The 52,963-nt window shown below is 30.7% G+C and overlaps 4 protein-coding genes and 1 pseudogene across 8 annotated transcripts; 1 reads left to right on the top strand and 4 right to left on the bottom strand.

The window, feature by feature from the left end:
• Positions 1–8,789: 8,789 nt before the first annotated feature.
• Positions 8,790–24,747, top strand: LOC115875658. Of its 5 annotated transcripts, none has more exons than XM_030891177.1 (19): positions 8,790–8,923; positions 9,137–9,224; positions 9,284–9,506; positions 9,565–9,719; positions 9,784–9,909; positions 14,857–15,139; positions 15,204–15,385; positions 15,723–15,993; positions 16,068–16,246; positions 16,551–16,696; positions 16,784–17,071; positions 20,722–20,836; positions 20,893–21,125; positions 21,186–21,501; positions 21,672–21,922; positions 22,894–23,236; positions 23,687–23,818; positions 24,170–24,293; positions 24,358–24,747. In XM_030891177.1, the coding sequence occupies exons 3-19, from the start codon at positions 9,296–9,298 to the stop codon at positions 24,693–24,695; spliced, it is 3,693 nt and encodes a 1,230-aa protein (XP_030747037.1). In that variant the 5' UTR covers positions 8,790–8,923; positions 9,137–9,224; positions 9,284–9,295; the 3' UTR covers positions 24,696–24,747. The 5 variants fall into 5 exon arrangements, with proteins under 5 accessions (XP_030747037.1, XP_030747041.1, XP_030747040.1 ...); XM_030891181.1 differs by having other exon boundaries at positions 8,801–8,923; positions 9,155–9,224; XM_030891180.1 differs by having other exon boundaries at positions 8,801–8,923; positions 9,145–9,224.
• A 16,659-nt stretch (positions 24,748–41,406) lies between these two features.
• LOC115875684 (facilitated trehalose transporter Tret1-2 homolog) lies at positions 41,407–42,167 on the bottom strand. The gene is made up of 2 exons (XM_030891216.1): positions 41,692–42,167; positions 41,407–41,660 (listed from the first exon to the last, which is right to left on the bottom strand). The coding sequence occupies exons 1-2, from the start codon at positions 42,101–42,103 to the stop codon at positions 41,407–41,409; spliced, it is 666 nt and encodes a 221-aa protein (XP_030747076.1). The 5' UTR covers positions 42,104–42,167.
• On the bottom strand, positions 42,154–43,932 carry LOC115875655 (facilitated trehalose transporter Tret1-2 homolog). Its single transcript, XM_030891174.1, has 2 exons — positions 43,468–43,932; positions 42,154–42,571 (listed from the first exon to the last, which is right to left on the bottom strand). Exons 1-2 carry the CDS (start codon positions 43,901–43,903, stop codon positions 42,312–42,314), a joined length of 696 nt encoding a protein of 231 aa, XP_030747034.1. The 5' UTR covers positions 43,904–43,932; the 3' UTR covers positions 42,154–42,311.
• Positions 43,933–44,057: 125 nt separating this feature from the next.
• LOC115875657 (facilitated trehalose transporter Tret1-2 homolog) lies at positions 44,058–44,902 on the bottom strand. The gene has a single exon (XM_030891176.1). The coding sequence runs from the start codon at positions 44,720–44,722 to the stop codon at positions 44,108–44,110; it is 615 nt and encodes a 204-aa protein (XP_030747036.1). The 5' UTR covers positions 44,723–44,902; the 3' UTR covers positions 44,058–44,107.
• Positions 44,903–45,001: 99 nt separating this feature from the next.
• Positions 45,002–45,866, bottom strand: LOC115875656 (annotated as a pseudogene).
• Positions 45,867–52,963: the final 7,097 nt, after the last annotated feature.

The following is a 52,963-nucleotide window of genomic DNA, read 5'->3' as shown; positions in this document are numbered from 1 at the left end:
TACAAATATGTATGTATTTTTAAAATTAATTGTAAGTTCATCTGATCTCTCTTAAAAATTCCTACTTCTTAAAATTTCCCATTAAAAAAATAGACCATGTACCATATAAAATTAAATAATTGAAAGATCGGGCTACGGAAAATCACACAAATTTTCGGAAAAATTTTGACCACCTGCACACGCACACAATCAATTTAAAAAAAAACTACTATTTTAGTATTTTAAATATTTTAATAAACGCAAAAATAGCATAGTATTTACAAGGCGAAGTTATAAAAATTTGGAAGAACTAATAATGCACTGACGCACACAAAAAACAAACGAATACTAAATTTCATTTATCAAAAGCATTCGATAGTCGTGGCTCAACGATAACCATTTAGTCGCACGGCGAGGTTGTCGCATATGCTTCAGTATACATATGAATGAATGATTTTATTCGAATAAAACCGTTCGATAGTTGAAATCATTCATTCAGTAACCATTCGATAGTCTAATTCATTCGATAGTTCCCATCGCGTAGTTTCCAAGATCTTAAAAAAACAGAGAAAACAGTGTTAAATATATAAATATTTCTAGGAATTACATAAATAAAGAAGTCAAGGGACACGATATCATAAAATTAAAAAATATTAAGGAAGGAGAATATCGAAGGATCCAGGTGTAAATTTTAATATTAAATCAAGGAGACATCAACCAGAGCATGGACAAGAAACCTCGATATTTTATTTAGAAATGCGTATATTTTTTGATAGTCTATCTGTTCTTGAATAAAACAAATTAAAAACTGTTGACGTTGTAAATAGACTTTGAAAACACAAATTTCTTGTCTTTAAAATCTAATAAACGTTTTTCTATAATACTAAGCCACAAAACGATTCAACTATAACGTACATAATGCCGATTTACATAAAATATACAGCTGTAACTCGAACTGTAACTGAATAAGCGAGTTCCATTCCGTTTTAAATGCTACAAAATTTAATTAAGATTATCTCCCGATAGACCTGGAATTATATATTATAAAGTAATGACCATCCTCTTGTTTATAATTATAGTGTGTTTTTCAAAGGAGATTTAATTGAAGAATTCCTTTTACACAAGTCGTAGGAGTTGAGAGCAGTTTCAAAACGATTTAATAGAAAATATTAAGTCACGAATGTGTTTGATATATGTCTTTGTTGTAACATCATACATCTTAGAATAATTTTTAAAAATTATAACAGAGGAAAGAAAATAAAACTAATATTGTTTGACTTTTTTATTTACGTTATTTATTATACAGGGTATCTTAAGTGCAAATATTTTTGGGGGTAGTATATTTCGATGCCAGAAACACGATTATGAGTTTTTTTCGCTAAAAAGTTTTTTTTTCAATAATTTGATTTTTTTGAAAAAAATTTTAGACATTTTTTTAGTTTTTAGTCAAAAACATAATTTCTTGATATGGCAACATAGGTAGTAGATTAAATTTACAAGAAAGAAAGGCCAGGAAAGATCCAGTGGTTCTCAAAAATTAAGAAATTTAAACAACATTTTTTTTTTAATTTTCAAAGTAAAATAACTCGGTTATTTTGCACTTACATAAGACTCACCCTGTATACTCTTCACTATTCTTTATTCTCTGTACACATTTCTAGATATCTAGATTATTAATGTAACCATTTTTGTTTTGTATTTCAGGTAAGGCAGTTTATACTTTGTGCACAAGCAAAATATAGCAAACACTAGAGAGTAAGTAGCTAGTAATAGATTAATAATTAATTTTTGTAGACGATTGACTTCCAGAGCATGATCATTTTTTTTTAATTAAGGTTCAATGATGAACTGTATCGGGCCTAGTTATTTGTTTTTGTAGCACTTCATAACTAAGCAACTAGTGATGATGCAAGACCAAGAGTCTAGACTTGGTATTGGTCTTGCTGCAAGACTTTTGTAAGTCTGACTGCAGTCAAGGGTAAAAAAGGACCTTTGTTGTCACGTCCTCGTTCAAATTGTTTATCAGGGAAGCTACAAGCTTTTTGCTTCGACTGTTTAAATGCTTCGGCATATTTTCAACACACAATTTCAACAAATGCAATACAAAAACTCGAAAATTTAGTTCTTACAAGAACCGTTTGTGCTTAAAAGTGCAATTTTAAAAAAAAAACTTCGAAAATAGGCAAAAATACGAGAATTGCTCACAAAGGTTCAACGATAACACGATATTATACAAAATAATGACTGACATTAGAATAATTGTCAAATAATAAAGGGCAACATTGCTGAACACGCCGCAATGTAACCAACATAGCGATAAAAAAATCGACTTAAGGTTTATAGACTTTAGTGTCAAAGTCGATATGATTGATGACGTGCATCGGATAATGTTTTGCGAGTACAATAGATTTTCTACTAGTGGGGAAATACCCAGAATTCTTATCTGTAAAATAAAATATATTCTCTATTTCCATAATACAATCAACGTCACTGGTACGTCATAGGGAGCCACAGGGACAGTAGATACGTTCCTTGGAGACCTTGGTGCTCTTAGTTATAGGCGCAACAGGTGAATGTTTTTAATGGTCCTTTCGAGAGGGGGAAAATTAAAATGCGAACGCGGGCATTATAAAATGCCGCAGTGCTCACAGTCGGACTGGATAATGTAGGCTATATGTTTCCATCAGTGTCGCGGTTGGATCGTAGGGGGTCACACGGGCCTCGGGTTGGAAAGAACTTTATTATAGGTCAGAGGCGGAACAGACCGAAATACACTGGCTTGGAATTCTTTAGTTTATTAGAGACATTGAGAAAATAAATTAAAAAAGAAGAAAATATTTAAAAAAAAAATTGAGCAATCCACAAATATATTTCTCTTCGGCTTCATTCAGAACCTCGCAATTAGTGAAATAAATTAGTGGTTTCAATTACACTTTCAATTTCACGTTCAATTAACTGAAGAAACCGGATCAACTACCGATGCACTATTCATACTCAGGCAACTAGTTGAAAAATCCTTAGAATATAACTCTCCAGCCTATCTATGTTTTATAGATTTAACAAAGGCCTTTGATAGAGTCCAACTAAAAGACATCATCACCATCTTGGAAAGCAGTAATGTCTCGAAAGAACTCACCGAACTTACCAAGGACTTAAACACAAACACAACAACCCAAATAAGAACAAACTTTACCTTAACGCAGCATCTTCGAACTACAACTGGTATTTGCCAAGGCGACAGTCTCAGCCCTCTGCTATTCAACACAATCATGGATCAAGTAATAAAAACCGTCAAGAATCCTGGATTAGGATATCGAATGGGAATGCATAAAGTAAACATATTATGCTATGCCGATGACGCAGTACTTATTGCAGAGTCAGAGGATGACCTCCAAAGAATGCTACAAGCTTTTAACAGACAGGCAGAAAAACTTAACATGCAAATTTCCACAGATAAGACCAAATGCATGACCATTACAAAGGAGCCTCTACGGTGCAAATTGGTAATAAAAAACAAAACTATTGATCAGATAATGTCATTCGAACACCTCGGATGCAAAATTACAAGCTCAGGATTCCTGGAAGAAGATGTAAGGAAACAAGCCAGTAAAGCTGCCGCAATATCAGGACATCTTAAATATCCCATATGGAAAAACAAACATTTGAGTACAGAATGTAAGTCAAGAATATACAAAACCTGCATACGACCAGTGATGACATATGGTGCGGAAACCAGAGCTGAAACATCAGTAACAAAGAGAATCCTACGAACTATTGAAAATAAGACCTTAAGATAACTGGATACACATTGAGGGACAGACAGAGAAATGTAGACATAAGAGAAAAGTGCCAAACAAACGACGTTGTCAGATGGATAAGGCAGAGAAGAAGAGAATGGAACCAGCATGCCAATAGAATGGGCCCCGACAGAATGGCCATAATAATTCGCAACAACGTACCCCATGGCAGAAGACCTACTGGACGACCACCTAAACGTTGGCAAGACAGTTGGCAGTCAACCTCGCAAGAGTTGCTTAGACGAGGAGGAAACCTGAACTAAACAGGCGATACGCCTTCTAAAAGAAGAAGAAGAAGAATTACACTTTATACTTTTTAGTTTATGATTATTCACAATGTTTAAAAAACACAATTAAAATTAATAGAATATCCTAGCAACAGCTGGCATTAGTCAGTTGTATCCATAGAGAAAGCCTAATATTTAGATTATAAAACAATCAGCTTTTGATTTCTAACCACAATTTCTCTTGAGGAAAGATGTAGAATGTAGAATGAGTAAGAGAGGGGGTTTATCACTACGACCTTAAAGATCTATTGTGCCCCTCTTCCTTGAGTCATCACCTGATGTCTCTAAGGTCGCAGAGATTAACCCCCCTCCCACTTATTCTAATTCTAATTCTACGGGTCTTGATGGAAAAGGGCATTTGCTCATATAAATATCTGCTTGTGAAATTTTGTCCAACTATTCAAGAGGACCTAGTCCAGGACAGTTTTCTCAGTATAATTCGGTTTTAAAATATTCTTTTGATGATAATAATATTATTTAATAATGAATTTATACCCTCCAATCCAAGAATCATACTTCTTCAGCTTCTTGTAAACTGCTAATGGACATGTGCCATCCAGTTCAAGAGGACCCGGCCAGGACGGTTTTCTCAGAAGAAACTGAGTTTATGAATAAAGTTTATAGATTTATATACAGTTTGCTAAAAAAATCAGGAAAATAGAGCTAAAAGAAAAAAATATAACTCTTTAATCTTGAAAAAAAAATCCGTTAAGATTTTTTGCATCTGAGTGTTTATACCACCTTATGGTATGTTGTATCTGTTACTATTCTTTTTATTGCTCAACACTACATTGAGGTGTTTCTCGCTGTGAAATTTCCCTTTTGAGGGTGTTATGGGTGTCAAGCACTATTCCCTCACGTAATCAATGAACGCCTCTTTAATTAGGTACCTCTAGAAATTATTTTCGTTACGTTTTTTCTAGGTGGTATAATCCCCGAGCTAGACATATACGCCATTCCGTCTTGCGAGACTGCTCCCGTCAAAGAGATATACTTCGTTGCCATCATAGACGTGCTGACGCATTACGGTGTGAAAAAACAGGCCGCCAAAGCCGCCAAAACTGTCAAATACGGATCCAACGTCGACGGGATCAGTACTTGCGATCCCGAGCAGTACGCCAGAAGATTTATCGATTTCATGAGCAAATCCATAGAGTAGAGAAGAGGGATATAATTGTTTTGGGGCAATAATTTCGGTTGTTTTAGTTTGTTTAAGTTTCTGGACCGTTTGATCGAAAAAAGGCGTAACAAACAGCTGGGGAACGATGATAATGATAATTTTGGAGAGTACTACGGGCCAGGTAAATGACGTCTATACAGGGTGTTCCTTAATGACAGAATTAGAATATTTTACTACCCTGTATCTAAAAAGTTAAGATGTTTAGGACATATATTCATATGAAGTTTTTTTTCTTAGAATAGGTCCAAAAATCACCACCTTAAATATTAGCATGTCATTAAGGAACAACCTGTATAGGGCTTGACCTCGCCAAAATTATTTTCGATTGTCAGCCGTCTTTGACGCCTTTTTTTCGATCGTATGTTATAAAACGGTGTACTACTCCAAGCAACCTATCTTTATTAAGGGGTTTGGTTTAAACTGCAACAAGAAAATACAGGACGGTTTCTATTTATTAATATACAGGGTGTCCCAATAGAAGAATACACGCTACGGGGTGTATCTCGTAAACCAGGAGAGATACAGGGATGATTCAAATAGTTAAAAGTTGTGTCGTTTTGAATTCTACAAAGTGATAGTTTCGAATCTAAAAAAATCCGGATATTTTCGCAGAAACCCCTATTTTTTTCTAAAGATTTATCTTTTATTTTTTCCTGAATATATTTAAAAAGATACTACAATAAAGATTTTACGTTCTTTTATTATTTTTGCAGCTCTAAAAGCTGGTGTTGTCAGATTTTTAATCGGACTTCAACTCTATGTTTCTTTTATTTTTTTTTATTATTATTATACATTTTTTGGGGGTTTGGGGGGTAAGTGTAATACATCGTTGTATTTGGAAGATTCTAGGCTTCGAAAAAATCGAATAAAAAATGCAGGTCCGTATTTGAAAAAATAGAGTTGATGATGATATTTCGGGAACGAAACGTCCGATTGGAAATCTGGCAACACCGACTTGTAGAGCGGGGAAAATTGCAATAGGAATGTGAAGTTTGTATTGTCGTATATTTTCAAATTGATTGAGAAAAAAAATAAATAAAAAAAATCGTGAAAATTTGGGGTTTCCCAAAAAAACTGTTCCCTAATTTAACCATTTTTGTAGTTGTAGCGTGCATTTTTACATGGGACATTCTGTATTCGTGCTGTGTAACTGTTTTTTGGCAGCTGGGTTTCTAAAAGCAAAATGTTACTTGATATTAAAATATTTTAAAAAAATTATACAAAAAGTTTGTCTTTTTTGGAAAAAGGTTGCTAGTAATTAAAATTTACAGATATCTGAATATTACACATGGTTAACGCACAAAATTTATTAATATTTTTTATGTTTTTTAAGGCTCTTTTTAATTTTTCAAAAATTATTTTTGAGTAAAACTCACCAGAGCAATATCGTTTCTAGTCTTCTATATATGTATATTTTTTTCGCTAACATAATATTATAGAGTCAATGCCACTATACTTGCTGGAAAATGTACGTTTTTTTCGGGGTATTGAACAATTTTTTCTACATAATTAGTAATAATAATCTCTTAATGTTAAATGTTTTATATGTATAGTTCATAAAATAAATATATTAACCACTTTACTATCAGAAAAAAACAACAATGGTATGTTTTTAAACGGCAGGATCAAGTTTCAGTCGATTCAGTGTCGTATCATTAGTATTTTTTGCGATTTTTTGTGTTTTTTTTATTCAGAAGTGGGATTTTTTACTGAAAATATTTTTTCTAAGAAACCTATTAATGAACTGTAGTTTAGGTATTTTATTATTATCTTCTATAGTTTGCTCAATGGTCTTTACTAACAAGAATTATACAGGGTATTTCTGAAGAAGTGTCCGATATTTTACTGGGTGATTTTTCAAGTATTTTTAAGGTAAAATGTTTATATAAACATATATTCTAAAATACTTCGTTTTTGAGATTTGAAAAAATGTTTTTTTTAAATATCTTCTGATCCACTCCAGATATTTTTATGGGATTTCGTACAAGTCTTTTCACAATTAAGGGGCATTTTTCTATAAAAAATATACTTTCTCAAATTTTCACCAGTGCCGTTCGTACGGGGCATCTACTGGATATTTTTTAAGAAAAAAATTGTACGCCACTGATTTTTCTTAAAATAAAATTCATTTTTAGTATCCCCATTTATTTGAGAACAAATTATATATCTTAGTATTTTTGTGAGGTTCACGGTTTTCGCGTAAAAAAATAAAAACCATTTTAATGCGTGGTGTTAAGTTGCTAAGTACCCTGTTAAAAATCGGACGCTTGTTCAAAAACACCCTGTATATGTAAGAAGATATAAAAAAAACTTTCTTCTATCTTTCTTGTATTTTATTTCGAGCGATACGAACTTTGTACAGGGTGTCTGAATTTTGATGGATCACTCTATAATTTGGGACACACTGTATGTCGAATTCACTGAAATTAAAATGTTTTTTTCTACATTTTTTCTACGTCTATATCCCTGTGAATGTACGGAATCATATATTGTTGATATATAATTATTGTTAAGCTTTTTAGGTATAATGTTTATAATGTTTATGAAAAATATTTCATAGATATTTAATATAGTAAATAATATATAGTAAAAAATGTAAAGTATATTGATAAATCAGATTAAATCCAGGGTATGAAGTTCATGAAAAATTAGAAATAGTAATAACTTTGCATGGTTATTTTTCTAGTTCTTATGTATATATAAAACTACCTAATGTAGTATTTCAATTTGAAAAAAAAATGATATTTTCGTGTGTATATATAGAATATTACCAGCATACTTTGTGATTTACCTTTTTTGTAACTTTTTATATTATTTTATGTTACTTTTTGGTTGTTTGTTATTTTATTATGTAGTAGTTCATTAATACATGCATTTTCAATCTATATTTTCTTTTATTTTTGTTTCTTTTTGATTTTTTACTTGTATTAGAAATAAAGAAAATATACAGTGCATGCCGAAAAGTTCAATAACGAATTTTTTTGGCAAGTACTGTATAAAAAATCTACTAAGTCTACTAAAGTAAGACATATTATTATTAAACTTGATATATAACAGCCTACTACTATATTTGTCTAAAGTATAACTCTACTTAAATAAAAAAAAATAGGGGTTGCTTTTAATAAGCTTTTAAAGTAATTCATACTATGTCTCGCACAAATCTGTGTGGTTCTAAACATGTTATATATGTGTTTATATAGAGTACCTTTTGTATTTCTCAATTTTTCGATGTTTAGAAAATTTTTAATAAAAAAATTATCGTTCAGATGTTCTTTGTTTCATTTTATTGCCTATATTTCCGTATTTTTTTCGAGTAGAAATCAAAATTTAGCCAGAAACAATAGAAAATAGTATTTTTATTAGTTTTTGATATGTTTCTTAGCCAAAAAAACAGTTTAACATTATAAAATTCGTAAATAAATGGTGAACAGTTTTTTTTAATCGAAAAGTAAAAGTAGTTCCAGTAAATTTCGATGTAAACGCCCATCCCTACTAGTAGGTTTTTTGACCCAGAAAAGATGACATTTCCAAACAACAACAAACAGCTGATTCCGACTTTGACGTCTATTCAAACTGGCGTTTTGAAGGAAAAATTTCAAAATATTTAGAATTTTAAAGGTTTTTACTAGTAAAAAAGGGTTTAACACTGTAAATGTCCTAAATAAACTGTCAATTAACCGGTAAGTTTATCTTTTTTAGTCAGTAAAAGTATAAATAGATCTTGTGAATTAGATATAAAGAACAAACAAATAGGCTGGTTTTATGATAAATCAATATTTTTGTTTCAATATATAGGGCAAGTTCTGGGTGTAGACCTTTTTATTTATTAAAAACAATATAAGTAGGGTGAAACGCACCTATATTTTGGCGTATTAATTAGCTAATTGTTCTAGATATGTAGGTATTTTCAGACAGAATTTCATAAAGAAGTTAGTACACTGCAGTACACCTGAAAAATTACATTTTTAACTATATATCACAGTAAGTATGTCCCATTATTTTATCTAATATACCAATAACACAATTGTCTTGATTTTTAGAAGGTTTAAAAAATGGTGAGGGTCATATCAGTTCACCATTTTGCTGGACAAAACATTCAAACCGTTGAACAGCCTACAGCTTGCACTGTAGCACCTCCAAATAGATTATTACTAGCCTTAACAAGTAACTGCATCGAAGTAAGAGACCTACTGAAAGATTCTGAAGTCCAGTTCAGTTTCCCGACAGTTGATGAGGCCATACAACTAATACATTGTCTAAATGGTATACAAACAGGAATATTTAAACAGAATTTTAGTCTAAAATGTTGTTTTTTATATAGGGGACTATGTGGCATCTTTGGAAACGAAATTCAATCGCCAAAATCGCGAGACTAATTTTGTAAGGGTGTATATCAATTGGGACAGTGTAGCTACCTTGCAGCAATCGAAAATGAACTCTAACAATGTTAGTTTGGGTTCTTCAGAGTGTGGAATGGTATGTTTAGTGTAGTTTTTTTTATGAATGTTATAGCAGATTAATTATTATCTTTTCTTTCAAGGTACAGCCAATGAGGGCTAGGATTGCAGGTAGGGTAACCCCTACTACAAATCAGTCTGAAGTGGGTAGCCTGGAAATGATAGAAATACCAGTAAAGCGCAATCCCAATTGTATTGCATGTTGTCAGGTTAGTTGTACGGTTTTTTTTTCTAAAATTTACACAGGATGTTCAAAAAATGCCAGGATATGTGGAAAATAGTTCCTCTAACCTGTTAACACTTAAAAAAAATGTTTTTTACTGATTATCTTTGATACCCTCCCTGTAGCTGAATTTTTTGAAATTTGTCAGTGTTATTTTCAGTAATACTGGCCTGGTTTAGGCTTAATTTAATGCGAAATTAACTCCAGTAGTATTGTAAGTAAAACCTTATCGTAAATAATTAGTAAAAAAATGTGCACCACTGACTTTTTTGAAGTTTTTATATTTTACCTAGATTAAGCAACGAAAAATACCACTTTTATCTCTCTTGTACCATATGCCTGTCTGGAACGGGTTTCGAGAAAAAAAAATTAAACCAAGTCATTGCAGGTATTTCTGGACACTATTTAAAAAACTTTGATTTTAATTTGCAACTAAAGTATTTGATCAATTACAGTTTATAACATTAATGTTCGGTGCTTCTATCTAGAGCAGATTCAAAAATATTAATAGTATTTCAGATAATTTAAAAAAAAAATTTAAAGACTTATTTTTTATAAATATGGGTATTTTATGAAAACTGCTCTTATTTACTAATTAAAAGGCGTAGCATAAGAAAATACAGACCGTTGTAGTCTTACAAGTACGGTATTAGTTGTAAGGAATGTTTTAACTACCATCAAAAATAGCTCAAAAACAAGGGGTTAAAAAATTAATTTTCTCAGAAAACCAAGGCTTCTAGGCCTTCGAAGGTGTGTATATTCTGAATCTACATAAAATTTGCTACAAATACTGGTATTTTCATAATTTTATAACTATGTTTACCCACTAAAACCTCTTAAAATGTGAAGAAAAAATAAAAGTGGGCATTTAATAAGTAGCTCAAAACAAGGTTCAAAAATTTGAATTTTCTCTCACAAAAACATAGACATAAGCCTTGAAGGTGAAAATAGTTCCTCTAACCTGTTAACACTTAAAAAATGTTTTTTACTGATTATCTTTGATACCCTCCCTGTAGCTGATAATTTTTACAAATTTGTCAGTTCTTATTTTTAGTAACTATGTGGCCTGGTTTTTCCAAAGGCCTCTAAAATGTGAAATTAACTCATTTAGTATTGTAAGTAAAACCTTATAAGCTAAATAATTAGGTTTCAAAAAATGTACACCACTGACAAGATTTATTTTTGAAAATAGGTATGTGTATATATTCTGAAAACTGCTGTTATTTACTAATTACTGAGGCGAAGCATAAGAAAATAACAGACCGTTGTAGTTTTTCAAGCCTCTAAAAGTGAAAAAAAATGTTTAAAATTGGGCATTTAATAAGTAGCTCAAAAACAAGGGGTTAAAAAATTAATTTTCTCAGAAAACCAAGGCTTCTAGGCCTTCGAAGGTGTGTATATTCTGAATCTACATAAAATTTGCTACAAATACTGGTATTTTCATAATTTTATAACTATGTTTACTATTTTTTCAAAACCTCTTAAAATGTGAAGAAAAAATATTTAAAAATTGGGCATTTAATAAGTAGCTCAAAAACAAGGGTTCAAAAATTTAATTTTCTCACAAAACATAGACATCTAAGCCTTCGAAGGTGTATATATTCTGAATCTACATATAATTTCCTACAAATACTGGTATTTTCATAATTTTATAACTATGTTTACTATTTTTTCAAGGCCTCTAAAAATGTGAAAAAAAAAATATTTAAAAATTGGGCATTTAATAAGTAGCTCAAAAACAAAGGTTTCAAAAAAATTAATTTTCTTACAAAACATAGACATCTAAACCTTCGAAGGTGTATATATTCTGAATCTACATATAATTTCCTACAAATACTGGTATTTTCATAATTTATAACTATGTTTACTATTTTTCAAAGGCCTCTAAAAATGTGAAAAAAAAAAATATTTAAAAATTGGGCATTTAATAAGTAGCTCAAAAACAAGGGTTCAAAAATTAATTTTCTTACAAAACATAGACATCTGAACCTTGAAGGTGTATATATTCTGAATCTACATATAATTTCCTACAAATACTGGTATTTTCATAATTTTATAACTATGTTTACTATTTTTTTCAAGGCCTCTAAAAATGTGAAAAAAAAAATATTTAAAAAATTGGGCATTTAATAAGTAGCTCAAAAACAAGGGTTCAAAAAATTGAATTTTCTTACAAAACATAGACATCTAAGCCTTCGAGAGGTGTATATATTCTGAATCTACATATAATTTCCTACAAATACTGGTATTTTCATAATTTTATAACTATGTTTACTATTTTTCAAGGCCTCTAAAAATGTGAAAAAAAAATATTTAAAAAATTGGGCATTTAATAAGTAGCTCAAAAACAAAGGGTTCAAAAAATTAATTTTCTTACAAAACATAGACATCTAAGCCTTCAGAAGGTGTATATATTCTGAATCTACATATAATTTCCACCACAAATACTGGTATTTTCATAATTTTATAACTATGTTTACTATTTTTTCAAGGCCTCTAAAAATGTGAAAAAAAATATTTAAAAATTGGGCATTTAACAAGTAACAAAACAAGGGTTCAAAAATTAATTTTCTCACAAAACATAGACATCTAAGCTAACCGAAGGTGTATATATTCTGAATCTACATATAATTTCCTACAAATACTGGTATTTTCATAATTTTATAACTATGTTTACTATTTTTTCAAGGCCTCTAAAAATGTGAAAAAAAATATTTAAAAATTGGGCATTTAATAAGTAGCTCAAAAACAAGGGTTCAAAAAATTAATTTTCTTACAAAACATAGACATCTGAACCTTCGAAGGTGTATATATTCTGAATCTACATATAATTTCCTACAAATACTGGTATTTTCATAATTTTATAACTATGTTTACTATTTTTCAAGGCCTCTAAAATGTGGAAAAAAAATATTTAAAAAATTGGGCATTTAACAAGTAGCTCAAAAACAAGGGTTCAAAAAATTAATTTTCTCACAAAACATAGACATCTAAGCCTTCGAAGGTGTATATATTCTGAATCTACATATAATTTCCTACAAATACTGGTATTTTCATAATTTTATAACTATGTTTACTATTTTTCAAGGCCTCTAAAAATGTGAAAAAAAAAATATTTAAAATTGGGCATTTAATAAGTAGCTCAAAAACAAGGGTTCAAAAATTTATTTTCTCACAAAACATAGACATCTAAGCCTTCGAGGTGTATATATTCTGAATCTACATATAATTTCCTACAAATACTGGTATTTTCATAATTTTATAACTATGTTTACTATTTTCAAGGCCTCTAAAATGTGAAAAAAAAAATATTTAAAAATTGGGCATTTAACAAGTAGCTCAAAAACAAGGGTTCAAAAATTAATTTTCTCACAAAACATAGACATCTAAGCCTTCGAAGGTGTATATATTCTGAATCTACATATAATTTCCTACAAATACTGGTATTTTCATAATTTTATAACTATGTTTACTATTTTTTTCAAGGCCTCTAAAAATGTGAAAAAAAAATATTTAAAAATTGGGCATTTAATAAGTAGCTCAAAAACAAGGGTTCAAAAATTTATTTTCTCACAAAACATAGACATCTAAGCCTTCGAAGGTGTATATATTCTGAATCTACATATAATTTCCTACAAATACTGGTATTTTCATAATTTTATAACTATGTTTACTATTTTTTCAAGGCCTCTAAAAATGTGAAAAAAAAATATTTAAAAATTGGGCATTTAATAAGTAGCTCAAAAACAAGGGTTCAAAAAATTAATTTTCTTACAAAACATAGACATCTGAACCTTCGAAGGTGTATATATTCTGAATCTACATATAATTTCCTACAAATACTGGTATTTTCATAATTTTATAACTATGTTTACTATTTTTTCAAGGCCTCTAAAAATGTGAAAAAAAATATTTAAAAATTGGGCATTTAACAAGTAGCTCAAAAACAAGGGTTCAAAAAATTAATTTTCTCACAAAACATAGACATCTAAGCCTTCGAAGGTGTATATATTCTGAATCTACATATAATTTCCTACAAATACTGGTATTTTCATAATTTTATAACTATGTTTACTATTTTTTCAAGGCCTCTAAAAATGTGAAAAAAAAATATTTAAAAATTGGGCATTTAATAAGTAGCTCAAAAACAAGGGTTCAAAAATTTATTTTCTCACAAAACATAGACATCTAAGCCTTCGAAGGTGTATATATTCTGAATCTACATATAATTTCCTACAAATACTGGTATTTTCATAATTTTATAACTATGTTTACTATTTTTTCAAGGCCTCTAAAAATATGCAAAAAAAAATATTTAAAAATTGATCATTTAATAAGTAGCTCAAAAACAAGGGTTCAAAAATTTATTTTCTCACAAAACCAAGGCATCTAAGTCTTCGAAGGTGTATATATTCTGAATCTACATAAAATTTGCTATAAATACTGTTATCTTCATAATTTTAAAACTATGTTTACTATTTTTCTAAGGCCTTAGAAAATGTGTAAAAACATATTTAAAAATTGGGCATTTAACAAGGGTTCAAAAAATTAATTTTGTTACAAAATCAAGCCACCTAAGCCCTCAAAGGTGTACATATTCTGAATCTACATAAAATTTCCTACAAATACTGTTATTTTTATAATTTTATAACCAAGTTTACTATTTTTCTAAGACCTCTGAACATGTGTAAAAAATAGCCAAAAACTTTAGCCATTTTTTCTACTTTTATCCATATATATGTCATGAAAACTGGCGAAAATAGTGCTTCTGCCTACAGCAAATTCAAAAAAAAATAATGGTATTTAAGATAATTGCATAAAACGTGTTTTTTAAGTGTTTTAACATCAAATAGGTTTATAGTAACTTTTTTCATATTTTTTTATGAGGCATTTTTTGAACGCCCCTGTATACAATAGAATTTCATTCTTGTAGGTATCAGGAAACTTAGCAATTCTCTCGAATCGTATGATAAACATATACAAATTCCAAGTAAAAACTCACGATATTTCCAAAATGAAATTTGTCGATTTTGAAGAAATGTCTGTGATGATAGAATTAAGTTTTTCTCCCTTTGATATACAAATTTGTGAAAACTATATTGCGGCAGTAGGCCATGACACCCTACACGTATTCAGGATTTTAAATTCTGACAATAGCACTGAAAACAGCGCTGTATTGAATAGGCGAAACACCGAAAATGATTTTACATTTTTATGTAAGTTTATTTTATTAAAAATATTTTTGTATTTTTTAAATTCAATAAGACATTTTTTATATAGACTCTAAGGAAGAAGTTATCGATTTTAAGCAGTTAAAATCAGAGGAAAAGAATAAGAAACACAAAATTACTGTTAATCTTCCTAGCATTCTTAAAGAAAACAGTCTGGTACATAAACATAGTCCTTTTACCTTTACTGATAAAGATTTAAATGCCATTCTAAGACCCAGTTCGTTATTGGAGGTAAATTAATTTATATATACAGTACGTCTCACTAAAGATGACGACTCAAGGTCAAAATGTGCTAAATATTGTACAAAAATATTAGGTAATCACATCCCTTGGCAATATTATTCTTTCATATAAAAAATGTACCAAATAGCGTACAAAAACATTAGGTAACCACATCCCTTGAATTAATTGACACGTTTCAGGGCTGGTATTTCTACATTGCCGTGTTTAATCCAGGGCTGTGGTTTATTGAAGATACAGGGTGGTCTTGTATCATTGTCATCTTTTGCGGAACGTACTTTTTAAATTACATAAATAAATTTAAAAATCTTTATAATTTTTTTCTTAGAATAAAATTAATCAAAACTACGAACTACAGGATCTGATTCAGCTGAAATTAGTACCGATTTTAATAGAAAACAACCAAAGACAAGTAACCGAGGAGTTTAAAAGTATGGTTTTAAAACCGCTGTACATTGACCAACAATTAAACAACAATAATCCGGAGAATAATAATATAAACACAGAATTACAAAGCTCTTATAAAAAATGTTTTAATGGCATTTCTTTTATGATAGCTACGCAGCAAGAAGGATATTTGTATTTCTTTGGAGACTCAGGTAAAAAAGTGTAGATATATTTTATTTAATTATTTTATACTACTTTTTTCTAAACACTGTGAAATGTTTTACAGATAATTCCCTCGACAAAGACTACTGTATTGCAGTGTACCCATTCACTGCACCAGTGTTTAAAATCATCATGGAAGACTATTTTCTACACGCCTTAACCGAAACGGGCCTCGAATCATATACGCTTAGAATAGGTCATCAGCTTTGTAGAAATTTCGATAATATTGACAGTAAGCAAATGGTATGGGAACTACGGGAATTTACTGCCATACGATCGAAAAAAAAACGGCGTTATACACGGCTGGGAATGACGATCGATGATAATTTTGGCGAGGGCAAGCTCTAGATTTTATTTACTTGGCCCTAATACTTTTCTTTATTTTTTACTGTGGCTTTTACTACCAATTACAGCCTTAAGAAGGTTGCAATTTATTTTTATATCGGAATTAAAGTGAGATTTTTATTCTCCCCGGCTTTCTTTGACGTCGTTTTTTTTTCGATAAGACGGTATTTTTTAAAAAGTCTAATAAAGGCTGATTTTGTAGGCTTTTCCATCAATTGATGATTCTATTTGTTTAGTAGGCCTAAGACCGTTTTTAGGTGTAGAAAAATTATTGCTGGCCGAAAACTACTTGATATTGCTGGCCAATGCTGATAATTCGCCAGCACATTCTGTCAGCTCCAGTGGCAGGTAATTTCTGCTTTGATTTTTTTTTTGTTATTTTTTTTTTTATTTTTTTTTCTAGACCCTTTAGTATTTTGTTTTTTATATTTTTAGCTCTACAGCTTCGTTTCTAACGCTCTACAGTCTCGAATTGCCCTGTCCCAAAGTTATTTTTAACGACATATCCATCGTGGCTAACGTACATCGATTTACCTCTGCACAAACGTACTGTCATCTAGTAAGCGAGGCACACATGATCCTAAGAATGGCCCTGATGCTGAAAAAATGGTCGATCACAGACGATTCAACTGTAAAATTAATTTTCGAGAAAAGAAATATAACTGAGGATGTAGTAGAAACGTACAAGGTGTCATGCGCCTTATTGGGCGATCATTATATCATGTAAGTAGTGTTTTTAACGGTATATTAGCTACTTTAGGCTGGAGACGGGCTGTTATTTCACCGAAAGTTATTTTAGAACTGATATTTTGAAATAACAGATCGCAACACCACTTCTAAAAATAACAGTTTATATAACGGGTATATAACAGTATTAGCTAAAAGACAGGTACTTTAGGATAGAGACGGTTTGCTATTTAACAGTATGTTATTTTAGAACTGTTATTCAGAAATAACAGTTCGCAACACCACTTCTAAAAATAACAGTTTATGTAAAGGGTATATAACAGTATTAGCTAAAAGACAGGTACTTTAGGATAGAGACGGTTTTCTATTTAACAACCTGATGTTTTAGAACTGTTATTCAGAAATAACAGTTCGCAACACCACTTCTAAAAATAACAGTTTATGTAAAGGACATATAATCTATTAGGTAAAAGACACATACTTTAGGATAGAAACGGTTTGCTATTTAACAATTTGTTATTTTAGAACTGTTATTCAGAAATAACAGTTCGCAACACCACTTCTAAAAATAACAGTTTATGTAAAGGGTATATAACAGTATTAGCTAAAAGACAGGTACTTTAGGATAGAGACGGTTTTCTATTTAACAACCTGATGTTTTAGAACTGTTATTCAGAAATAACAGTTCGCAAAACCACTTCTAAAAATAACAGTTTATGTAAAGGATATATAATCTATTAGGTAAAAGACACATACTTTAGGATAGAGACGGTTTGCTATTTAACAATTTGTTATTTTAGAACTGTTATTCAGAAATAACAGTTCGCAACACCACTCTAAAAAATAACAGTTTATATAAAGGGTATACAACAGTATTAGCTAAAAGACAGGTACTTTAGGATAGAGACGGTTTTCTATTTAACAACCTGATGTTTTAGAACTGTTATTCAGAAATAACAGTTCGCAACACTACTTCTAAAAATAACAGTTTATGTAAAGGATATATAATCTATTAGGTAAAAAGACACATACTTTAGGATAGAGACGGTTTTCTATTTAACAAATTTGTTGTTTTAGAACTGTTATTCAGAAGTAGCAGTTCGCAACACCACTTCTAAAAATAACAGTTTATGTAAAGGGTATATAACAGTATTAGCTAAAAGACAGGTACTTTAGGATAGAGACGGTTTTCTATTTAACAACCTGATGTTTTTTAGAACTGTTATTCAGAAATAACAGTTCGCAACACCACTTCTAAAAATAACAGTTTATGTAAAGGGTATATAACAGTATTAGGTAAAAGACACATACTTTAGGATAGAGACGGTTTGCTATTTAACAATTTGTTATTTTAGAACTATTATTCAGAAATAACAGTTCGCAACACCACTTCTAAAAATAACAGTTTATGTAAAGGGTATATAACAGTATTAGCTAAAAGACAGGTACTTTAGGATAGAGACGGTTTTCTATTTAACAACCTGATATTTTAGAACTGTTATTCAGAAATAACAGTTCGCAAACCACTTCTAAAAATAACAGTTTATGTAAAGGGTATATAATAATCTATTAGGTAAAAGACACATACTTTAGGATAGAGACGGTTTGCTATTTAACAATTTGTTGTTTTAGAACTGTTATTCAGAAGTAGCAGTTCGCAACACCACTTCTAAAAATAACAGTTTATGTAAAGGGTATACAACAGTATTAGCTAAAAGACAGGTACTTTAGGATAGAGACGGTTTTCTATTTAACAACCTGATGTTTTAGAACTGTTATTCAGAAATAACAGTTCGCAAGACCACTTCTAAAAATAACAGTTTATGTAAAGGATATATAATCTATTAGGTAAAAGACACATACTTTAGGATAGAGACGGTTTGCTATTTAACAATTTGTTATTTTAGAACTGTTATTCAGAAGTAGCAGTTCGCAACACCACTTCTAAAAATAACAGTTTATGTAAAGGGTATACAACAGTATTAGCTAAAAGACAGGTACTTTAGGATAGAGACGGTTTTCTATTTAACAACCTGATGTTTTAGAACTGTTATTCAGAAATAACAGTTCGCAACACCACTTCTAAAAATAACAGTTTATGTAAAGGGTATATAACAGTATTAGGTAAAAGACAGGTATTTTAGGGTAGAGACGGTTTGCTATTTAACAATTTGTTATTTTAGAACTGTTATTCAGAAGTAGCAGTTCGCAACACCACTTCTAAAAATAACAGTTTATGTAAAGGGTATACAACAGTATTAGCTAAAAGACAGGTACTTTAGGATAGAGACGGTTTTCTATTTAACAACCTGATGTTTTAGAACTGTTATTCAGAAATAACAGTTCGCAAAACCACTCTAAAAATAACAGTTTATGTAAAGGACATATAATCTATTAGGTAAAAGACACATACTTTAGGATAGAAACGGTTTGCTATTTAACAATTTGTTATTTTAGAACTGTTATTCAGAAATAACAGTTCGCAACACCACTTCTAAAAATAACAGTTTATGTAAAGGGTATATAACAGTATTAGCTAAAAGACAGGTACTTTAGGATAGAGACGGTTTTCTATTTAACAACCTGATGTTTTAGAACTGTTATTCAGAAATAACAGTTCGCAACACCACTTCTAAAAATAACAGTTTATGTAAAGGATATATAATCTATTAGGTAAAAGACACATACTTTAGGATAGAGACGGTTTGCTATTTAACAATTTGTTATTTTAGAACTGTTATTAGTTAACTGTTAATTTAGTTACCACTTCTAAAAATAACAGTTTATGTAAAGGGTATACAACAGTATTAGCTAAAAGACAGGTACTTTAGGATAGAGACGGTTTTCTATTTAACAACCTGATGTTTTAGAACTGTTATTCAGAAATAACAGTTCGCAACACCACTTCTAAAAATAACAGTTTATGTAAAGGGTATATAACAGTATTAGCTAAAAGACAGGTACTTTAGGATAGAGACGGTTTTCTATTTAACAACCTGATGTTTTAGAACTGTTATTCAGAAATAACAGTTTGCAACACCACTTCTAAAAATAACAGTTTATATTATGGGATATAACAGTATTAGCTTAGTATTAGCTGTACTTTAGAATAGAGACGGTTTTCTATTTAACAACCTGATGTTTTAGAACTGTTATTCAGAAATAACAGTTCGCAACACCACTTCTAAAAATAACAGTTTATGTAAAGGATATATAATCTATTAGGTAAAAGACACATACTTTAGGATAGAGACGGTTTGCTATTTAACAATTTGTTATTTTAGAACTGTTATTCAGAAATAACAATTCGTAACACCACTTCTAAAAATAACAGTTTATGTAAACGGTATATAATAGTATTAGCTAAAAGACAGGTACTTTAAGGATAGAGACGGTTTACTATTTAACAATCTGATATTTTAAAACTGTTATTCAGAAATAACAGTTCTCAACACCACATCTAAAAAATAACAGTGCCCTACGCGTTAAAATAGATTACAACACTTGTTACTTATCGAAAAATAACAGATATTAAAATAACACTTTGTTGACTATGTCTTTTTAGAAATATACAGTCTTGTCCATACCTATTTTAAATTCTTTGTCGTTTTAAATTAATATCAATTGAAGATTATTACTAGACAAACACATAAGTTTATGATTTTTGATTAAGGTACTCTTTTAAGGTGTCCAAACGAGGACAACTACATTTTGGCGGTACCTTACTATAAAATGGCCGGCTTGAATCCTTTAAACGTCTTGAAAAGAGTGAAAACCCTTCAGGAACAGTGTAGCAAACAGGTACTTACACGATTATAATCGTTGTAAATCTGTGGTCTGTATTATATTTTTTTTAGACAACCAAAGGCTTGATGTACTACCTGAAATACACTTTATTGGAAATAAAAACCATCTACGATGCGGATAGATATTTCGGTACAAATTCTAGAAATAGTTTTTCGGAAGCCATGTTGGATCTTCTAGAAAGTCAAGGATATAGTGATTTGCCTAATTTGATCCTTAAAAGTAGAGTTTTGAGAGAGTACTCCACCGATAAACTTATAACGATATTAACTGAACGATGTTTAGAGTAAGTACCACAGTACCGTCGAAAAAAAAACGGCGTCATGTGGATATATTATTTTTTTAGGCCTACAAGTTTGTCAGAAAAATATCTGGCCTTGTGTATCCTGTACATACAGAAATGCAATAGTCAAAAAGCGGAAGATAATGTTCAGAAAATAACCAAAGAAAATTTGAGTAATTTGTTAATGGATAATTGGGAACTGTTATTCGAGACAACGTACGTGGCCCAGAATAACAGTAATAACAGGGTTCAGAAGGGTGCGATTAGTTTTTCTGAGTTGGCTGTACTATTGATCACGGTTTGTCCCGAAATTCTGTCGGATTTATTCGTTACTCTGATTATGGATAAGAAAGTTATCAATTTGAGCAAGACGATTAAGGTATTTGAGTTAGTTCTATAGGAATAGTATACAAATTGTAACATTTTAATATTAAAAATTTAGTACTTTTCATATTAAAAATGTACTAAATATCGTACAAAATTTTTAGGTTATCACATCCCTTGGGTGTCACATATATTGTGAATTTTAATGCAAAAAACATTTTTCAGGTGTTTCTCGAGTACTTACCTTCGAGTATCGGTAACGATAGTACTTTTGCCAGTACGGTACTACAGAAAACTTTGGAGTCGTTTTTTATTCGATATTTTTCAAAGCCGGAAAACCTGGATGTGTCTAAAATTATGTACGAAAAAGGGGCCACAGATGCCATGAAACTACTAGTCAGATCGTATTTATCCCAGCTACAGATACTACAGTTGAAGATGGAGCACGAAAAAATATGCGAAACCGTGCAAAACGAGTGCGTATTATACCGGGTGTTTTTTAAAAGCGGTTCACGTCTATAAGTTTTTTATTTTTTCAGATAAAAGGAGATTTTGTATGTATGTACCTGGCATAAATCAGGATTGATTGACGTATCAGTTTCGCTTACTTCCTGTTTCACCGGAAATGACTACAATTTTTCATTTTTAAACGGTACCCTCCGTTTTTTTTACTTTATTCGATAGATAATGACGTTCTGGATAGAATGACATATCGTATGTCAACTTTTATTGACATTCTCGCATAAAGAATGGTATTTTAAATTTCAATCTAGAGTGCCATGCTTGTGATAAAACCATATGTAATATAAAACCGCGAATATCTGCGAAACTGTTAAACTTTTTGAAACACTTTAAATACAAAAAATGTTCGTTTTATAATTCTCCATCTAACAAAAAAATAATATACAGGGTGTTTCATTAAAAAATTGAAATTGAGACGTGGATTTTTGAACATCCCGTACGATTAAAGATTACCATATTTGTTGAAAAGTAAGTACGGACCTACCAGAGTAAACACTTAGTATAGAGTCTTATATTTTTAATATGTTTTTTTAAAGGCCGAAAAATATCTATTTTTTATGTTAATATATTAACATAAAAATATTAATAATTAATTAATATTAATATCTCTGAAACCGTTGAAACAAATTTAATTAAAAATATTTTGATATTTTTTTCTTTGGCACCTTCGCCCTTTCGTCAAGATTAAATTTTTATATAAGTTAAAACTGACATAAAAAACAGGGAAAAAATACAAAATAGAGGAAATAAATAAAAATTTAAATAGTAAGTAACCGAGAACAATTGAATACGTCAATCAATCCTGATTTATGTCATATACATACATACCAAATCCCGTTTTTTTATCTGAAAATATAAAAAAAGTTATAGGGGCGAACTATACTTTTGCAAAAACACCCGGTATTATCATTTGGCATTGTTGCAGATCGAAAGATATCGAGTCAAACTATGATACTACTTCAAATTTGGACGAGATTGAAAAGGATAAAGATCAGGAAAAATTGCAGTACAATCGAATTTATAAAACGTACTTTAACGAAAAATCTAGTAGGCCCAAAGGAGATTATCTATTCTCCGAATTGCGATACGAATATTTAGAAAAAATGCCTCCGTTTCAGATCGATATAACAACAAAACTTTACGAAGTTTGCGTGGATGGGTTTCAACCTAGAACGACATCTAGCGGAAGCGCCGAAGCCGACATAATTTTGAAGAAAATTCAGGCCTTGTTATGCAGCAAAATTGTACCAAAACAAGTGATTATCGAGGTATAAACATATATACACATTTTTTGCTTTGAAATATACAGTTTGTAACACTATTTTTTCGATTTATTAAAAATGTACTAAATATCGTACAAAAATTTTAGGCAATTACATCCCTTGTGTTGAAATAGCCCTAAAAATTACCCCCTTAAATATTAGCATTATAGTCATTAATGAACAACCTGTATACGTTTGTTTTCTTAACTATCAAGCGATCGAAAAAAAAAACGGTGTCATAGGCGGCTGGGGAACGAAGATCGACGATAATTTTTTTTCTATGATTATTAGTGTTAAGTTTTATGTTATTTTTTAGTCAGTAAATGACGTCTAGTGCAAAATTACGTCTATTGTCGTTTTGCAGCCGTCTCTGACGCCGTTTTTTTCGATCATACAGTATAATAATATTTTTACTAACTTTTTTTTGACTTAAGTATTTTGTTGTAAATTTTACAGGTAAATGGTTTTTTGGCTTTGAACGAAAACCTGAGAGGGAGTGACAGTTTGAAGTCGATAACTATGGGAATTAATGATGCGGTTTTACTATTAATCGACGTATGTCCTCAGTGTTTACTACAATTTGCTAAGGTATATATTGTTTTTTACGCTTTATTTTTATAACCGAAACCACGTATTAGTCCTAAATATTTTTCAGATCACCTGAACTTTCGAATTAAAAATGTACTAAATTTTGTACAAAATTTTTAGGTAATCACATCCATTGTGTTAATTTTTCTTTTTTGGTCTACGTATTAATCTTAAATGTTTTTCGGATCACCTAAACTTTCGAATTAAAAATGTACTAAATTTTGTACAAACATTTTCGGCAATCACATCCCTTGTGTTAATTTTTGCTTCAAACGTATAATTATACATATTATTTTTTTATATTAAAAAATATTGATACTTTTATACTTATTTTTTTTGTACTGAATTTAGGACAGATTTACGCGCGGTGAAGAATGGAAATTCTTGATCGCAACCCTGCAATGGAAAATTCTGAAATTATCCCAGAAAGAAGACTTGAAAAGGATCTGCTTCTTTCACAGAAAAGTTTTACGAGGTGATTTTTTAAATACATATTTTTTTTACTTTTTTTGGTAATACCTGAATTTCTTTTTGTTCAGATATTCTGACACACGCCGCATCATCGTTTACACTAGATCAGCTTCAGTTGATGTTTCCTCAGAGGTTCAGCAAATCGCAGTCCACTGAGTTTGACAGTTATTACTGTCAAAAAACGACCACCAAAGACATTATATACGAGTGCGGCAAAAAGTGCGAGATTGATGGCGTTTTAATACAGGAAGACGTCGAAGTAACCAACGAAGATTGCGCGATTTTGAACGAGATACAGAACTACGACCCGTACATAAGTATGTGCAAAAATAATCAAAAAGCTAACGAAGTGAATAAGATGTTGACCAGTAAGGCGCAGCAACTGTTGAATACGTTAAATTTGTAAGTTTTAATGTAAAAGAATTTAATTACATTAAAGTAAAAAATCATATGTACAAGACTTGGTTTTTTTTTATTTTAATATAGAAGTATAGTCTTCCAACAAGAGGATAAACATGACAGTGACAGGTATACAGGTATGCCTGTCATTTTAATTAACGGGTGAAATGTATTTTCTGTCATTTCTTCGATGCCACCTGTCAAAATATTTCCCGATTGTTGCATAGACTATACAGGGTGGTCCGAACTGTATTCCGGAAACTGCAGCAGCATATTCTGCAGATAAAAATAAGTTAAAAATTCGTATAAATGTATGTCCTAAAATGCTTAAACTACATTCTAAATCAATTCGCTGGCCGAGTCGTACTTTGGCACGCAAGCTTATCTTATGTACTTCAGTGTACTCATTCACAACAAAATTCGACGCCAGAGTGCAAGTTGAAGTTGGATTGAAAGCTTGCAAGCTGCAAACTTCCACTTCAGCACGGAATTTTCGTTTGACAATTATGACAAGTTTGACATTTAAATTTTAATAATTATTTTGTTTGTGTCGTTGTTACAAGCCATTTTCCTGTGAAAAGTAAATAATTATTAAAAGAAAAATGAGTGAAGGACGCTATTCTTATTTTATTAGGACTTGTGGCTTTGCTGTTAAATAAAACGGCAATTATTGTTGCAGCTCAATAATTAGCTTGACCGAAAACCAAGGGGTTTTCCAAAGCCCAAAAAATAAGGTGTCCGACCCATATTAATGGCGAGAAAAAGTTTTGGGTGCTTGAGACACATTTTAGAAAAAAATCATCAATAAATGACGTTTTTGTTTCCATTTTTCTAAACATAAAAACTTGGAAAACCTAATTAACAACTGTCCCGGATTTTGACTCTTCCAAAATCAAAACCAACAACTAACCTAAAAAATGTCAGGCGAACGTTTAAACTCAGGGTTGCCACAAGAAAATTTTTGATTGTGCAGAACTTGACCATAAAAATGTGTAGCATTGTGTAGCAATCCATGACCAATAATTGTAAACTATCCAATAAGACCAAGAATAAGACGTAAAATCGCCAAATTTTAAAGCATAATTACGAGTCTCGATAAGAGCCTCACTTCCACTCGTTTGTATACGTCAATATATTCATTTCCCATTCCATTTCTTCTCATGTCAGCAAATATTGCAATGACTTCAAAATTGATGTCGCGAAACTAACGATTTTATGGAAAACATGTGGAAAAAATATAAATGAGTGCGTTGGACATTTCGGATATATGGATCTCGAACTCCCTGTCTTTCATGTGGGATATTTTCGTAGTATCATTGCAGTACTTCAATCGGCCGGTTAAAAAGTCTGTTCAAAAACTGTAAACAATTCAGGACTGTTTAATCGGCCAAATTTGTCCATAGAAACTGCAGTCCTTGCTGATATGGGAGGAAAAGTGAAATAGGAATTGAATATTATTCACGTATTCCAACGAGTGGACCGAACTACAGTGAAATTTGGCCTCATAATTTGGCCAAAGTACGTGTTATGTATTATTTAAGGAATTAAGCAATCCTGTCTATTTACCGTTTTTGATTCGACCAATAGATGACCGAAAATGATATTTGTCAGTTCAAAATTTAAAGTTCACTTGCGGCCTCTTTTAATGTAACTTAGATAACTTAAAAGCAAAAAAAAACACCTTTTGTCAGCTGATTTACTGTTCTGGTATTATTTTTTATAATAAATATGTAAATTCTCAAAATGTGTAGCACAGGCCATTGTGGTGTAGCTGTGCAGTCATGGAAGCAAATGTGTAGCAAAATACACAATTGTGTAGCTTGTGGCAACCCTGTTTAAACTAAAGATGGGCAAAAGTAACTGGTTTTTTGAATAACCGGTATTTTCCTCTAAAATAACCGGTTATTTAAAGGTAGTTTTTTTTTCATCAGTTAACCTAATAACCTTGCATTACGTTCAATAACCTATAGCCGGTTATTTTTTAAAAAATCGTACTTGTTTAAAACAAGTAACAATTAAATATTAGCTGTTTGAATCGTAAATTTCGAAGAAGCGAACGGCACGGATCTTCAGATATTACGACGATAACGGGAGAAGTCGCTCCCACTCCCAAAACGAAAATATATGACATCAAACATCAAATGTCAAAATTAAATCAGGCATCAGGCGAACCCTGATGATGATAATCAAAACAACGGCCGAATGGCCCTGACAGGTCAGGCCGTAAAACAAAGTACTAATGCCATAGACTACTACTAGCCACCAGTTAGCCAAGTGATACGAACCTAACTTCAAATAGATTCTCTAAATTCTATATTTAAATTTTAACCGACGGATTTTCAACGGTTCTTCAAAAGTTTTCCATGGTTTCGCCCAGTTTCACCCACGTTTCGCCGTAAATATATTTTATTTGTAGTTTGAAGTCTCTCTTGAAGCTTAGACTAAAGAATACAAAATTGAAGTTCAAGTAATGAATGAAGATAATAGTTCATTAACTATTCATTCAGTCTCCTTATTTTTCTTTGGTATTTGATTGTAGTTATTAGGATTAAAATAACTTGGTTGTAGATTGTAGAACTTGTGAGTTGTGTGGTTTATTTGAACGTTAAGTAATTACTAGTTTTAATATCATATCCATGTCTACTCAAAAAAGTGAGGTTAGCATTTTTATTTAAATTCATTTTGTACATATACATACTTACATTGCTACAATCTCTATTTAATCATGCGATTTAACTAAGTTTATTATCTAAATTTGAAGTAGACCTATGGAGTGTAGAGGTAAGTAAACCTATAGGAAAACTAAATATTTAGTTTTGCTAGGTTAGGTTATTTGAATAACCGGTTAATTTGTGTCGATTAATTTTGTCAAGTTATTATTTTTTAAAGATAATTCCGGTTAACCTATAACCGGTTTTTTACCAATAACCGCCCATCTCTAGTTTAAACACGCATGCGCAAAATTCGAATTGAAATTTGTTGTGAATGGTTAATTTCGTGCCGACTTTAACGTCGAAGTGCCACTCGGCCAGCGAATTGATTTCGAATGTAGCTTTAGTCTCGGAAATACAGGGTGTAAAAATTTCATTTTTATTTCGATTTTTTCCAAATAATTTCTGAAATAACGTCTATATTTGGATGAAAATTGGTATCTGGGAGTTTTTTGACATGAGAAATTTGATTTTGATGTCAATATGATTCCTATTTGTAGGGGGGGGGGCACCTACATGTGTTTTAACGGTTTTGAAGAGTAATAACTTTTCATTCGTACCTGTATGAAAGCACTGAGTAAAAAAATATACATTTCTGTGATTTTTTACGTAAAAAATGTCTCGGTAAATATCGCTAGGAGTAACCTTTCTCAAAATATTTAGAATAGAAATAGTCGATACATGTCATTATTGACAAAAAAATAAACACGTTTAGTAAGGCGAGTTCTCACTTGTCACTGACGCAGTCTGACTGATTCAGTGACACTGAACAAATAATGAACGTCAGAACCTTTGAATAAGAAGACTAAGGAAGGAGCATAATGCTATCCATGTATTCATGCATGGTGGGCGGAAAAGCCACCATAAAAGCTCTCTAGGTTGGGGATCCTTGACAGTTCTGTTTGACGATTCATTTGACACATTTGAATTTGATTTGAAATTTTGTGGATTTGTCAGTCTTTACGGAGCTTATTTTATGTTATTTATTATTTATTCTACTACTGATAGTTGTATAAAGGTAGTAAATCTAGATAGAAATTGTGGCAGAACTTAAATTAACAGTGACACTATCGCGATTTATCGAAAAAGACTCTAAAATACCGTATGATCGAAAAAAAACGGCGTCCAGTTGGCTGGGAAATGAACATCAATGACATTTCCCATAGTAAATCTAGATGGAAATTGTGGCAGAACTTAAATTAACAGTGACACTATCGCATTTATCGAAAAAGACTCTAAAATAGTTGGTTGTGTAGCGTGCGGTAGATCTCGGCAAAAATTGAGTGAAATAATGGAACAACTTTTCGCTAGTAAGTGACTATAGGTATAATATACATACGTGTAGTAAACCGATCATTTATGAAATTCACTTAAATTAACTAAATTATATATTTTTCTTGCATTTTAGCTTTTATTTATTACTTGTCAAAGATTTAATGTCAAAGAATTTAGATATGTTAATTTGACTTACCTGCTTCAGTAGCGTATCGGATGTTTGTGTTAATAAATACTTATTATAACTTATCTATTTTTATTACAATTATATATTTTTATAACAATTTTAATAACTACCAACATTTATTCACAACGTAAAATAAAACAACAAATTATTGAGTCTACCCCACGTCTACCCTACATCATAGTTTTACATTTTTTAAATAAAATTAGAACGACACTGATAAACCGGAATTTAAGTCGGCCATATTTGAGGCCCATCGCGGTGTACCTAAGATTTTTGATATGCTCCTTCCTTAGTCTTCTTATTCAAAGGTCAGAACATATTTTCATGTTAAATGATCAGTGATCAGTACATTCGTACTTTCAGTTAAAGTGAAAACCAGTTCTACTTTTTTTCATTTTTGACTGATCATTATCGAATAATGAATAGAAACTGAAGCGTGAGAACTACATTTTCGTGATTTGTTCAGTTTACAAGTTAAAGTTAATTAATTCTTTTAATATAGTTTCACTAGCACTCCGTTTATTTCTTCGCAATATCCAGGATCTGACCCACCACCTACGACGTTTTCTTCTTTTCTGATTTACCAGAATATTCTGTACCTAATTAATTGCTAATATTGTAAACAAACATCGCGAACACCTGGTTTCAATTTTGTTTTAACCATATGTCTACGAAATCACCACGTTAAAATGATTGGAACTGAATACTGAATGTAGCAAAACATGAAACGTGTGACTACAATCGTTGTTTTTTATTTTTCTGCGTCAGCGAAACTGACAAGTGAGAACCCGCCATCAATTTGGGAAATTTTAATCTTTAAAAGATTAAGAAAAATTTCGCACAAAAACATTTCAAATATATGAGTCTAATAACTATTTAGTCAACATGTTTAATTTGTGTCAATGATGACAGGTATTGATAATTTCGATTCCAAATATCTTGAAAACCATTACTCGTAGCGATTTTTCCTAAGAGACCTTTTTAACGCAGAAAATGTCGTAAATGTATATTTTTTTACTCAACAGTTTTATACAGATACGGACGAAAAGTTATTTCTCTTCAAACCAGTTAAAAAATATGTAGGTGGCGCCCCCTACAAATAGGAGTCATATTGACATCAAAATCAAATTTCTCACGTCAAAAAACTCCCAGGTACCAATTTTCATCCAAATATTGACGTTAGTTCAGAAATTATTTGGAAAAAATCGAAATAACAATGAAACTTCTACACCCTGTATCTCCGAAACTAAGCATTTTAGGACATACATTTATACGAACTTTTTTACTTACTTTTATCTGTAGAATATACTGCCGAAGTGTTCGGAACACAGTTTGGACCACCCTGTATAATAAGGTATAAGTAAAAAATATTAAATAAACGGTAAGTAGTTCATTTTTCAGTCTTTAATATATTAAATTACATTTTCAACAATTTTAGAGTATTTAAAGTGTATAAGTAGTATAAATACGGCTAAAAGATATAACTACTTGAATTTTTAGCAATCACAGTGAAATAGATACTACTTTAAATATAATAACATACTAAAAAAACTTACTTTTTTATTAATAACATTTAAAAAGTACACTCCAAAAATCTTACTATAAAATATGTAACTGTATGCCCTTTCAAGTTCATAGCTTTTTTTAGCTAAAACTATTCAGTTAGATCAAGATTATTAATCTTGAATATTATCGAAAAAACACACATATATACTATAACAATTTCACAGCACTAAATAGAAACACTGGATTTTCAATGGAAATGAAATCAAAAAGATGGATTATTGATACTATTTTTCCATCGTTTTTCAATACAGACATCACTGGGCATCTTCACTACACCTTAACATATGCAAAACCCATTCTTCCTTACTGATACTTGATGGTATTTAGTATTTTTGGCTATCAAGATTATTTGCACTATCTTCCCGTAGATTGTCATTTTCTTCAACACAGGGTGTTTCTTTTAAACTGTACACTGTTTTAAGACAATTATTTTATCAAGTTGAATTCGGAAACGGTTCAACTTTTTGTGATCAACTATTAAATGATCTTGAATTCGTACTATGGTACTGGTGGACTAATATACTAATAATGAGTTGTTACGAACGATGTGGTACGACGGAAGGTACTAATTTTTCCGCTGGTATCAACAACCGCACCGGGTTTCCGTTTTTTTTTGGCTCACCTTGAAACCACAGCCGGTACCACCGGTACAGACGTTCACGGTCATCCGCGAATGAGATCTTATTAATATCTCGGTACTATTTTCATTAATTAACCCGAAAAATTCGGTGCTTTTTGGAAAATACCATGATATATCTCTGAAAAAATTTAGTTTTTATTTAATTATTTCTTAAATTGATTTCTGAATAATATTAATATCTACAACAGTGTAGAAGACTATCTTTTTTTAAATTCGCATATTTTTTCTTGATTTGAGGTTCCGTGTGAATACGGATACGGATATGTAACGTAGAGAACCAGAATATGACAAAAAAAAACAAAATAAGTGGAACCCCCTCTATGTTTCTCGGACTTTCTTTCAAAACATATTCTGATAGAATATGAAATTCTATATGAAACAAAAGTATAATTTGAGTTGTTTCAGCCTTTTACTAATATTTTTTTAAACTGTATTTTCCTGACATAGAACTCTACCTTGAATTAATACTAAAATACATGTAATTATAAAAACAACGATAGAAAATAATGTATATATAAAGTTTACAAAAAAAACTATTATTAATTTTTATAATAAAATAAATGTTAGAAGATCTTGAGCAATTTATTGAAAGAAAATTTGTAAAAATATATTTTAGTTTAAAATTTTTTTGTGTTTCATATTTATACCGGGTGCGTCTCAAAAGTGGCTCACCCCTAAAACTTTTTTATTTTTTCAAAAAAAAAAAACGAGATTTGGTATGATAGTACCCTATGATCGAATAAAAACGGCGTCAACGATGGCTATGAAATGAAGATCGCTGTCATTTTATATGTAAAATTATATGGGAAATGTCATCGATCGTCATTTCCAAGCCAACTGGACGCCGTTTTTTTTCGATCATACGGTACCGTAAAATGGGGTGAATAGAAACAGTTTCGTAGGCTATTAGCGATATACCGGTTGATAAAAATGTGGTATTATGTTCCCGAATATTTTAAAACATGGGTCTTTGTTTGTTCTTTGCGTATACATATGTATAATTTGATTTTTGAAAAATATGCATATAAATATTAAATAAAAATAACTTTTGTGTTTCTATTCACCTGCTATTCGGGAGAATAGAAACACACATTGATGTTAAGGTTTTTATCTATTCTATTTCCAACAAGGTGATTAGAAACAGTAAATTATTACATATTTAAGTAGGTTTAACAATAATTAACAATACATATAATATAACAATTTATATGTACCGGCTTATGTATTACTTTAAAAATAAATATTTTATTTATAAAGTTTTCGCGCCATACAAAATAGGTGATAAATCGATCTCACATTTATTGATCAGCTGATTGACAGAAACAGTGCTGCCACAGATAAAAATATAGTTTTTACATTTTATTGTGTATTACCAATGATAGAAAAATTAGATATGTCGACTCTTTTTACTTTGAATATTTTTAATCGTGATTTGATTTTTTTCAGAAATTTTGTTTCTATTCACCCCTATGTTTCTATTCACCCCATTTTACGGTATATGACAAATTAGGAATGATTGACGTGTTCAATTGTTTTCGGCCATTTCCTGTTTCACCGGAAATGACTAAACTTTTGATTTTTAAATGGCACCTTCGGTATTTTTTAGCCGACCATACCAACACCCAAGTAGCATTTTCACGACTTGCGACCACATGTTTACTGGATTAGTTACAAAAAATAGTTAGCTCCCTATCTTGGGTATTAAAATAAATTTAAACGTTTTTATGACGTTGTGCCGACGTTGGACTAGTACTACAGCAAAGTAGAAGCTTCTGCGACGTCGAATAAACGTTGTCTTGTAACCTTTTTTGCTTAAGTGATCTTTAGGTGATTCGGACAACGTAGTTACAACGTTGGACAATATAGAGTTTTCCGACGTCAGTTTCAGGACCTATTCCAACGTTAATGCAAACGTCGTCTGTTTTACTAATTCCAACGTTGTTTAGATTTCCTTATTCTTACGTTGGTAGGACGTCTGAGTCACTACCTTTTTCCAACTGTATTGAACCATAACCTTAAATCTTAAATTTTCACTTCATTGTTCTGTTCAGTCAGACAGCTCAGTGCTGCTTTTTGTTTTTTATAAAAAACTTAATTAAAATGGAACATAAGAAAGGTACATATAAAACTAAATTTAAATATACATCGACATATATTACCGATAGTTATCCACTCCCTCGTTTATTTAGATTATAGAGGGCGGCACAAGCTAGACTATAGGATTTATCCCAAATTAGGCAATCTTGCGACTAGTATACTACCTGTTAAAGGCCGAACTGCGACTTTATTAGTCCAGTATGCGACTACTCGAACTACTCCATCTTAATCTATAAAACAACAAAGTGAAAGCAGCCATGTTGTTAAATAAGAAAATGTTTCGTTCCTACAATAGCAATTCCTGCCTTTTGAATACATTAACTTGAAATATTTGACCCTAAAAAACACGCGGAAACAATTTTTTCGACTGCGAATAAATTATTCTCATTTTACTAAAAAAAATTCAAGAAAATTTTTAAAACTTCTTTAATTTTAAGGCCCATTAGTATTTTTCAAAATAGAAACAATACATTTATCAATAAAGTTATTTGCGTTTAACTTTTTTGCCTTGGGTAACGAGTTACAGAGTCGGTTAAAGTGTTTCAATAATTGTGATCTTCAAACATCCTCCACACTTAAATACTTTTGTTTTGTTTTCCTTCACTGCCATCTGACATATGTCTCTAACTAAATCATAAAAATAATATTTTTACCATAATTATCCGAATTTAGGATAAAACGCGACTTGGACGCCATATTTATTTTATTTTTGCCATATTAGTACTAAATTAGGCTGCTAGCCAACGTCGGTATCCAACGTCGTTTCGAGCCAAAAATTATTCTCCAAACTAGTGCAGACTAGGGTTGACACGAGGTTGTGCCGACGTTGCGCCCCGACGTTTGGTCGCGTGACACAACGTTGTCCCGACGTCCAAATGCTGCTTGGGCAGGTATGGTAGGCTATTAAAAGATCGGCAAAAAAAAGTTTTTTTAATTTCACTCAAAATGAGTTATTTGAAAGGAACTGCCTACAAACTTTTTTTTAACATATTTTAGTATGGGCGCCGCGCCCGGAGGTACGTATATCCCTGCCTATATTAAATATATAATATATAATATTAAATATAGTTATACCAATATATTACCACAAATATAGGTGTAAGTGTGCTTTTTTTGGTTAAAGGATATAAGCCTGGTTAATCGTGATGCCTCGTTAACTATACCAAATGAATAGTCGGAAATTTTGAAAGAATTTTGTTGAAATTTACCGAACTCTATAAAGAAAATATGTCCTTTATTATATTAAAAAATTGTTTTGATATGGATTTCTATAAAATTTTCCGTAAATTATACGTTCAGTAACGAAGTAGGCCAAGCATTAATTTATTGGGACGATCTTTAACATAAAATAGGATTTTAATACCGAGTAACAACTTTTAATAATTAAACACTAACTATACTAATTTGTTTACTCGTTTTTGTGGTATATTCGTAACATAATGTATAAATTATAATAATTTAGGAAGGATAAGTTGTTTAGAGAGAAAAAAAAGCATTATGAATGCTGGAAAAATTAGTTTACTTCCTCATTGCATGTTTGTGACGAGTTTGTGACCTTAATGTTCCTTTTTTTTTGTATATTTTTGTCATAAATTCTAGAACGGGTTTTTACTTAATTATTAACTTAAGTCGTAATTTAATGTAGATTTGCGTCAGTGCGTTTGAATTTTTTTTTATATAAACTTTGTGAGTAATAACTAAGCGTTTGTACAAACATTAGGATGTTACATTAATAATATATGGAAAAAATATCCCCATGGATTAAAATTGAAACGTTTTGGGTTATTATTAATATATTTTTCAAAGCTAAATACAAACTCGTGTTTCTTACACAGATTTGAACAAAATTCCCTGAAATGGGGTTGTCTGTCCCTTGACTTGTCTTAATATTACAAACATTTCAGATCAAAGCAAGATATATTCTGAAAGAATATGAAATTCTGCATAGGACAAGTATAGTTTGAGTTGCTTTTTAGTATTTTTAAGAAATCAGACTATCTATACAGATTTGTGAGATGATTGTAGAAAACTCGAGCTATACTCAAAGTTTCAAATATTTTCTTAAAGTACTATACATATCCTAAAAGTACATTAAATGTTTTATATTCCCTGTAAAATTCATTTATTTTCAAGCATTATTAATATTTTTTTTAAGCTAAATACAAACTCATGTTTTTTCCACAGAATTAGACAAAATTTTCGAAAATGGGGTTGTCTCTCCCTAGTACTGCCTTAATATTACTAACATTTCAAATCAATGCAAGACATATTCTGAAAGAATATAAAATTTTGCATACGACAAGTATAGTTTGAGTTGTTTCAGACCTTTATTAATATTTTTTTAAACGGTATTTATAAGAAATGAGAAAGTTTAGTCAGATTTCTAAAACGATTGTTGAAAACTCGGCCTACACTCAAAGTTTACAATCTTTTCTCTCAGTACTATACATATCTTAAAAGTACATTAAATTTTGTATATTCCCTGTAAAATGCATGTATTTTGAAGTATTATTAATATTTTTTTTAACTAATTACAAACTCATGTTCTTTCCACAAATTTAGACGAGATTTGCGGATATTGGGTTGTCTCTCCCTAGAATTTTCTTAATATCACAAACATTTCAGATCAAAGCAAGATATATTCTGAGAGAATATGAAATTCTGCATACGATAAGTATAGTTTGAGTTGTTTTAGATCTTCACTGATATTTTTTTAAATGGTGTTTTTAAGAAACCAGACTATCTAGACAGATTTGTGAAATGGTTGTAGAAAACTCGAGCTACACTCAAAGTTTGAAATATGTTCTTAAAGTACTATACATATCCTAAAAGTACAATAAATTTTGTATATCCCCTGTAAAATTCATTTATTTTGAACCATTATTAATATTTTTTTTTAAGCTAAATACGAACTCATGTTTTTCCACAGATTTAGACAAAATTCCCGGAAATGGGGTTGTCTCTCCCTAGTACTGTCTTTAAATTACTAACATTTCAAATCAATGCAAGACATATTCTGAAAGAATATAAAATTCTGTATACGAGAAATATAGTTTAAATTGTTTCACACCCTTAATAATATTTTTTAAACAGTAAAAACATTATAAACATAAAAGTACTCTACTAAATTATACACTATACACTAAAAGACCTTAAGTTTTTTCTATATTGGAAAATATTATATACAAAATAAAATAAAATTCCATAAAATTTTACGTTGTCAGAAGACAGATATAACATAATGAAGAACCTTAAAGATATTTTCCACAAAATAATCTTTAAAAAATACTACAATAAATGGAAATCTCGATACCGTCATGGTCATTTGATACATTTTTAATATGTAATGATGTAAACAAACCTTGAAAGATCTTGTAAATTTCATTATCAAGATCAAGATGGCTGTGAAAACCAATGGGTTAGTCATACTATTGATTATTAATTATGGCATTAATACATTTTTTCGATTTGCCATATATTATAACGCGGTTTCACTTTTAATAATAAAAAAAATCTTTCACTTGTAAAGACAATTCGGGGACATACTGTATATATTTTTACCTGTCCTAAAACTGGTGTTTTCCGATTTGTAGTACTTTTCCACAATGGTCACAAAAATAACTGACCTATCCCAATTAAAGAGATAGTACTTGAAAGGTTGTAAAAGAGGTTGAACTTGGTACTGTCTACCTGAAGGCTACAGTTACACAAAAAATATGTATATTTTTAATATACTCCTAGTATATCAATCACTATTAATTATTATAATTATGTGAATATTCGATTTTGTTTACAGAATTTTTGGTAATCTCAATATGTAAGAAACTATCATATAAAATTATAAGATTTTACTACAAAAATATGTATTCTCCATAAAAAGTCATGGACCAAAGTTGTTTTTTTAATGATACACCCTATATATTAATTGAATTTCGGCTTCTAGAAAAAAATAAAGGTTTTATATTTCATTGAAGAAGCATATATGACCTAAAATATTTTATAGTGGGTTTTTGCCATATTTAATAGTGATGTCGATTTTCGATTTTACTTTTCGATGACGATTGTACTTTTGATTACTGGTTACTAATCATTACTTGCCTACTAAGTAATCATTTCAAATATCCGTTACTTTGATTACTATGATTACATTTTACTGATTTTGGAACTGCTGTCAATTTTGTCAACTGCTGTCAACCATTGTGTCTAATTTCACCTGCTTATGAGACATATTTTGGAAAATAAATTCTTAGTACACAGGTTTGTTAGAACCATTATTACAATTCTTTGTACTAATATTCAAAAGTTCACTTGTATAAAATTTCACCCCTAATTTCACCCTCTTAGGGGATGAATTTTAATTTTTTTTTTTCGTATCTGAGCATTTACTTTCATCACTTAAGGGCACAATATTCTATGCAAATTTTCATACATACAAATAAATTTTTTTTTTCTGAACATACACCTCTAATCTCACACCACTAAGAAGGGATTTTGGAAAAGGCGAATTTCTAAATATCGCTCTTTAGTGCTCAGTTACGTTACCTAAGGAACTTCTACGCAAAATTTCATACTTCTAAAACCCATTTTAACAAATTTTTGAGACAACTTTCGCCTCTTATTTTACCCTCTTAGAACCCTTTTTAAAAAAATATATACAAAATTTCACCACCAGTTTTACCATCGCTTCTCAGGGCTCAGTTATGTCACCCAAGCCTCTGTGCAATATATTATACTTTTAAAAGCGATTTTAACAAATTTTTGTACAAATTTTCACCCCTAACTTTACCCTCGTAGTGGATAAATTTCCAAAAATCGGGTATCCACTTTTGTCACTTAAGAATCTCTGCAACTTTTTATGCAACCCCTTAGCGGCCGAATTTCCAAAAATACCCTCTTAGTGCTCACTACATCACTAAAGGAACACATTTGCCAAATTTCGTGTTTCTATGTCAAGCAGTTTCGGCTGTGCATTATTATTATCATTATTATATTTTCAAAGAATTCGCATTTGATTACATTTACAATACTATGTAAACTGTTAGATAAAAAGTGGTTATTTATTTATTCAATAAATGTTTGTTAGTTATATTTTACTAGTTTTAGCAAGAACAATTATTCATTGCCCTATTTCAAAATTAAAAATCTAAAATTTTATTTCTGTTAATACCCCACTTCATATAATCTACTAAAGCGTGGTATCCATAGACTTAAAATAAAATATAGACTGAGCATCTCATTCATAAATAGCTGGAACATGCGGTCAGACAATGTCTTGTTATTGTTTTGGGTTATAACGAGTGCGACACGAGCGATAGATAGTTTGTCTCTGTCGTAACGGTCGTTCCCTGACGACTCTGCCGAGAAACACAACACTGTCTTTCATTTCTCAAGTACACCTGAACTCTCCGTATCATAGCCGGGTAATTTTTTTATTTTAATGAAGCTATAATTAAATTAAAAATATATCGTTTTTAAACTTTTTTATATTTTATTAAGATTTAGGACAGATTTTTTAAATAAAAGTTTAGAAAAAACGTCTTAGAGTCCAAAAAGGATAAAAATAATAAAATACACGTTAGAAAAGAAATTTTATAATCGAAATTACGTAATTTTTGAAATTAATAATAAATTATTAATTTTAGTCAAACATTTACAACCCCTGATATTAATCAACACAGGATCTATTCCACAGATATAATAGAATCGGCGACAGGGAGAGAAAAAAAAATATGATTGTTGTAACTTTTTTTCTGGTTAAGTGATGTCTTATTATGTAAATTAGAGAAAACATGAATCTGTTCCATTAAAGCAAGGAAGGTGATAGGAAGTGGATAAAATGAAAACTACATTTATTTAACTCGGTACTGTCTTTGTTATACCGGGTGCGTCCCAAAAGTGGCTCATCCCCCAATAATTTTTTTATATTTTCAAATAAAAAAAACAAGATTTAGTATGCTAGTATATGACATAAATTAGGATTAATTGAGGCATTCAATTGTTTTTGGTCACTTCCTGTTTCACCGGAAATGACTATAACTTTTAATTTTTAAACGGCACCCTCGGTATATTTCTACTTTATTCGATAGAAAATGACACTCTGGGTAGAATAACATATCATATGTCAACTTTTGACATTTTCGCATATGGTTTAATTGTAATTGTAACACGCGGTTCATAACGACAATTTGACTCGAAATACCAAGTGTGTGGTATCAATATATTCATAAAAAAATGCTTTTTCCAAATATGCTAATGAGTCACCCTTGTTCCATTTGAAAAAATATGAATGACATATGTATGATTAAAAATACGATTTGTACATCTTTTAACCGGCCTAGACACGACACGAAACCTATTAGACGATCAAAACTATTTTCCAAGGCTCCTTGATTAAAACCTAGTGTTTTTAACAACACCATGGCACCCTGGATTGAAATTTAAAATACGATTTGTTTTTAAGCGACAATGTCAAAAGTTGACATATGATATGTCATTCTATTCACAGTGTCATTTTTTATCGAATAAAGTAGCAATATACCGAGGGTGTCTTTAAAAATCAAAAGATGTAATCATTTCAGTGAAACAGGAAGAGACCAAAAACAATTGAATACATCAATAAATCCTAATTTCTGTCATATACCTACTAACATACAAATCTGGTTTTTTTTTATCTGAAAAAAATAAAAAAGTTATAGGGGTTGAAACGACCCGGTATATTAAAAAATATTGTTTCATAATATCATTTTAAAAATCTTGTATGTTATTTTAGACTCTGAAGATAATTTTAGAATAAACCGGAATATATTTGTAATAAAAACATTATTAATTATTAACAGGGTTATAATTATGATTTTGTTACAATGTAAGTAAGTAAATAATAGTAATGTAAGAGAAAAAAATCAGATTTTACATTTTACTAAAATATTATCTAAATAAGCGCTTTTCTACCACAACGCCACTGACTCCTAATGGGTAAATTGAGAGTTGCCTACCGGTCGAAAGTCGTTTCAAGACTTAAATGGATTATTTAAGTCAAATTTCTTGCAAATTTGGCACTGGCGAACCATATTTTATAGTTCTTGAACAGAAAAAATCAATAAAATAAACACTTAAGGACTACAAGCTAAGAAAATGCGTTAATACAGCCGGGGACATAGCGGCAACAAAGCTTTACCGCACACGCGACGAGTACTACAAAGGTAATAAATGAATGAATAGGCTCCCTCGCCTCTAATCGGTGTTGTCATATTGTAAAGAACTTATCCTTTTTAAACAGTATCCGACTTATAATTTAGTAGTATAAGGACTATTTAATACATCTATGGAATATTAAAACCTACTTTATTAAAATGTAGTATTAATATCTCAATATATGTGTATAACAAGAAAAAAAAATATTGATAATATTAAAGACGTGACAACATAGGCTGGATGAGGAAAGCTCGGTCGACTGTACCCAGAAGTAAACATGTGTACAAAAAAGATTGTTTGACCGCGTTGAGATGTAAATAGTGTAGTCTATATTTTATTTTAAGTCTATGGTGGTATCCTATTTTTAACCTCCTGTATATTATATAATTTCTTTCATGTTTATTTTTTCAATCTTTAAAAATCATTACTAAATGAAAAGAAATTTCACAATATTTAATAATCATTTTTATTTTGAAGTATGTATAATTTTACTTTTTGATTTAACACTATAGGAAATATTATTTACACTTTACACAGTACTTAACCCTAACAGGAATTCATATAAATTTAAGTAGTAATGTATAATCTACATATATTTACTGATCACAGATGAGATTCAAGATATACAGGGTGGTCAAAAATATATGTATAAAAGTTCGTACACATTCGGGCCTCGTTTTGGAGATACGGGGTAGTGAACTTTCTTCTTTTTTGGGCACAGAGTAGGATTTTAACAACGCAAAAATTACTGTGAAAGAAGCGATAGTCTTTTAAACGAAAAACAGAAGAGGCTTTTTTAATACAGTCATATAAATAAATGTATTGGAAATTTATTCGCGACCAAACTTCAAAAGAAATTATTTGGAAAAAATCGAAATAAAAATGAAACTTCCACACCCTGTATCTTCTAAACGAAGCGTTTTAGGACATGTACCTTTTTTACTTATTTTTATCTGCAGAATATAACACCCAAAGAAAATAATAAAAAATATCACTGAATGTCTTTAAAATTGACCAATCATTTTACTAAACGTTTATAAATTTTATTATTCTATAGTGCATTTTTTTCTACAATTTTTTCGTGTTCTTCTTTAGTACTCTCCTTTTTCACAAAATATTCCTGGATTTCCTCCAGAGTTTTACCTCTGGTCTCTGGCAAAAAAATGATTACAAATATAGTTCCAACTACGGCCATACCTCCGTAAAAGAAAAACACTCCGTAGGCGTTCATACTTTCCATCATAGTAGGGTACAATTTCACCGTTATAAAAAACAGAAAGTTACAGCCTGCACCAAAACCCAAGTGGCAGGCACACCTCTTATATTTCCGATATACTAGAAGATAATGCAAAAGGTATAGGGTAGAATCCCATGGTACTTATAAAGAAATACAGTATCAATAAAGACAGAGGAATCAGAGTCAGTTTTTTCTCCAACTCTTCACTGATTAGTCCTTGTTTGATACATAAAATATAACTACCCAGAGTCAGCATACAGATTGACATTCCTGTCCCTGATACAATACTGAGCGGTCTTCTACCGTAATGCTTGCTGGAGTAACTCAGCAATAACATAGCTACAAGTCGGACTGTAGCTATCAAAACTATCGTTATGTAAGCATCCAGCTCTATTTTAGCTCCCTGAACTATATCGATTGCATAGAACATTATAACGAAAATTCCTGTGAATTGCTGGAAGAAGAAATAGGTGATGACTAAGAAGAATGGTTTAAAGAAACTTTTTTTCATCCGGAGTTTGACTTTTTGGTGAATTGTTGATAAAGTTTCTTATTTTCTACTTTTACTTATTCTTATCTGCATAATAAACCACCCTGTACATAAAATACTTAGTTAATCAGCCGCAAAAGAAGTAAATATAAAAGAAAATAATAAAAATATCACTGAATGTCTTAAAATTGACCGATCATTTTACTAAACCGTAATAAATTTTATTATTCTATACTGCATTTTTTTCTACAATTTTTTCGTGTTCTTCTTTAATACTCTCCTTCTTCACAAAGTATTCCTGGATTTCCTCCAGAGTTTTACCTCGGGTCTCTGGCAAAAAAATGATTACAAATATAGTTCCAACTACGGCCATACCTCCGTAAAAGAAAAACACTCCGTAGGCGTTCGTACTTTCCATCATAGTAGGGTACAATTTCACCGTTATAAAAAACAGAAAGTTACAGCCCGCACCAAAACCCGCGGCAGTACCTCTTATATTTCCGGGATATACTTCAGAAGATAATGCAAAAGGTATAGGGTAGAATCCCATGGTACTTATAAAGAAATACAGTATCAATAAAGACAGAGGAATCAGAGTCAGTTTTTTCTCCAACTCTTCACTGATTAGTCCTTGTTTGATACATAAAATATAACTACCCAGAGTCAGCATACAGATTGACATTCCTGTCCCTGATACAATACTGAGCGGTCTTCTACCGTAATGCTTGCTGGAGTAACCCAGCAATAACATAGCTACCAGTCGGACTGCAGCTATCAAAACTATCGTTATGTAAGCATCTAGCTCTACTTTAGCTCCCTGAACTATATCGATTGCATAGAACATTATAACGAAAATTCCTGTGAATTGCTGGAAGAAGAAATACGTGATATTCTCAAGAAGAATGGTTTAGCAACTTTTTTTTTCATCCGAGTTTGACTTTTTGGTGAATTGTTGATAAAGTTTATTTTCTACTTTTACTTATTCTTATCTGCATAGTAAACCACCCTGTACATAAAATACTTAGTTAATCAGCCGCAAAAGAAGTAAATATAAAAGAAAATAATAAAAATATCACTGAATGTCTTAAAATTGACCGATCATTTTACTAAACCGTAATAAATTTTATTATTCTATACTGCATTTTTTTCTACAATTTTTTCGTGTTCTTCTTTAGTACTCTCCTTCTTCACAAAGTATTCCTGGATTTCCTCCAGAGTTTTGCACTGGTCTCTGGCAAAAAATGATTACAAATATAGTTCCAACTACGGCCATACCACCGTAAAAGAAAAACACTCCGTAGGCGTTCATACTTTCCATCATAGTAGGGTACACTTCACTGCTAAAGTTAAACAGAAAGCCACAGCCTGCACCAAACCCGCAGTACCTCTTATATTTCCGGGATATACTTCAGAAGATAATGCAAAAGGTATAGGGTAGAATCCCATGGTACTTATAAAGAAATACAGTATCAATAAAGACAGAGGAATCAGAGTCAGTTTTTTCTCCAACTCTTCACTGATTAGTCCTTGTTTGATACATAAAATATAACTACCCAGTGTCAGCATACAGACTGACATTCCTGTCCCTGATACAATACTGAGCGGTCTTCTACCGTAATACTTGCTGGAGTAACTCAGCAATAACATAGCTACCAGTCGGACTGTAGCTATCAAAACTATCGTTATGTAAGCATCTAGCTCTACTTTAGCTCCCTGAACTATATCGATTGCATAGAACATTATAACGAAAATTCCTGTGAATTGCTGGAAGAAGAAATAGGTGATGACTAAGAAGAATGGTTTAAAGAAACTTTTTTTCATCCGGAGTTTGACTTTTTGGTGAATTGTTGATAAAGCTTATTTTCTACTTTACTTATTTCATTCTGCATAATAAACCACCCTGTACATAAAAAATACTTAGTTAATCTCGCTGCAAAAGAAGTAATATAAAAGAAAATACTAAAAATATCACTAATGCCTAAAATTGACCGATCATTTTACTAAACCGTAATAAATTTTATTATTCTATACTGCATTTTTTTCTACAATTTTTTCGTGTTCTTCTTTAGTACTCTCCTTCTTCACAAAGTATTCCTGGATTTCCTCCAGAGTTTTACCTCGGGTCTCTGGCAAAAAAATGATTACAAATATAGTTCCAACTACGGCCATACCACCGTAAAAGAAAAACACTCCGTAGGCGTTCATACTTTCCATCATAGTAGGGTACAATTTCACCGTTATAAAAAACAGAAAGTTACAGCCCGCACCAAAACCCGCGGCAGTACCTCTTATATTTCCGGGATATACTTCAGAAGATAATGCAAAAGGTATAGGGTAGAATCCCATGGTACTTATAAAGAAATACAGTATCAATAAAGACAGAGGAATCAGAGTCAGTTTTTTCTCCAACTCTTCACTGATTAGTCCTTGTTTGATACATAAAATATAACTACCCAGAGTCAGCATACAGATTGACATTCCTGTCCCTGATACAATACTGAGCGGTCTTCTACCGTAATGCTTGCTGGAGTAACTCAGCAATAACATAGCTACCAGTCGGACTGTAGCTATCAAAACTATCGTTATGTAAGCATCTAGCTCTACTTTAGCTCCCTGAACTATATCGATTGCATAGAACATTATAACGAAAATTCCTGTGAATTGCTGGAAGAAGAAATAGGTGATGACTAAGAAGAATGGTTTAAAGAAACTTTTTTTCACTGAGTTTGACTTTTTGGTGAATTGTTGATAAAGTTTCTTATTTTCTACTTTTACTTATTCTTATCTGCATAATAAACCACCCTGTACATAAAATACCTAGTTAATCAGCCGCAAAAGAAGTAAATATAAAAGAAAATAATAAAATATCACTAATGTCTTAAAAATTGAACATTAAAAAAACATTTAAAAAAAAATAAATTTTATTATTCTATACTGCATTTTTTTCTACAATTTTTTCGTGTTCTTCTTTAGTACTCTCCTTCTTCACAAAGTATTCCTGGATTTCCTCCAGAGTTTTACCTCGGGTCTCTGGCAAAAAATGATTACAAATATAGTTCCAACTACGGCCATACCTCCGTAAAAGAAAAACACTCCGTAGGCGTTCATACTTTCCATCATAGTAGGGTACAATTTCACCGTTATAAAAAACAGAAAGTTACAGCCTGCACCAAAACCCGCGGCAGTACCTCTTATATTTCCGGGATATACTTCAGAAGATAATGCAATGATAGGGTAGAATCCCATGGTACTTATAAAGAAATACAGTATCAATAAAGACAGAGGAATCAAAGTCAGTTTTTTCTCCAACTCTTCACTGATTAGTCCTTGTTTGATACATAAAATATAACTACCCAGAGTCAGCATACAGACTGACATTCCTGTCCCTGATACAATACTGAGCGGTCTTCTACCGTAATGCTTGCTGGAGTAACTCAGCAATAACATAGCTACCAGTCGGACTGTAGCTATCAAAACTATCGTTATGTAAGCATCCAGCTCTATTTTAGCTCCCTGAACTATATCGATTGCATAGAACATTATAACGAAAATTCCTGTGAATTGCTGGAAGAAGAAATAGGTGATGACTAAGAAGAATGGTTTAAAGAAACTTTTTTTCATCAGGAGTTTGACTTTTTGGTGAATTGTTGATAAAGTTTCTTATTTTCTACTTTTACTTATTCTTATCTGCATAGTAAACCACCCTGTACATAAAATACTTAGTTAATCAGCCGCAAAAGAAGTAAATATAAAAGAAAATAATAAAAATATCACTGAATGTCTTAAAATTTTACCATCGTTTTACTAAACTGTAATAATTTTATTATTCTATACTGCATTTTTTTCTACAATTTTTTTTTTAATATTAAAATATATAGTTCTTCTTCACAAAGTATTCCTGGATTTCCTCCAGAGTTTTACCTCGAAGTCTCTGGCAAAAAATGATTACAAATATAGTTCAGACCGCTCAGTATTGTATCAGGGACAGGAATGTCAATCTGTATGCTGACTCTGGGTAGTTATATTTTATGTATCAAACAAGGACTAATCAGTGAAGAGTTGGAGAAAAAACTGACTTTGATTCCTCTGTCTTTATTGATACTGTATTTCTTTATAAGTACCATGGGATTCTACCCTATACCTTTTGCATTATCTTCTGAAGTATATCCCGGAAATATAAGAGGTACTGCCGCGGGTTTTGGTGCGGGCTGTAACTTTCTGTTTAACTTTATAACGGTGAAATTGTACCCTACTATGATGGAAAGTATGAACGCCTACGGAGTGTTTTTCTTTTACGGAGGTATGGCCGTAGTTGGAACTATATTTGTAATCATTTTTTTGCCAGAGACCCGAGGTAAAACTCTGGAGGAAATCCAGGAATACTTTGTGAAGAAGGAGAGTACTAAAGAAGAACACGAAAAAATTGTAGAAAAAAATGCAGTATAGAATAATAAAATTTATAAACGTTTTAAAGACATTCAGTGATATTTTTTATTATTTTCTTTGGGTGTTATATTCTGCAGATAAAAATAAGTAAAAAAGGTTCATGTCCTAAAACGCTTCGTTTAGAAGATACAGGATGTGGAAGTTTCATTTTTATTTCGATTTTTTCCAAATAATTTCTGTTGAAGTTTGGTCGCGAATAAATTTCCAATACATTTATTTATATGACTGTATTAAAAAAGCCTCTTCTGTTTTTCGTTTAAAAGACTATCGCTTCTTTCACAATAATTTTTGCGTTGTTAAAATCCTACTCTGTGCTCAAAAAAGAAGAAAGTTTACACTACCCCGTCTCTCCAAAACGAGGCCCGAATGTGTACGAACTTTTATACATATATTTTTGACCACCCTGTATATCTCGAATCTTATCTGTGATCAGTAAATATGTAGATTATACATTACTACTTAAATTTATATGAATTCCTGTTAGGGTTAAGTACTGTGTAAAGTGTAAATAATATTTCCTATAGTGTTAAATCAAAAAGTAAAATTATACATACTTCAAAATAAAAATGATTATTAAATATTGTGAAATTTCTTTTCATTGAGTAATGATTTTTAAAGATTGAAAATAAACATGAAAGAAATTATATAATATACAGGAGGTTAAAAATAGGATACCAAGCTTCAGTAGATTATATGAAGTGGGGTATTAACAGAAATAAAATTTTAGATTTTTAATTTTAGAATAGGGCAATGAATTACTAGTTCTTGCTAAAACTATTAAAATATAACTAACAAACATTTATTGAATAAATAAATAACCACTTTTTATCTAACAGTTTACATAGTATTGTAAATGTAATCAAATGCGAATTCTTCGAAAATATAATAATGATGATAATAATGCACAGCCGAAACTGCTTGACACAGAAACACGAAATTTGGCAAATGTGTTCCTTTAGTGATGTAGTGAGCACTAAGAGGGGATTTTTGGAAATTCGGCCGCTAAGGTGTTGCATAAAAAGTTGCAGAGATCCTTAATTGACAAAAGTGGATACCCGATTTTTGGAAATTTATCCACTACGAAGGTAAAGTTAGGGGTGAAAATTTGTACAAAAATTTGTTAAAATCGCTTTTAAAAGTATAATATATTGCACAGAGGCTTGGGTGACATAACTGAGCCCTGAGAAGCGATGGTAAAACTGGTGGTGAAATTTTGTATATATTTTTTTAAAATTAGTCCTAAAAGGGTTCTAAGAGGGTAAAATAAGAGGCAAAAGTTGTCTCAAAAATTTGTTAAAATGGGTTCTAGAAGTATGAAATTTTGCGTAGAAGTTCCTTAGGTAACGTAACTGAGCACTAAAGAGCGATATTTAGAAATTCGCCTTTTCCAAAATCCCTTCTTAGTGGTGTGAGATTAGAGGTGTATGTTCAGAAAAAAAAAATTTATGTGTATGTATGAAAATTTGCATAGAATATTGTGCCCTTAAGTGATGAAAGTAAGTGCTCGGAAACGATTTTTAAAATTCATCCCCTAAGAGGGTGAAATTAGGGGTGAAATTTTATACAAGTGAACTTTTGAATATTAGTACAAAGAATTGTAATAATGGTTCTAACAAACGTGGGTACCATAAAATAATAAATACAAGAAGAAGTGTCAAGTCAATGTTAAATTATGGAAACAGCGTGGCTGCCTGGGTAACTAATTTTCAGATATGGCGGCTGGGACAATTGACATGACATAGACATGACAATTTCAATTTTATGAAATTTATTTCCGTTTCCGGTTTTTAATGGCGGGCTGTTCAGCAGGTTTAAATGAGGGTTAATATACTTTTTACTCTTTCTAGTAGTAAATAATACAACAAAAAGTACCTCAAAAATATTTATTTGGAATTTAGAACAATGTAAATATGCAAATCAACACAATTAAAGAGCTATAAACCAATAAACTACTGTATCAATATCAAATATTTAAATAATATCAGAGATGCTGTGTTAAAAGTGAATTAGTAAAGTAACAGTGCATTGACTTACAGAAAACTTGAAGATACATAAATGTTTTCACAGCTTCACGGGCATAAAACTAAATAACTGGAAGCAGGAAAAGGCAACCGAAACCCACACAAAACCTGGAATCAAAAAAAATATGTAAAAAACATAAATATAGGTACATAAGACTTTTGTGAATTAAATCAAAACAGGACTTGAATGAAAATAAAATGAATAAAAAATATGATACATATACATCTAATATCTCATTTGTATTTTAAAAATAATCTACATACATAGATGTAATTACGCATTTCTGTTCATCTTGTAGAAAATTAATGTAGGCTAATAATAGTTCAATAATCATAATTTACCTTGTATAACTTGCTTTCAATTGCTCAAAATCACCGATCAGTCTTTAAAGTAGAGATACGGAAAAATCCTTGGCAAAGAATATCCCAAGATCCTTGGGTTTAAAACTAAAAAATATAAAACAGTTAATATATTACCTATTTTTACATATAATATGGCCCATACCTACTACACGCAGAAACGTCGATTTCATAATTTTCTTCATGTAATTAATATCATATATACTTTATTAAAGTGTTAACAAGGAACTTTATATCATCAAAAAACATCTTTGTACTTATAAATTTCAGGCGAAATATCAGAAACAAACTTCCAATCAAATCTAAACGGCAAAATTAAAATGGCGCCCGACCTTGCCAGAGGCCTCGGGAGCTGACGCTGACTACACAGACAAAAGACAAAAAGAACAGGACGCCGACGTGCATAAAAATGTTCCGTAGCAGAAATTGACAGAAATCATATAGAAATATTCAGATTTTTGTCTAGGACAGTCTAGAAGGCCATGCTTTCTGCCTGGGTAGAACCGCGCCACAACTGTTTCCAATTTTCCGGTTTACTGTCACCCCCCTGGTGGGTACTAAGAATCTATTTTCCAAAATATGTCTCATAAGCAGGTGAAATTAGACACAATGGTTGACAGCAGTTGACAAAATTGACAGCAGTTCCAAAATCAGTAAAATGTAATCATAGTAATCAAAGTAACGGATATTTGAAATGATTACTTAGTAGGCAAGTAATGATTAGTAACCAGTAATCAAAAGTACAATCGTCATCGAAAAGTAAAATCGAAAATCGACATCACTATTAAATATGGCAAAAACCCACTATAAAATATTTTAGGTCATATATGCTTCTTCAATGAAATATAAAACCTTTATTTTTTTCTAGAAGCCGAAATTCAATTAATATATAGGGTGTATCATTAAAAAAACAACTTTGGTCCATGACTTTTTATGGAGAATACATATTTTTGTAGTAAAATCTTATAATTTTATATGATAGTTTCTTACATATTGAGATTACCAAAAATTCTGTAAACAAAATCGAATATTCACATAATTATAATAATTAATAGTGATTGATATACTAGGAGTATATTAAAAAATATACATATTTTTGTGTAACTGTAGCCTTCAGGTGGACAGTACCAAGTTCAACCTCTTTTACAACCTTTCAAGTACTATCTCTTTAACTGGGATAGGTCAGTTATTTTTGTGACCATTGTGGAAAAGTACTACAAATCGGAAAGCACCAGTTTTAGGACAGGTAAAAATATATACAGTATGTCCCCGAATTGTCTTTACAAGTGAAAGACTTTTTTTATTATTAACATAAAAGTGAAACCTCGTTATAATATATGGTAAATCGATAAAATGTATTAATGCCATAATTAATAATCAATAGTATGACTAACCCATTGGTTTTCACAGCCATCTTGATCTTGATAATGAAATTTACAAGATCTTTCAAGGTTTGTTTACATCATTATATATTAAAAATGTATCAAATGACCATGACGTTATCGAGATTTCCATTTATTATAGTATTTTTTAAAGATTATTTTGTGGAAAATATCTTTAAGGTTCTTCATTATGTTATATCTGTCTTCTGACAACGTAAAATTTTATGGAATTTTATTTTATTTTGTATATAATATTTTCCAATATAGAAAAAACTTAAGGTCTTTTAGTGTATAGTGTATAATTTAGTAGAGTACTTTTATGTTTATAATGTTTTTACTGTTTAAAAAATATTATTAAGGGTGTGAAACAATTTAAACTATATTTCTCGTATACAGAATTTTATATTCTTTCAGGATATGTCTTGCATTGATTTGAAATGTTAGTAATTTAAAGGCAGTACTAGGGAGACAACCCCATTTCCAGGAATTTTGTCTAAATCTGTGGAAAAACATGAGTTCGTATTTAGCTTAAAAAAAAATATTAATAATGGTTCAAAATAAATGAATTTTACAGGGGATATACAAAATTTATTGTACTTTTAGGATATGTATAGTACTTTAAGAACATATTTCAAACTTTGAGTGTAGCTCGAGTTTTCTACAACCATTTCACAAATCTGTCTAGATAGTCTGATTTCTTAAAAATACCATTTAAAAAAATATCAGTGAAGATCTAAAACAACTCAAACTATACTTATCGTATGCAGAATTTCATATTCTCTCATAATATATCTTGCTTTGATCTGAAATGTTTGTAATATAAAGAAAATTCTACGGAAAGACAATCCAATATCCGCGAATCTCGTCTAAATTTGTGGAAGGAACATGAATTTGTAATTAGCTTAAAAAAAATATTAATAATACTTCAAAATAAATGAATTTTACAGGGGATATACAAAATTTAATGTACTTTTAGGGTATGTATAGTACTTTAAGAAAATATTTCAAACTTTGGGTGTAGCTCGAGTTTTCTACAACCATTTCACAAATCTGTCTAGATATTCTGGTTTCTTAAAAACACCATTTAAAAAAATATCAGTGAAGATCTAAAACAACTCAAACTATATTTGTCGTATGCAGAATTTCATATTCTTTCAGGATATGTCTTGCATTGATTTGAAATGTTAGTAATTTTAAGGCAGTACTAGGGAGAGACAACCCCATTTCCGAAAATTTTGTCTAAATCTGTGGAAAAAACATGAGTTTGTATTTAGCTTAAAAAAAATATTAATAATGCTTCAAAATAAATGAATTTTACAGGGAATATAAAAAATTTAATGTACTTTTAGGATATGTATAGTACTTTAAGAAAATATTTGAAACTTTGAGTATAGCTCGAGTTTTCGACAATCATCTCACAAATCTGTATAGATAGTCTGATTTCTTAATAATACCATTTAAAAAATATTAGTGAAGATCTAAAGCAACTCAAACTACACTTGTCCTATGCAGAATTACATATTCTTTCAGAATATATCTTGCCTTGATCTGAAATGTTTGTAATATTAAGACAATTCTAGGGAGAGACAACTCCATATTCGGGAATCTCGTCTAAATCTGTAGAAGAAACACGAGTTTGTATTTAGCTTACAAAAATATTAATAATGCTTCAAAATAAATGAATTTTACAGGGAATATAAAAAATTTAATGTACTTTTAGGATATGTATAGTACTTTAAGAAAATATTTGAAACTTTGAGTATAGCTCGAGGTTTCTACAATCATCTCACAAATCTGTATAGATAGTCTGATTTCTTAAAAATACCATTTAAAAAATATTAGTGAAGATCTAAAACAACTCAAACTACACTTGTCCTATGCAGAATTTCATATTCTTTCAGAATATGTCTTGCTTTGATCTGAAATGTTTGTAATATTAAGACAAGTCAAAGGAGGGACAACCCCATTTCAGGGAATTTTGTTCAAATCTGTGTAAGAAACACGAGTTTGTATTTAGCTTTGAAAAATATATTAATAATAACCCAAAACGTTTCAATTTTAATCCATGGGGATATTTTTTCCATATATTATTAATCTAACATCCTAATGTTTGTACAAACGCTTAGCTATTACTCACAAAGTTTATATTAAAAAAATTTCAAACGCACTGACGCAAATCTACATTAAATTACGACTTAAGTTAATAATTAAGTAAAAACCCGTTCTAGAATTTTATGACAAAAATATACAAAAAAAATTTAAATAATCAAATTACTTCTAAAAGCTGATAAAATAGAGCGTCAAAACAAAGTGAGGTTAAGCAAGGAGAGAGTTGACAGAAGCAATGTTGACAGCGCGCGCCTCCACAGAATAGTAACAGGGCTGTGTCGAACGATAACAGGGTTGGCGACTAGGGAACGTAAAAATTACGCGTCAAATAAACTATCCAGCCTGAACGAGAGGGAATCCGGTGATGATAGGCCAGACATCATATATCATATGTAAAAAAGACATGTAACGAACTAGAAACGTTACAATATATTCTTTTTTTGAGTAGATGGAGAATTAAAAAATAAACATTTTTTGTATTTAGAGTATTTCAAAATTTTTAGCTGTTTCGCAGATATTCGCTGTTTTATATTTAATATTGCATTTTCTACAGTAAATTTTTA

The sequence above is a fragment of the Sitophilus oryzae genome, unplaced genomic scaffold (assembly GCF_002938485.1).
Source record: "Sitophilus oryzae breed Bouriz unplaced genomic scaffold, Soryzae_2.0 scaffold_1393_pilon_pilon, whole genome shotgun sequence".
NCBI classification, from domain to species: domain Eukaryota; kingdom Metazoa; phylum Arthropoda; class Insecta; order Coleoptera; family Curculionidae; genus Sitophilus; species Sitophilus oryzae.
Note: the sequence above shows the minus strand (reverse complement) of the source record. Positions and strands in the feature narration are given on the sequence as shown.

Coding starts and splice junctions, on each gene's coding strand:
- LOC115875684 (XM_030891216.1), bottom strand. CDS start 42,103: ATGAAAAAAAGTTTCTTTAAACCATTCTTCTTAGTCATCACCTATTTC. Junction 41,661..41,691: donor ACCTTTTGCATTATCTTCTA/GTATATCGGAAA, acceptor GGTGTGCCTGCC/ACTTGGGTTTTGGTGCAGGC.
- LOC115875657 (XM_030891176.1), bottom strand. CDS start 44,722: ATGTTCTATGCAATCGATATAGTTCAGGGAGCTAAAGTAGAGCTAGAT.
- LOC115875655 (XM_030891174.1), bottom strand. CDS start 43,903: ATGAAAAAAAGTTTCTTTAAACCATTCTTCTTAGTCATCACCTATTTC. Junction 42,572..43,467: donor ATATCCCGGAAATATAAGAG/GTACTGCGGGTT, acceptor GAAATATAAGAG/GTACTGCCGCGGGTTTTGGT.
- LOC115875658 (XM_030891177.1), top strand. CDS start 9,296: ATGGTGAGGGTCATATCAGTTCACCATTTTGCTGGACAAAACATTCAA. Junction 16,247..16,550: donor ATATTGACAGTAAGCAAATG/GTATGGGAACTA, acceptor CTGATTTTGTAG/GCTTTTCCATCAATTGATGA. Junction 21,502..21,671: donor ATTTGAGCAAGACGATTAAG/GTATTTGAGTTA, acceptor AACATTTTTCAG/GTGTTTCTCGAGTACTTACC.